Below are 72,089 nucleotides of genomic sequence, written 5' to 3'. Positions count from 1 at the left end.
CTGGGGAAAGAAGCAGGTGCATTTCTCCTGCTGCGTCTTCATTAGAAGCATCCACAATGTGTTGGGTACCCCATTCCAAAGCCACTGTCATGTTCAGAACTTCTGCTGAAGGTAAGGGAACAGAACTGGAGCCAAACGCCAAAGACTCGACTTTGTATTCCGGGGGCTCAAGTAGGGAGACCTGCATGAGGGTTTGTGCTCATTTCCCTCTGGACTTGGAGTTCAGTGGGAAGGAGTGCTATTTGTACATGAGCAATGAGAATGCACAGACTTGTCCTGTGGCAGCAGCCTGAGGTATACAGGAATTCAGGTGGCCTGACGTGGAGGGGGAGAATCAAGCTGTACAACCCCTAAGTGTGAGAAAAACCCTGTGCATTAGGACTTTGGGGCCAGCTCTTGAGTAATGTTGGTACCCAGGACATCTGGTTATAACTGCCAAAGTCTTTTCTACTTTTAGCATAGGAGATGGTGACTGTCTGTCCCAGAGCCCCAGATGCTGAGAAAAATTCATAGGATAAAACATTGGAAGTGGATCCAAGTTTGTAAAGGAGTATAATAGTTTGTCAAAGCATAGAAAAGATGCTCACTCTGTATCAAGAGTGATACTAGTGGAAAGATAATTCCCAGCATCTGGAGAAGGGGCAGGACATCCCCCAGTGAGCTCAGAAGGCTGCTCTCACCTGGGCAGTAAATGAGAACCCTGAGGAGAACAAACACACACCCAAGACCTGCCAGAAATGTTCCTAAATCCCATGCATCTCCCCTGGCCCTGGGAGCCTTGCTGTGCCAGTAGTTTCTTCACTGTTCCCTGGTATTGGGCAGGAATGACTGCATTCGTGCAGATATGCCTCCTAGACTTCTTCCTCAGATGCCTCAATATGTCCCCTGAACAAACAGGTGTGGACACAGGAGTGTCCATTGCCTCATGGGGACAAAGGGAAAGATGTTTGGCTTACAATTCACATATTTAAGTCACTCAAAGACAGTGACCTCTTTTTCCTCTGTGAACTTCATAGAAGTTCCTAGAAACAGCCCTAGCTGGGACTTCTGGAATTTTGCCATTTTCTCCAAGGTTTACTTGCAGTCAGTCCATTGTTTCTAACATTTAGGTTGTCTGACCATTTGGGGAACTTATCTGAATCCCTTATCTTGAAATGGGGCAAACAGTCACTGTGAACCTGGACAGGCTTCTCTTCTCTTGCCCAGTCTGGGGTTCTCTGGCCTAAAAATGGGGAACACACCAGTGAACATTAGATTTTCTTTGAAGGATATTCAAGGTACTGGATGCAAAGTGCCAACATCATGTCTGAGCCCAGTAATGAAGATATTTATAATTATCATTGTTTCTCATCTCCGTCCTCTGTAGCTGAGTAGTGAAAGAGATTGCCTAGGAGTTGTGGTGTCTGTAGAGCACATTCTATTCGTACGGAGAGTAGAAATGTAGACAGTAAAATCCAGTAAGGAGTCTCCCCCCTGTACTCACTGATTATGTTGTTTAAAGAGTCTTCTCATTAGCCACTCCCCTTTCAATGTCTAAACTTAACCCAAAGGTCTTGTAAGTCCTTAGGCAAAGCATATATTTTACAGTGCCTTTAGTTATTATCTTTGTCCCATTGAGAACACTCAGCCCCACCCTACCCTGCCCCCATCCTTCTCCTGGTCATGTAATTGTAATGTTGACCTGACCTTCCTTGGAGAAACCTTGACCCTCTGAGTCTGGAAGACCAACTGTCCTTCCACTGAACTCCTCCCTAATGGGCACATGATGATTTGTTCTGTCATGTTAGGTAATGTGGTAAAGCGTAAGTGACGGCCCAATATGCAGAGAGATTTTTTTCTTACATTTGTTATAGACTTATTTTTTTTTAGAGCAGTTGTAAGTTTATAGAAAAATTATGCAGAAAGTACAGAGTTTCCCTATACCACCCCCACACACATAACTGTTTTCCCTATTTTGACATTGTGCATTGGCATGTAGATTTTTTTATTTTGTTTTTTTGTGGGGTGACACTGTCTTCATGAAGCTATTTTCACTCAAGCATTTTAACCATTTTGATGGGGTCAAATAGCCCCCCAAATTTGTGCTTGCAAGTTTGGGGGTATCTTTTTTTTTTTTTCCACAGTGAATCAGTGAGTCCCTGACTTTCACCCTAGCATTAATTATTCTTTTTTTGTCTTTGTTTTTTTAATGTTACATTAAAAAAATATGAGGTCCCCATATACCCCCCACCCCCCTCACCCCACTCCTCCCACCATAACAACAACCTCCTCCATCATCATGAGACATTTATTGCACTTGGTGAATACATCTCTGAGCACTGCTGCACCTCATGGTCAGTGGTTCACACCATAGCCCACACTCCCAGTGGGCCATGGAAGGACATACAATGTCCAGTAACTGTCCCTGCAGCACCACCCAGGACAACTCCAACCCCCAAAAATGCCCCCACACCACATCTCTTCCTCCCTGTCCCTACCCCCAGCAGCCACCATGGCCACTTTCTCCACACCAATGCCACATTTTCTTCGATAACTAATCACAATAGTTCATGAATAGAATATGAGTAAGTCCACTCTAATCCATACTCTATTCCTCCATCCTGTGGACCCTGGAATGGTTGTGTCTACTCCACATCTATATCAAGAGGGGGCTTAGATTCCACATGGAGCTAGCATTAATTCTTAGACTTTGAAGAGTTATTCTGTCATTGAATCATTAATCTGGAGAAACCAAGAACTCAAGCAGTATTATCTGGTTGGAGATTCAGGAATGTAACTAAATTTTGCTTTTTCATTTGGAAACTGTTTGCCCAAAGGCAGAGGTGTGAACAGAAAGGACTAAAAGCTTTTGAGGAGCTAGAGGACCCGAGTCCTGGAGTCCTGGAGTGCTGTTGTCATCACAGTGGTCCTCGGCAAGGTCAGAGCTGCCAGTTCCCTGCCTGCAGTGCCTGGAGCTAGTGAGTCAGAATTTTAGACTTAGGATGCCCCATCTTTCTACCCATAACCTGAGTCTTCATGGGGTGTACAGGTCACAATTGCCCAGTTTTCCTTTTGCTTCTTTGCAGATGAACAGATTTAAGTCTGTGCTTTGGCCTCTAAATGCAGCTTTGTTTTACTCTAATCCCAAACATTTTGATTTGTGTTTGGTTTTACATCACTTTACAGATGTTTAAAATACTTCTTAACGAAGTAGTTTTTGAAATGTAGACCAAGTAATTGGTTGGAATTTTATTTAATGGCATTTTCAGTATTCAGTTTTGTGCCCAGAAATTACAGTTCATGTCATTTATTGCTTTGTGATTTTATTAGTCTGGCTTCCTTTTTATCTAAAAGCTTAAAAAATATCCCACAGGATATTGTCAAGAATGGTGCCTTTGTTCTGGATGTGAAATATTTCTTCCCCTAAACTGCCTTCCAAAATGGTATTCATAATATACGTTAAAAGAGATACTAAAATTTAAATGTAAAATGTACATCTTAAAGCTATTGTCACTTCATGACATCCAGATGCTATGTAATTGTTACACAGTTTCTGGTTTCTTAAAAAATTTTTTAATAAAAAATAATGGTACCTATACTCCAGGTTTCCCTGAATCCCAGCCTAGTTATTTGTTAGAACATAGAGAATGCAGGTCCTGTTGGGCCACATGACCCTCCTACCCCATTCCCATTGTTCTAGGTCCTTGAGTGATTACCAGAAACTTTTCCCTAAAAGGATGGGATCAGCTTTAGACTTATCTGGACTCACTTGCCACTGGAATGGGGCCTGTGAATGATTGTCTTCCCTCCATCTTGGTGCTTGATGAAACACACTCCTAGTTGGAGTACAGAGTGGAATTGGGGTAAACTGAGTACTCTGGCACTATTGCCAGAGCAGTAAGTTTGGCCCTGAGTTGGTTCTTCTGGGAATAGGGGAGAAGATAGGGCTGCTCATGCTTGACCTGTGAAGGATGCCTTGTTCCCTGCATGTTTCCTCAGGATTCCTTTCAAAGCACATTCATCAGGATGAACATCCACGCCCCACCCAGTCTCCTGGAACTTGCCAGTCAGAGCCTGCTGAGGGATAAGGCATTGGCCATTGCGGCCCTGGAGGACCTGCCTATGGAGCTCTTCCCACCACTGTTCACCATGGCCTTCGCTGGGAGACACCGTGAGGCAGTGAAGGCCATTGTGCAGGCCTGGCCTTTTACCTGCCTCCCACTGAGGGCCCTGTTGAAGGAGCAGCGGCTTCACCGGGAGACCTTGCATGCTGTTTTTGATGGGCTTGATATCCTGCTTGCCCTGAATGTTCGCCCCAGGTGAGGGTGATCCACATGATCTAATAGGACCCAGGGAGTCAGAGCAAGAGACAGATGGGGTCAAGAAGAATCAGGGAGGGCCAAAGGACAGGCCAGAGGCTCTGGAGGTGCTTTGAGGAGTTCTACTTGGAGGGGCCTGGGGCCATTGCTAGGCTCACTTAGGGAAAGGGCTTCTGGAAACTGAAGTGATTAAAATGGAGAGGTGACAGAAAGAATGTTTCCCCCTCCACCCAGAGGTACTTAAAGGTACTCAAAGTAGGACTTGGAAGGATCCTAGAGAGGTGGGAAGGGAACAGCTACTATCTGGTAAATGGGATCAAAAACACATATTAGAGCTCTGGATCTTCCCTAGATCCTGACCCTAATAGTCTTGAGTTGCTTTTGTAGTGTCTTAGCAGATCACTCTTTTTCCCACAGGAGATGGAAACTAGAAGTGCTGGATTTACGTAAGCATGCTCATCAGAACTTATGGAGTATTTGGTCTGGATCCAGGACCCCTGGGTTCTCATTGATGGAGCCAGGGACAGCCCATCCCATGAATAGGAGGCAAAAAGTGGAGGATTCCAGGGTAGAGGAAAAGCAGCCCTTGGCACCCCTGGAGGTGCTTCTGGACCTTTACCTCAAAGAGGACACCCCTGATGAATTCCTCTCTTACATCATTAAGAAGGTCAAGGAGAGAAAAGAGGTACTATACCTGTGCTGTAATAAACTCAAGATATTTGCCATGCCAATCCAAAATATTAGAAAGATCCTGAATGTGGTACAACTAAAGTCCATCCAGAATGTGGAAGTGAATTGCACCTGGAAATTGTCCACCCTGGGGAGGTTTGCTCCTTACCTGGGCCAGATGGTTAATCTGCACAGCCTCTTCCTCTCCCACATCCACAAGTCTTCTGAGATGTCTCTAGAGAAGCAGAAGCAGTATATCAACCAGTTCACCTCTCAGTTCTTCCATCTCCATCATCTCCGGGTGCTCCACTTGGACTCTGTCTCCTTTCTGAAAGGTCGCTTGGACCAGGTGCTCAGGTGAGGGGTGGCAAGCCTTGCCTGCATACCAGAGGCAGGCCTTTTTCATTTTGTTAAATGATAATGGACATTGACTATGTGCCAGCTGCCAGTAATGTGAAGTTCAGGAGACACATTGTCAACATATTGTCTTCAGTGTTCTCTATAAACTAGAGTATAAACTTCAAAGACAGAGAATGTTTTAGGAAACTCTTTGATGAGGGATTTGGGTCTAGCGAAGGTAGCCTTGAAGATTCTGCTTTAGGAAGTGATGTCTAAGTTAAGGTGAAAATAACTAAGAGAAGAGGACGTTGACGAAGGGAAGGGACAGGGAAAAGCCCATCAAATGAGAGGTTTCAAAATGTAAGCTCATCAGTTGTTTTGCATTCCCAATAAAAGTTATTATATGGGAGAGACATGAATCTGCAGGTGTGGGTGAAGGAACAGGAATGGAAAATTGTAAAACATGGTAGTTTCTCTGCCTGTGACGCAGGGATATAGGTGAACCCTGCCAACTGGCAAGCTCAGCTGATGTTGCCAGACCTTGCCCAAGTTTCCCCTTAATGCATGTTTCCCTGCAGCCTCATCTGGCACAGAGAGGTAGGCAGCTGGGGCCCAAGTAGTGGCCCCAAGGAAACTGAGTTGAAAGTACTTTTAGTCCTGTTTCCCAGTGACAGAATTCAGTGGTGCCTGCTGTTGATTGACTCATCATGTCAGACTGACCTCAGAGCATGTTCCATTGTTATCTTGATTCATCCTCATGTCAAAAAGAGGCATAAGAGGGATAGGTACGTTGCACTCTCCTTGAGAGCTGAGGAAAGGGATCATTAGAGATTTCATTCACCTGATCTAGTCACACAATACATAAGTGATAGTGAGATTGCCACCTAAAATTAGACTGCCTTGAATGCCCACACTCTCACCATATGGATCTTGAGTCTTAATCATCATCACAAAATGACCTTGGGCTTGGGTCAACTATTGTCTCCCCTTCTTGAAGTCTGGGTCTTTCCCCACCTTCCTTTTCCTACGTTGATCATTCCCCAAAACTAACTGCTCTTTGTCTCCCCAGGTGTCTGAATACCCCCTTGGAGATCCTCTCCATCACTAATTGCCTGCTTTTAGAATCAGACCTGATGCATCTGTCTCTGTGCCCAATGGTCAGCCAGCTGACGAGTCTGAGTCTGAGTGGAGTCAGCCTGACCAACCTAAGTCCTGGGCCGCTCAAGGTTCTCCTAGAGACAGTCTCGGCCACCCTCCAGCTTCTGGATTTAGATGAGTGTGGAATTATGGATTCCCAATTCACTGTTCTCTTTCCTGCCCTGGGCCGCTGCTCCCAACTAACTGTCCTCAGCTTCTCTGGAAACCCTATCTCTTTAGCTGTCCTGGAGAACCTGCTGACGCTTGCCGTCGGGCTGAGCAAGTTAAGCCATGTGCAATATCCTGCCCCTCTGGAGAGCTACGATGACACTGATGGGACTCCTCACCCAGGAAGACTTGCCCAGCTCCATGCCAGGTTGAGGCAGATGCTGCAGGAGGCAGGGCGGCCCAGCATGATCTGGTCAAGGGCCAATGCCTGTCCTCGTTGTGGCGACAGGATCTTTTATGACCCGGGACCTCTCTTATGTCCCTGTTGTATGCCTGTCTAGCAGGGTGCATGCACCAAAGGCTTCTGGGCACTTGGGAACTGGAACCTAGGACAGAAGTTCATCATAAAGAAACACAGAGGCTGCAGTTGCAGACAGTTGCTCAGTAAGGACAAGAAAAGGAACAGTGTTTGGGGTGGGGAGGGGGCTGTTGTGTTTGTTGAGGCTTTCCAGTGACATGGGTCCCATAGAGTCAGAGATAGGAATCTGACTTTCTAGTGAGGGATTGGGGCTTGAGAGGTTTACCTGGAGTTATCCTTGCATGGATGTTTATAAAGAAACAAATAAAGGAAATTTCATTGTAAACCATCTGGTATTCTCCAATAAATATTTACCAGTTTTCCCAATTTAAAGAATCTGCTGTTAACTTATTAAATAAAAAGATACAGCATGTCTGTGATGTTTAGAAACTCAAAGCACTCAGACAAGATTTCACTTCAGGAGCTCACAGTATCATTTATCATTCCCTCAAATTTGTTTCTTCTGTCTAAGGCAATTAACTCCTTGCTTATTTATGTGGTTGTTCAGTAGACCAATACACAAGGTATATACTTGGGGTTCTGAAACATACTTAGTGGCCAGTAGTGAGCACCAATGCAGTAGAGTGTTCTTTGTGGGGGCCCTTGCCACTAGTTCTACTGAGTCCCTGGACCCTAGCATTCCTTATGGTTCGACAGTGCATCCATAAGCCTCAGTCTTTGATCAAGGTCTGAAAATAACCAGAGATGGGTTTCATGTAAACTAAGCTAGGGTCCAGTGGATGCTCTATCTGTCATATCTCTGCCAGTTATCGCACTCTCATGGTTGGGGGGAGCAACTGCATAAATTTATTCTACTGCATAGTGTGGTCAACTTTATATCTTTCATTGAGGAAGTGAATGTGTATTGTTAACCATTTTACTCCTAGGTGAAGATGCATAAGCTCCACTTCTTCCTTTTAGGTCAACTTTCCTAATGTTTTAGTTGAAGATTATAGGATTTTTTCTATGCATCTTTTTTTTTTTTTTTTTTTAGAATTTATTTTATTTTTATTATTATTTTATCTCCCCTTCCCCAACCCCCCACCCGCCCCAGTTGTCTGTTCTCTGTGTCTATTTGCTGCATGTTCTTTGTCCGCTTTTGTTGTTGTCAGCAGCATGGGAGTCTGTGTTTCTTTTTGTTGTGTCATCCTGTTGTGTTAGCTCTCCATGTGTGTGGTGCCATTCCTGGGCAGGTGGCACTTTCTTTCACACTGGGCGGCTCTCCTTATGGGGTGCACTCCTTGCACATGGGGCTCCCCTACGCAGGGGGCACTCCTTCGTGGCACGGCACTCTTTGCACTCATCAGCACTGCGCATGGGCCAGCTCCACATGAGTCAAGGAGGCCCGGGGTTTGAACCACAGACCTCCCATGTGGTAGACGGATGCCTTATCCAGTGGGCCAAGTCCGCTTCCCTCCATGCACCTTTAAAGGGGCCCAGAATCAACTGTGGACAGGGATGAAACCTGACCTATGTATAATTGCTTGCTCTTGCCAGGCCTCCTGCTAATGAGAAACCCATGCTGCACATTTGATTTCTTGGTGGTGGTAGTAACTCATAGGAAGTAGAAAGATGGATCAAGGAAGGAAGGTGTGCCAGTTTATTTATACAAATGTTAATCTTTTTTAACAAATAATTAGTGCACTGTCAGATACCAAGTCAGTAAGTGTAGCACTGCTCAGATCCTCAGACCATTCACCTTGAGTAATTGGTTTCCATTTCACTTTTTAGCTGCATTTAACACTGGAAAGTAGTATTTCTTATTCATTACAGCATGAAGATTAGGTGTAACATATACTCAATCATTCCCCATTGCCTTCATTCTGTGAGAATAAAGAAAACAAATATTGGAAGGAGTCAAACTTGCTGATCAGGATGGATGCACAAAAATTCAGTGTTCTTGAGAGAAACTGGTTCATCTTGATAAAAAGAGATGTTGGTAACTCTAAGTGAAAAATTAGGCCAGTCTATAATGTATATTACTGGCCTTTACAAGTTGAATACAGGTGAAATTCTGGTAATTACGTTTTCTGGAATTATTCAGGTGCTTATTGCATGAACTCTGATGGGATTTGAATAGACTAATTTCTCCAAAGACGTACAAATGGGAATAAGCCAGTGAAAAGATGCTCAACATCATTAGTCATTAGGGAAATGCAAATTCAAATCAATAAGATACCACTTTACATTCAGATGGCTTTTATATTGGGTTCTCTAGGGAAACAATAGGGAATATCTATGAATATTATGGGATTTTCTTAAGAATTGCCTCATATGACTGTAGGGATTGGCAAGTCCAAATTCCAAGGGCAGGCTGCAGGCTGAGAACTTTGATAAGGTTTTCAGTGAATTCTCCAGGAGAAGCTGCCTAAATTAGAAATGGAAATTCTCCCTTCTGACTGCTGAAATTCTTTTAAAGCCTTCAACTGATAGGGTGAGACTTTCTCCTCCGTTGATTGTAGATGTAATCAGTCATAGATAAAATCAACTTGATGATTTAAGTCTGCAGAATACTCTCACAGTAATAATAAGGCCATTGCTTACTTGACCAAACTACAGGACACCATAAATTGGCCAAGCTGACATATGAATTTAACTATCTCACCCATCTCAGTCAGGATGGGTCTTAATTCTCTTTACTGGAGTCCTCTATAAATGAAATAACTAGAGGGAGAAAGCGACAGAAGCAAGAAGCTGAAAATAATGGAGAGACCAACAGACACCACCATATGCTTTGCTATATGGCAGAGGAGTCAAGGATTTCTGGCAAGTGGTCTTTGGGAAGAAAGCATTGCCTTGATGATGCCGTAATTTGGACATTTTTTTAGGTCTCAAACTGTGAACTAATAAATTAACCATTGTGTGAGCCAACCCATGTCATGGTATCTGGTTAAAGCAGGTTAGGAAACTATAACAATTAGTTTATCTGTGGCTACATTTTAAATTATTCCAAAATTTAGTGGTTCTAAACAGTAAGTACTTAAAAATTTTATGGTTTCTCTGGTGTTGCTGAGTGGTTCTACCTCTAGAGTCTCTCAGGAGGTTACCCTCCAAAATATTGGCTGGGGTTGCTTGACTGGGACTGGAGGATCCTCTAATATAATGGCTCTTCAGCTTGCTGTTTGAAGGAGGCCTTAGTTCTCTCCTGACTGCTGGCTGGAGTCCTGAATTCCTCCCCACACAGACCTCTCTATAGGACTGCTGGCGAATTCTAATGGCAGTAGCTGACTTTCATCAGAGCAGACAATTCCAGAGAGCCTAGTGTGGGAAATCTCACACAGTTGTTTCACGATAACCTGTTGGTCAGCTGCTTGATGTAGGAGGGGACTGTTTATGTAAGAGTGTGAATACCATGAGGCAGGATCATTGGGGGTCATCTTGAAGGCTGGCTTTCAGAACAGCACAAAACTTTTGCATGCATTATTTCATTTAATCGACAAGGTAGTTACCGTTTACCTCTCTGCCCCAGAATGTCACATTATGTCTGGCAAATAGAAGTCACCTGAAAATTTATTGAAAGAAAGAAGCCTAAGGGGTTAAGAGCTCAGAATCCATGTCATAACTTCCTAGACTAAAATCTTGGGTCCTATTTATTGAATGACCATGGGCAAGTTTCTTAACATCGCATACCTTTTTTTTTTTTTTTTTGATGTGCAGCATGCATATAATAATATATCCACAACTCTCTCAGTATTTGGATTAAGTGGCATAAAATATATTGAGCTCCAAGAACAGTGCCTGGCTTGTAGTGCCAAATAACTTTTTCTGATACTCTCTTTTGTAACTTCTGTGCCTGATGTGGTTTCAAGGGAGTCATTCTTGAAGGTAATATATGACACCCAATGTTATTATGAGCCACATTTGCCAAAACTTTGGAATTGTTCCAATAAAAACACAACCAGAAAAAACAGATTTATCAGAATAGCATCCTCTGATATTTATCCAGAAATTGTTTTGTCATTTGGTTTGGGGTGTCCAAGCCTTTATGTTGATGTAGCATCTCATGCCTTCCCTTTGACATGCTGGCCCACATCTCCTCCAAAGATAAGATGCATTCCTGTTTGCGCTGAACATTTAAAATTGAATGACACCCCCTCTCAGTTCGAAGCAGAGTGGGCATCACCATCCCCAAATCCTCAATCTTGTGGAATGAACAAACATAAGAGGGGAGTGCAACTATGGACTAAAGTAGACGTATTATTCTAATAATGGGAGAACTTATAACATTGACATAAAGATAGTGGTCACCAGAGGTTCTGAGGGGAGGGCAAGGAAAGAAAAGGATTAATATGGGGCATTTTTGGGACTTTGAAATTGTACTGCCAGATGTTGCAGTGACAGATACAAGCCTATATACATTTTGTCAAAACCTATAAAATTTGTGTGGTGCAAAGTGTGAACCATAATATAAAATGTAAAAAAAATAGTATAAACTATAGACTGTGATTAATAGCAGTGCTTCAGTATGTGTTCATCAACTGTAAAAAATGTACCACATTGATGAAAGATATTGTTCATGGGGGAAAGTGTGGAAGGGGGAGGGGGTGGGGTATATGGTATGTTTAATGAATAAAAAAATACATTTCTCAAATGTACTAGATACATATAAAAATTTTGAATCATACAATATGATACACAATAAGGTTCGTAGTAACACAATCATAGAATATTTGTCCTTTTGTGTCTAGCTTGCTTCATTCAACATAATGTCCTCCAGGTTCATCCATGTTGTCATATGCTTTACAACTTCACTTCTTACAGCTGCATAATATTCCATCTTGTGAATACACCACAGTTTGTTTATCCATTCATCAGTTGATGGACACCTGGGTTATTTCCAGCTTTTGGCAATTGTGAATAATACCACTATGAACATCAGTGTGCAGATGTCTGTTCCATGTCACTGCTCACAGTTCTTCTGGGTATATATCCAGGGTTGGTATTGCAGGGTCACATGGCAAGTCTATATTCATCTTCTTTAGGAACTGCCAAACAGTCCTCCACAGTGGCTGTACCATACTGCATTCCCACCAATAGTGAATAAGTTTTCCTATCTCTCTTCATCCTCTCTAACACTTGTAGTTCCGTCTTTTTAATAGTAGCTATTAGGTGTGAAATGATATCTCATTATAGTGTCATTTGTTTGTTTTGTTATTTAGGCTAGTAAAAAATTTATTAGAAAATGGTGTGAAAAGAGCAGAGCTTGCTGAGAAATGGGAGAGAAAGATGGAAATATCAAGATTTGATGCAGGCTCCTCTAGGCAGAGAGTACAATCTCTGCCTTATGTGATTACCTTTTAAACTATTAATTATTCCTCCCCCTTGCTAATGCTAAGGGGAGGGGCCCCAGCTGTTATTGGTTACCCCACCAATGGTGGGGACCAATGGTAAGGCCCGTTTGGAATATCCAGGGCCAAGGGGAGGTCCCAGAAAAAGAAACCAGGACGTCAAGGTTAAACACAAGGTCTAAGTGGGGTCTTGCAGCCATGTTTTCCATTGGCCATGTTGTCTGTCAGCTGTGTTGTGGATTGTCTTATCCTCCATTTGGATAACCTGCCTCAACTCTCCCCTCAGTTCATGCCCTTATTCTCAAGGGGTACTGAGGGCCAATGGTCATTCTTCTGTAGTTACTTCCTGCTGGTTAGGTCAGTAGTCTTTGCCTGACAGGGTGTAAATCTCTCTGGCTATTCTTTTGAGGTCAATTAAGATGGGTCCAACACTGTGGTTGGAACTGGCTGATATTCCCCTGTGACTAATATCTTGTTCTGGAAGGTGATTCAGGCTCCAGCGAGGGTTGGGGAGCCCCACTGGCCTTTCTGTCTCCTCACAATGGCTTCCCAAATGAAGAAAGGGCAGTGTTGGATTCCTCTGGGTTCTTGACTATGTTGCATAAAAGAATTTAAGAACATGCCAGTTTAGTTAGGCTAATAAAAAGAATTTATTGGGAAATGGGGGAGAGGAACAGAGCTTGCTGAGAAATGGAAAAGATGGAAATTTGCACCTGATAAGAACTAGTTTTATCTACCTCCCAGTGCATGGCAAAAGGTCAAGTCTTCAGGCTTCTCTAGGTAGAGAGAGCCCATTGTAGTTTTGATTTGCATTTCCCTAATTATTAGTGATGTTCATGTATGTGGTTTTGTTTTTTGTTTTTTGTTTTTTGCCATTTCTATTTCTCCTTTGGACAAATGTCTGTTCCAGTATTTTGCCCATTTTTAAGTTGGTTCATTTGTCTTTTTATTGTTGAGTTGTAACATCTTTTTTTTAAAGATTAAAAAAAAAAATTCTCTCCCCTTCCCCGCCCCTCCCAGTTGTCGGCTCTCTGTGTCCATTCACTTTGCGTTCTTCTGTGTCTGCTTGTATTCTTGTCAGCAGCACCCGGAATCTGTGTCTCTTTTTTGTTGCGTCATCTTGCTGCATCAGCTCAGCTCTCCGCTTGTGTGTCGTCATTCCTGGGCAGGCTGCACCTATTTTGCACTGGGCCTCTCCGTATAGGGTGCACTCCTCGTGCGTGAGGCTCCCCTTGAGTGGCACCGCATTCCTTGTGCTCATCAGCACTGCGTATGGGCCAGCTCATCACATGGGTCAGGAGGCCCTGGGTTTGAACCTTGGACCTCCCATGTGGTAGGCAGATGCCCTATCCGCTGGGCTAAATCCACTTCCCTGTAACATCTCTTTATATATCCTGGATATTAAGCCCTTATCAGCCATGTGAAGAAATCCCCTATATTTCTGATGTAGCATTTATGTAATCTAAATATTTTTTTAAAATATAGAAAAAAATCAAATGGCAGTCTTCAAATTCTCTGATAAATTTCTCTCCAGGCAAGTTAAAATCATTCAGTGAAATTATGTTACTGAAACACTCTTGATGTTCAGTATGTGCATAATAAACTTCTTTTGTATAAAATGGTAAGGGAAGAGTAGTGCATGTTTACAGATGCAGAGAATATATATTGAAGGATCTGAGAAATTCTTAGCATTTGTTTGATGGGGAGATAGAGACAGGTGATTATTGTCTCTAGCAGGAATGAGATTTACTTTCCATTCAGTATATGATGTTTTGCATAATTTCATTTTATTTCTTCTTCCTATTTAAAAAAATTATTTATTTCTCCCCTCTCCTTGTCATTTATGCTCTCCATCTGCTCTGTGTCTGCTCATTATGTACTCTCTGTGTCTGCTCATCTTCTTTCTTTTTTTTTTTTTAAGAGGTATCAGGAACAAAAACTGGGACTTTCCATGTGGTAGGCAGGCACTCAATTGCTAGAGCCATAGCTGCTTCTCTCCCTATTACTTTTCATTAAAAGTAGTTTTTTGAAGCACAATGTATCATCCCTAAATCCATTTTGTAAATGTGCTTTCACACCATTAATGTCCTTCAGATGTTTAATTTTTAAATTAATAAAATCTTGTACATAATACAAGTATTCATCTAAAGGGAGTCCAAAATCCATTTCCAAAGACCTGAGAGAGAGTCATATCTGATTGTAGATTTTCTGTGTTAGATGTAATTTGTTATCTGTCTCCTTGCTGTGATTTTTTTCCTGATTTCACCTGGTAAGGACTAGTTATGTCTACCTCCCAGTAAATGGCAAAAAGTCAAGTCTGCTTCTCACATCACTTTTTGTCTGTGTGTAATACATACCCTGGCTGCTTCAGTCTCCTGGGCCTGATCGCCTCTTGGTGACAATTCAGTTATGAGTACTTGTCTTAGTTTTATTATAATCTTTCTGCAAGGAGAAAGGCAAGCAAGCTGAAATCAAGAAATGCCAAATCGAAGATTTACTCTTAATAGGAACACGTTGTAGGAAAATAGGTTAGTAATCATTACACAAAATCAAAAACAAAGGTAAATTAAGGGAAAGGTCAAAAACTCCACAGTCATCTGAGGGTGACGAATTTTCAAAAATAAATTTTGATCCCATTAAAATTCATCAGATAATTGACAAAGCATTCCTGTGGTCAGGAATGCTAACGTCTTCCTAGAAGGAGATTACCATGGAAGTTACATTAGTCAAAGAGGTGCTGATGCAAAAGTCTGTTGGCTCTTAGAAAGGGTATTTATTTGGGGTAGAAGTTTACATTACAGTCACAAGGCCAACCAAAGTCTGTTGTCAAGTGTTGGAGCAAGATGGCGGCCAGTCTCTGAATGTTCAGCCTTCCTCTTCCTCCTAAGTATCCGTGGTCCCAGCTTCTTCCAATCTCAGCTGTATGTTGGAGGGCTTATCTCTATCACCAGAGTGCATTTCTTCCCAGGCTCAGCTGCAGCTGTAGGCTATCAAACTCATCTCTCTTCTTGGGGGCCACCTGGATCCTGTCTAATGAGCTATGTTTCAACCCTGCACGCCATAATAACCATGGTCAAATAAAAGCCTTAATCTTGATTTAATAAAGTAAAAGTGGTACAATCTAATACACCCAGAGGAAGAGACCAGTTTCTAAACACAATCCAATATCTATTTTTGGAATAGTAAATAATATCAAACTGCTACAGAAGTCTTAAAGACCAGGTGTGAAACAACTGTTTTTTTTTAGTTAGCGTTCTCCAGAGAAACAAAACTGACAAAACTGACAGAAAATATACACATATCTATCTATCATCTATCTATCTATGTGTCTGAAAATATTTATAGGGATTGGCTCATGCAACCATGGGGGATTGGCCAGTCCAAATTCTATAGGGCACACCACATGTTGGGAATGCCAATGAAGGTGACATTGACTTCCCCAGGAAAAGCAGGCACTGTCTGAAGTAGAGAAAGTCTTTTTGACTGCTGAAATCTTCAGTTCTGGAATTCAGGCTTCCAATTGATTGGATGAGGGGCCTCCTCTCAACACTGAAGGCAGGCTCCTTGTTGACTATAGATGCAGTCAGCCATAGATAGAATCAACTGACTAAAGCTTTAAATTCAGCTGCTAAATACCCTCACAGTAACAATCTGGCCAGCATTTGCTTTAACAAACTGGACACCATAACCAAGCCAAGTTGACACTTGAAATTAACCATCACAGCTCTAGACCAGGGTTTCTCAATCCTGGTAGTATTGATACTTTAGGCCAGATAATTCCTCATTCTAGGTAGCTGTCCTTTGCATTGTAGGATGCATCTTTGACCTGCACCCAATAAATGTCAGTAGCATTCCCCAGTTGTGACAATTAAAAGTGTCTCCAGGGAAGCGGACTTGGCCCATTGGATGGGGCATCCACCTACCACATGGGAGGCCCGTGGTTCAAACCCCGGGCCTCCTTGACCCGTGTGGGGCTGGGCAATGCACAGTGCTGATGCATGCAGGAAATGCTGTGCCACGCAGGGATGTCCCCCACGTGGATGAGCCCCACGCACAGGGACTGCACCCCATAGGGAGAGCCACCCAGCATGAAAGAAGGTGCAGTCTGTTCAAGAGTGGCGCCACACACACGGAGAGCTGACACAACAAGATGTCGCAACAAAAAGAGATACAGATTCCCAGTGTCGCTGATAAGGATAGAAGCGGTCACAGAAGAACACACAGCGAATGGACACAGAGAGCAGACAACTGGGGGGAGGGGGGAGAAGGGGAGAGAAAAAAAAAGTGTCTCCAGTCATTGCCAAATGTGCCCCGGTTGGCAAAGTTGTCCCAGAAGAAAACTAATGCCCTAGAATGAGACAGGGTTCAGTATTTATTCTATTTCTATTTTTTATTTTTCTAGGTGACAATAACGAGAATGTATAATAAATAAGTCAATGGGAACAGAAAGAATTTTTCTTTTGTTAAAAGCAGATTCATTCACTTCTTTGAACACCTTCTAAGTTATATGCCAAAAATCAAAAGGATTATTACCCAGTGTTTAGATGCATTCATGTTCTCACCAGTATTTCCAATTGTCCCATTCTGTGATGTCCTGGGAGAATTTTACCACCTGGGCCTTTTAGCCTAGAAAGATTCAGAATAGAGTGAAGGAAAGCCTTTCCCTGTCAAGTGGGAGGTGATAAGAGAAATGTCCACCCCTACCACTGGCCCTTTGTCAGGTGGAGTGTACATGAACAATGAGACTCTGGAAAAAGATTTCCCTAAATTCTAATTTAACTGACCTTGAGTGGGGCTGCACATTGGTGTTTTTTAAAGCAACCCGGGCATTTTGGGCTCCTGGCTACCATATGGGAGGTCCTGGGTTTGATTCCCAGGGCCTCCAGGTGAAGGCAAGCTGGCCCATGTGGAGTGCTGGCCCACATGGTTGAGATGGCCTGAGCAGAGTGCTGGCCCATGCAGCTGGCCTGAGAGGAGAGCTGGTGCAGCAAGACAACACAACAAAAAGAGACATAGAGGGAGACAATAAGAGACGTGGTAGACCAGGGAGCTGAGGTGGCACAAAAGATTGAAGACCTCTCTCCCACTCTGGAAGGTCCCAGGATTGGTTCCTGGTGCCGCCTAAAGTAAATGCAAGCAGACACAGATGGACACACAACGAATGGACACAGAAAGCAGACAGCGAGAGTAAAACAAGGTGGGGGGGAGTGGCACAGGGAAAAATTAATTAATAAATGAATAAATCTTAAAAAAAAATAAAAAGAACCACAGTTTTAAATATCCTTTATTAGATGGCTTGTAAAAAATGGCTTCCTAGGGACCAGATGTAGCTCAAGAGATTGAGGGTCTGTTTTCCATGTACAACGTCCTGGGTTCGATCTATGGCACCTACTAAAAACAAACAAAAAAACCAACTCTCATTAGGGGATGGATTTAGCTCAGCGGTTGAGTGCCTATTTCCCTGTACAATGTCCTGAGTTCAATCTCCAGTACCTCTTTTTTTTTTAAAAATGGCTTACTAAAATATTTAGGATAGGGGCAGAAGATGGGATGTCTCTATGAGACTGAGCTACTGCAATTGCTGGAGGTATGTCATTGGAGCATCTTACATCATGCCACTGACCCATAAATTCTGAAACATCTCCCTTGAACCAGAGATTGCTAATCTGCAATCCACAGTCCAAATTAATAGAGATTTGGCCTCATCATATTTTAAAATTACTAACAGGTTTAAATGGTTAACATTTTAAAGTTGGGAGACAACATAAAAATTCAGATTTTCAACTTTGTTACAAAATCAATCAACAATACTCTCGTTTCCACTTGGTAGGAAAAAAGTTAAATCAAGTGGCATCATTTGGATAGTCCCTCAGCAATTCTTTATTTATTTATTTATTTATTTATTTATTTTTTTATTGACTTTGTAATAATATTACATTAAAAATATATATGTGAGGTCCCATTCAACCCCACCCCCCCACCCCCCCTCTCCCCCCCCAACAACACTCGTTCCCATCATCATGACACATCCATCCTCAGCAATTCTTTCTACTATAATTGAGTCTCTTCTTCCAACTGTGTTTCCTTCCTGGCTCCTACAGGCATTTGAGTTTAAGGATTCTTATCTAAACACATCACTGACTTACAAGAATGTTAGAGTTGTTAGGGAAACTCCAACTGGGAAGCCCTCTATAGGACTCATTCACAACAGTCCTACTTTACAAACAAGTCTAGAAATTAGGTTAAAGCTTGTATGATTTTCAAATGATGAATTGCTTCAATCATTCAAACAGATTTATAATTTGTTTTGTTATTAAAGATTTATTTATTTATTTTATTTATTTCTCCCCCGCCCCCCAGTTGTCTGCTCTCTATGTCCACTCGCTGTATGTTCTTCTGTGACTGCTTCTATCTTTATCAGCAGCACCGGGAATCTGTGTTTCTTTTTGTTGCATCATCTTGTTGTGTCAGCTCTCCGTGTGTGCGGCACCATTCTTGGGCAGGCTGTACTTTCTTTCGCACTGGGCGGCTCTCCTTACGGGGCACACTCCTTGTGTGTGGGGCTCCCCTACGTGGGGGACACCCCTGCATGGCAGGGCACTCCTTGTGCACATCAGCACTGCGCACAGGCCAGCTCCACACAGGTCAAGGAGGCCCGGGGTTTGAACCGTGGACCTCCCATGTAGTAGGAGGATGCCCTATCCATTGGGCCAAGTCCTCTTTCCCTATAATTTGTTTTTGACTGAATCATTTATTCGTTCCAGGGACAGAGTAGAAAGTGGATTGAGGGTGATGAAAGGGCAGAGGTCAAGGATAAGGTGAATGAAGGTTACACACACCATGCTCTGCAAAGGAAACAAAAAAGTGAAATTTAAATTTGAGAGATTCAGAGAGGTGCCCAATCTGAGTTGGAATTGTTGTTTTGAGATCGCTATGCAAAGGAAGGAATAAGAGAGAGAAGGAAGGAACAGAAAGTGGATATCGGAAAGAATTTACCAAGAGAGAAGAAAGGCCCAGAGGCACAGACATTCCTTGGCCTACAAAGTAATTAAAAAATATCCGGGGAGCAGATGTGGCTCAAGCAGTTGAGAGCCTGCTTGTCACATGGGAGGTCCCAGGTTCCATTCCTCAGTGCCTCCTAAAACAACAACAACAAAAACACAAAACAAACAAGCAAAACAAATGAAAAAAACAACTCTGGGGAGCCAATGTGGCTCAGTAGTTCAGCACCAGCTTCCAAAATATGAGGTTTCATGTTTAATCACTAACCCCTTCAAAATATGTACATATATCCAGCACACAGCAAGATAAAATTCACAATATCTGGCACCTAATAAAAAATTACCAGGGAAGCAAGGAAAAAGAGAAATATAGTCCGTAATGAGAAAAAGCAATCAATAGAAACAGGCTCAGAAATGTGGCAGATGATAGAATTAGTGGACAAGGCCATAAAAGCAGCCACTTTAACTGTAGTATATCTCTATTCCATGTGTTAAAAGAAGGTAGAGGAAAGATAAGCGTATTAAGTAGCAATATGGAAGATGTAAAATAAAGTCTCAAACTTCTAGAGATGAAAACTACAATATCTGAGCTGAAGAGTACACTGGATGAGATTAGCAGAGGATTAGAGACTGTAGAGAAAAAGATAGTGAATCAGAAGACATAGCAAGAGAAACTCTCCAAAAGAGAGAGAAAAAAAGTCTGAAAAAGAAAATGAACAGATCAGTGTGTAGTGGGGCAACTTCCAGCAGGTCAAATTACTTGTAATTGGAGGCACTGAAGGAGAGAAAGAAAGAGGGCAACAGGAAAAACATTTGAGCAAATAATGGCAGAAGATTTTCCAAATTTGATGAAATTTAAAACATAAACCATTTCCTTTCTTTGAAATCTCCTATTTCATTCAGCATAAACTCCATAATCCTTACATTGGCCACATCTCTGATTTCTTCTCTTTTTATACTCTGTCTCTTTACCTAAAGATACACTTGCAACCTTGATTTTCCTGTTAGGAACCAAGAAATACCTATGCCTCTGAGACTTGGACCTTTCATTTGTTGGGAATATTCTTTCCCTGATATTCCCTTCCCATTCTTTCCACCTTCCTTTTTTTTTTTTAATTAATGTATCTGTCTGAAAAACAGCAATTTCAATTCTGAGTCCATTTGATTGGGCATCTCTCTACATCACTAATCTTTTTGAAAAAGAAATCATTTTATTGATACATATTAATAAAGCATACAATTCACACAAAGTGTAAAATCAGTGGTATTTGGTATAATCACATAGTTGTGTGTTCATCACTTCAATCATTATTAGGGCATTTTCATTATTTCAATAATAATAAACAAAAAAAGCAAGACCAGCAAAGTTGAAAATTTTTCACCTTTCTTTTTTTAAAGATTTATCCCCCACCCCCGGTTGTCTGTTCTCTGTGTCTATTTGCTGCGTCTTGTTTCTTTGTCCACTTCTGTCATTGTCAGCGGCAAGGGAAGGGTGGGCGGCGCCATTTCTGGGCAGGCTGCACTTTCTTTCGCGCTGGGTGGCTCTCCTTACGGGTGCACTCCTTGCGCGTGGGACTCCCCTACGCGGGGGACACCCCTGCGTGGCAGGGCACTCCTTATGCGCATCAGCACTGCACGTGGGCCAGCTCCACACAGGTCAAGGAGGCCCGGGGTTTGAACCGCGGACCTCCCATGTGGTAGACAGACGCCCTAACCACTGGGCCAAGTCCGTTTCCCATTTTTCACCTTTCAATCTCTCTATTTCACCTACTGTACATAGCTGCACTTCTGGCTATTATTGCACAATTATTTATTTATTATTAAGCCATTTTATTGAGATATATTCATATATCATATAATCTATCCAAAGTATACAATCAATGGCTTTTAGTATAATCACTATGTTCTGCATCTATCATCACAGAATATTTTAGAACCATTTCAATACTCCAAAAGAGTAAAACTCTATACCCCTTAGTATGCCTTCCCTAGCCCTACATAATCACTAATCTAGTTCCATCTTTATAAATTGATTTATATTTACATTTTGTGTAAATAGAATCATACATTATGATACATAATTTATTTAGTTCATAGTACTGCAATCGTACAGTATTTGTCCTTTTGTGTCTGGCTTGTTTCACTCAACATAATGTCCTCCAGTTTCATCCAAGTTGCCATATGATTTACAATTTCATTTCTTTTTGTAGCTGATAATATTCCATCATGTGAACCATCACTGTTTGTTTACCCATTCATCAGTTGGTGGACATCTGGATTATTTCCAACTTTTAGCAATCATGAATAAGACTGCTATAACATCAGTGTACAGGTGTCTGTTTGTATCACTGCTTTCAATTTTTCTCAGTAAATACCCAGTTGTGGTATAACAGGTTCATGTGGAAAATCTATATTCAACTTCTTTAGGAGCTGCCAAACAGTCCTTCACAGTGGCCATACCGTTCTATATTACCACCAACAATGAATAGTGTACCTATCTTCTCCAACACTTGTAGTTCTCAGTCTTTTTAATATTGGCCATTCTGATAGGTGTGAAATGATATTGTGGTTTTGATTTACATTTCCCTAATCATTAGTGATGTTGAATATTTTTTCATGTGCTTTTTTTTTCTTTGCTACTTGTATTTCTTCTTTGGACAAATGTCTATTCAAATCTTTTGCCCAGTTTTTAATTGAGTTGTTTGTCTTTTTATTGTTGAGTTGTAATATCTCTATATATCATGGATATTAAACCCTTATTGGATATGTGATTTCCAAATATTTTCTCCCATTGAGAAACCCTTTGGACAAAGTCCTGTGAGGTGCAAAAGTGCTTTAATTCTGAAGAGGTCCCATTTATCTATTTTTTCTTTTGTTGTGTGTGCTTTGGGTGTAAAGGTCCAAGAAATTACCATCTACCATAAAGTCTTGAAGATGGTTCTCTACATTTTCTTCTATAGTTTTATGATCCTGGCTTTTATATTTAGGTCTTTGATCCATTTTGAGTTGATTCTTGTATAGGGAGTGAGATAGGTGTCCTCTTTCATTGTTTTGGTTATAGATATCCAGTTGTCCCAGCACCATTTGTTGAAGAGACTATTCTGTCCTGATAACGTGAACTTGGTAGATTTGTCAAAAATCAATTGTCATAAGGGGAGAGTTTATTTCTGGACTTTCAGTTCTGTTACAGTGATTGATGTGTCTATCTTTATGCTGGTACCATGCTATTTTGACCGCAGTAGCTTTGTAATATGTTTCAAGGTCAGGCAGTGAAATTCTTCCCATGTGCCATTCTTTTTAAGAATGCTTTGAATATTTGGGTTGACTTTTCCTTCCAAATGAATTTGGTAATTGCCTTTTTTTTATTTCTGTAAAGTAGGCTGTTGGAGTTTTGATTGGTATTGCATTGAATCTATAAATCAGTTTGGATAAGATTGACATCTTCACAATCCATAAACTAGTCTTCCAGTTCATAAACATGGAGTATCTTTCCATTTGTTTAGGTCTTCACTGATTTCTTTTAGCATTGTTTTGTAGTTTTCTGCATGTAGGTCCTGTACTTCTTTGGTTAAATTGTTTCCTATAAGGGAGTGGTTCTGGCTCAAGTGGTTGAGTGCCTGCTTCCAACTTGGGAGGTCCCAGGTTTGGTTCCCAGTGCCTCCTGAAAAAAACAAAAAACAAACAAGCCAAACAAACAAACAAAAATCAACTCAGGGAAGCTGATGTGGCTTGGTGGTTGAGCACCGGCTTCCCATATATGAGGTCCCAGGTTCAATCCATGGCCCCTGGTACCCAAAAAAGATATTGATTCCTAGGCGTTTGAGTCTTTTTTTGCTATTGTAAATGGAATCCTCCCCCCCCATTTCCTCCTCAGATTATTCAATATTAATGTACAAAAAATTACTGATTTTTATGTGTTGATCTTGTATCCTGCCACTTTGCTGAACTCATTTATTAGTTCAAGTAGTTTCATAGTAGACATTTCAGAATTTTCTAAATATAGGATCATGTCATCTGCAAATAGTGAAAGGTTTAGTTCCTCTTTTCCTATTGGATGCCTTTCTTTTTCTTCCCTAATTACATTAGCTAGAACTTCTAGTACAATGTTGAATAACAATGGTCACTCCAGAGGCAGGGGGGGGGGGGGGGAACAATGGTGACAGTGAGCATCTTTGTCTCATTCCCGATCTTAGAGAGAAAGCTATAAAACTTTTCCCATTGAGTACAATGTTTCTGTGGGCTTTTCATATGTGCCTTTTATTATGTTGAGGAATTTTCTGTCTATTCTTACCTTTCAAGGCTTTTCTTTTAAGAAAAAATGCTGGATTTTGTTGAATGGCTTTTCTGCATCAATTGAGATGATCATGTGTTTTTTTCTTTTAATTTGTTAATATGGTGTATTATGTTGATTGATTTTCTTATGTTGAACCAACCTTGCATACCATCAATAGATCCCACTTGCTTATTGTGGCAGTTTGAAATTATTTATGAATTTCAAAATGAGAAAGATGTTTGTAAACTAATATATTTCTCTGTGTGTGATACCCTTTGATTGTATTAAATTCAAAGATTTTAAGTTTACTTGATAAAATCAATTTAGGGCTTTTGATTCAACCATATCACTAGGCTGTGGCATAGTTTGATTCCCCACCCCCTTAGTGGGCTGATAAAAATGGGCACTCACTAAAGCCCACACAAGAGGAGAGAGAGAACTCTGTCATGTTTGATCCTGGGCCCCCAAGGGAGAGATGAGCTATTCACCTGATAGTTTGCAGTTAAAAAGAACAGAGCATCTGAGTGGCTGAGAATGCCCAGAAAGAAATGAGCCCTTTGCCAGAAACTGGTATGAGAAGCCCTGAGTTGCCAGACAGCGATTGCCTGCCATCCTGCTTCAATACGTGGCAGCTGACTTTGGTGAGAAAGTACCATTTATGGTACATTGAGTTGGACTTTCCCAGGCCTTGGGACTGTAAGCTTTTACTCCAAATAAATATCCTTTATAAAAGCCAACACATTTCTGGTAATTTGTACTAGCACCCCTTTGGCAGACTGATATAGTAGTGATGCATAAGTCTTTTGATATGCTGTTGGATTCAATTTGCAAGTATTTTGTTGAGAATTTTTTGTCTATGTTCTTTAGAGAGATTGGTCTGTAATTTTCATTTCTTGTAGTGTTTTTATCTGGATTTGGTATTAGGGTGATGTTGGTTTCTTAAAATATGTTGGGTAATTTTCCCTCCTCTTCAATTTTTTGGAAGAGTTTAAACAGGCTTGGTATTAATTCTTTGCTATATACTTGATAGAATTTACCTGTGAAGGCTTCTGGTCCTGGACTTTTCTTTGTTAGGAGATTTTTTATGACATTCAATCTCTTTAAATGTGATTGGCTTGTTAAGTTCTTGTTTTTCTTGTATCATCAATGTGGTTTGTTTGTGCACTTCTAGGAATTTGTCCATTTCATCTTGGTTGTCTAGTTTGTTTTCATACAGTTTCTCATAATATACTCTTATGGTCCTTTTTATTTCTGTGGGGTCAGTCGTAACTTACCCCTTTTCATTTCTGATTGTATTTATTTGCATTCTCTCTTTCTCTTTCTCTCTTTGTCTCTCTCTCTCTCTCTTTTTTTTTTTTTGTTACTCTAGGAATTTGTCAATTTTATTGATCTTCTCAAAGAACCAGCTTTCAGTTTTGTTGATTTTCTCTAGTGTTTTTTGTTTTGTTTTGTTATCAGTTTCAGTTATTTTTGTTCTAATCTTTATTATTTCTTTCCTTCTGCTTGCTTTGGGACTGGTTTGCTTTTCTTTTTCTAATTTCTCCAGTGTTCAGTTAGATCTTTGATTTTAGCTATTTCTTATGTTTTTTTAAATTTATGTTTTATTTATTTATTCCCCTTCTCCCCAAGATGGCTGGCTCCCTTGTCTATTTCTTCATTGTTTTTGCTCATTGTTTGTGCACATTGTCTGCTTGTTTTAGTTTGATATCTGCTCATTGTCTGCTTGTTTTTTGTTTGCCTTCTTTAGGAGGCATGGGGAATCAAATCTGGGACTGCCCGTGTGGGAGGTGGGCACCCAACTACTTAAGCCACATCTACCACCTTATTTTTACATTGGCTGGACAAGTCCCCATCCCTAGCCCCCATAACTGCCACAACTTGCAGAAGCTGCAAGTTTTTTATTAACCTGCCCCATTGTGGAAAGGAGACCAGCCATTTACTCAGAAGGAACCATGTCCCATGACATAGAACAGACCCCATCCAGAGACTATGTGTCCAGATAGAGTTCATTTCCCATAAGAATAGACAAAGAAGCCAAATGACCCCACCAGCCCTTCCCATACCCCTAGAATTCACTGCCTCTAGCCCACTGCTCCCTATTGATCCCTATAGGCCCTCAGGTCTTACCAAAGCTCAAAAGCACCCCCACTAACTAAGTATGTTCCTCCCTATAGATGTACTGTATAAATTCATAACTGCCTCTGCCAGGAGTGGGCTGAAGTTTATTCTTCAGACTCCTTCCGTTGGGAGAGCTTGCCAATAAATCTTTGCCTGCAGTCACTGGTCTCCATGTCCCAATTGTCTCACCCCGATATCTAACATACATAAAGGCATTTAGGGCTATAAATTTCCCTCTCAATACTGCCTTCACTGTATCCCACAAGTTTTAATAAGTTGTGTTCTCATTTTCATTTCTCTCAATATATTTACTGGTTCCACTTCCAATTTCTTCTTTGACCCACTTATTGTTTATTTTTTAAAAACTGAATATTTAGTGTTTATAGGCAAGTAGGACTGCAACAAAAATTAGAATTTTATAATATACATTTGACATTTGTGTAAAAGGTGTTTTATTTTTCAAAGACAGTTCTTCAATTTTCCCTGTCTCTTGTATCTTCCTCATAGCAAGAAACAGTAATTACTGCTTTCATAGATAAGCTGTTCCATTGTGCTGGAAATTGAGTTTATCTTTGTTTATCAAGTCATTACAATCTCCCAAAACTCTACCCTTCATTTCATTGCACAGTCTCATTGCATTGTTTCATAGTAAAATTGTATTCCATTTTAATTAGAAGAGCTCAAAGAAGTTAGAGCACACAGCTGGCAGTTTTTCTCTTTCAATATCCTAATTGTATTATACCATTGTCTTCTTGCCTCCATGTTTTCTGACATGAAATCACACACTAAGTCTTACTGGGCATCCCTTGTAAGTGATGCTTTGTTTCTCCCTTGTTGGTCTCAGAATTTTCTCTTTATCTTTTTTTTTCCCCCTCCTCTGAAATGGCTCCCTTGTCTGTTTGCTCATTGTCTGCTCATTTTCTGTTTGTTTCTTCTTTAGGAAGCACCAGGAACCAAACCTGGGTCTTCCTCTGTGGGAGGCAGGGGCCCAACTGCTTGAGCCACATCTGCATCTAGCTTGTTTTGTTTTGTTTTCTTGCTGTCTGATTATTGTTTGCTCATTGTCTTGCTCATAGTGTTTGTTCATTGTTTCTGCTCATTGCTTGTTGTTTTTGCTTATTGTCTGCTTGTTGTTTTCCCTTGATATCTGCTCATTGTTTATTTGTCTTCTTTAGGACACACTGGGAACTAAACCCGGGACTTCCCATGTGGGAGGCAGGCACCCAACAGCTTGAGCCACATCTGTTCCTTCTCGTTTTGGGTTTATTTTTTTTTTCTGTTCCTTCTCGTTTTGGGTTTGTTTTTTTTTTCTCTTGCTGTCTGCTCATTGTTTGCTCATTGTCTTGCTCATAGTGTTTGTTCATTGTTTCTGCTCATTGCTTGTTGTTTTTGCTCATTGTTTGTTTGTTGTTTTTCCTCAATATCTGCTCATTGTTTGTTTGACTTCTTTAGGAGGCACCTGGAACCAAACCTTCGACCTCCCACGTGGGAGGCTTGAATCACACCTCCTCCTTCTTTATCTTTGATGTTTGATGTTTTGAGTAGTATGTGTCTTAGAGTATGTCTATTCCCATTTATTCTGATTGGGGTATGCTCTGCTTCTTAGACGTATAAGTTCATTTCTTTCCTAAGAATTGGGAAGTTTTCAGTTATTATTTTCTCAAATACTCCTCCTGCCCCTTTTCCTTTCTCTTCTCCTTCTGGAACTCCCATTAAATGTATGTTGTTGTGTTTCATATAATCATTCAACTCCCTGAGCCTTTGCTCAATTTTTTCCTTTCTCTCCTCTCTTCAATTTCTGTTGTACTGTCTTTGTTAGTACTTATTCTTTTTTCTATCATTTCAAGCCTATGGTTGTATATGCCTCTACCGTGTTTTTTTAAATATATGTATTTTTAAAGATACTTAGATTACATAAATGTTACATTGCATGGCATTTTTTGCACTTTTTCCTTTTTTCTCTTTTTGTACATTTAATAATTGAAAATTCTAATGTGTTTTTTTAAAAGACTTATTTATTTATTTATTTATTTCTCTCCCCTTCCTCCCCTCCCCCACCCTGGTTGTCTGTTCTCTTGTTCTCTATGTCTATTTGCTGCGTCTTCTATGTCTGCTTCTGTTATTGTCAGCAGCAGGGGGAATCTGTATTTCTCCTTGTTGCGTCATCTTGCTGTGTCAGCTCTCTGTGTGTGCAGCACCATTCCTGGGCAGGCTGCACCTTCTTTTGTGCTGGGCGGCTCTCCTTATGGGGCGCACTCCTTCCACGTGGGGCTCCCCTATGCAGGAGACACCCCTGTGTGGCACGGCACTCCTTGCGCTCATGGGCCAGCTCCACTTGGGTCAAGGATGCCCGGGGTTTGAACTGCAGCCCTCCCATGTGGTAGATGGATGCCCTAACCGCTGGGCCAAGTCCGCCGCCTCTAATATTTTTTTGATCCCACCTATCATGTCTTTCATTTCCATGAGCTCTTTTACTTTTCTATTCTGGTTTTCAAATTCTTTGAGCTCGTTCAATGTCTTCTTTTGTTTGTTTGTTTTTGATGTCTTCTTGATGCAATTTATCTCTTTAGCTATAATGTCTTTCAACTCATTAATTTGATTTTGAAAACTTGTGTTTATCTCATTAATTAGTTGTCTCAAATTCTGTGTCTCTTCTTCAGCTTTGAAATATTCCTTTTCCTGATATATTCCTTTAATGTATTTCATTTTCTGAGTATGGCTTTTAATTTTTTTGCTGATGTCTTGGCATCTGATTAAGATGGTGAGTTTACTCAGATGCTCAATGTCTTTCTCTTTCATAGGAATTTAGTGGCAGGAGGCTGTGTGTTACTGCTGTTCTTTGATTCTTGGTTCATCCTGGGTCTTTAGGATTGTCCCTGTTAGTTGCTCAAAACTGGGCTCTGTATCCAGTAATGGGTTGCAGACCTGCTTTCTAGGGCCTTGGGAGGGAGCTATAAAGACTGGAAAAACTGTCTCTTATTTACTTTTAATTTCCTCTCATGCACTTCCTTGGTCTGCCAGTAGATGGCATTCTTTGGACGCCCTCTCAGTTTGAAATCTGGTTAGAGTGCATTTGCTGCAACAGGGACCAGATCAGTGTCATAGAGGATGCTGCCTGGAGGCTAAGAGCCCCATATTTCAAATGTTCTCAGGGACAATTCTCCAACCTTCACTTTCAGGCCCCTCCATTTTCCCTGATACTCCCCTCTGCATCCTCAGCAATCAGTTTCAGTTAGTAGGGAGATTGAAAGGGTCTTTAGTCCTGGATCTCTTTAGTCCAGAGCTGGTCCCAAGGCAAACAATGGTGGCACAGTCCCACCTGGCTTGGAAGGGGCTTGTGGACACAGCACACCAAATTTGTGGGTCAAAACGTGGCCTACAACTGAAAGCAGAAGAATTGCATCCAGCATCCATGTGGAATCTAAGCCCCTCTTGATATAGATGTGGAGTGGACACAACCATTTTAAGGTCCACAGGATGGAGGAATAGAGTATGGATTAGAGTGGACTTACTGATATTCTATTCATGAACTATTGTGATTAGTAATTGAAGAAAATGTGGCATTGGTGTGGAGAAAGTGGCCATGGTGGCTGCTGGGGGTAGGGAGCAGGAGGAAGAGATGTGATGTGGGGGCGTTTTCGGGACTTGGAGTTGTTCTGGGTGGTGCTGCAGGGACAGTTACCAAACATTGTGTGTCCTCCCATGGCCCACTGGGTGGACTGTGGGAGAGTGTTGGTTATGATGTGGACCATTGACCATGGGGTGCAGCGGTGCTCAGAGATGTATTCACCAAATGCAATGAATGTCTCATGATGATGGAGGAGGCTGTTGTTGTGGGGGGAGGAGTGGAGGGAGGGGGGAGGGGGGTATATGGGAACCTCATATTTTTTTAATGTAACATTAAAAAATAAAGACAAAAACAAGAACAAAAAAAGCCTGGTCAGGGGAAGCGGATTTGGCCCAACAGATAGGGCATCTGCCTACCACATGGGAGGTCCAAGGTTCAAACCTAGGGCCTCCTGACCCATGTGATGAGCTGGTCCACGTGTAGTGCTGATGTGCGCAAGGAGTGCCATGCCATGCAGGGGTGTCCCCCGTGTAGGGGAGCCCCATGCGGAAGAAGTGCACCCCATAAGGAGAGCCACCCAGTGCGAAAAAAGTGCAGCCTGCCCAGGAATGGCACAACACACATGGAGAGATGATGCAGCAAGATGACGCAACAAAACAAGGCACAGATGATTCTGGGTGCCACTGACACAAGCAGACACAGAAGAACACACAGTGAATGGACACAGAGAGCAGACCACTGGGGTGGGGGAAGGGAAGAGAAATTTTTTAAAAAGCTGGGTCAGCTTGAGCTTGTGTCCCTCTCTTGCTCCTTTCCTGGGGTGGTGGATCCCTGGAGCCCCCTTTATCTCAGGTCCCTGAGGCCTGAGAATTCAAAAGTGGCTCGATTGTGGGTGAGGGTGCCAGTAGTAGCAGCTGCTGCTTTTCACTCACAGTTTTGCCTTTGCAATTCTTTTCCTTTTACTGTCTCTCTTCTGGGCAGTATCCAACCTTCCCCTGATGTCATAAACCCTAGAAGATTTTTTTTTTCCAGGCTGTTTCTGTCTGTCCTCTAGCTATTTTCTGGGAGAGAAGAGAGTACATCACTAAATTTTAACTTTCATCTTTCTGTCTATTGCATCTGTGTAGTATGATAGCTGTAAGCTACATCCACCTTATCCTTGACCTCCACACTTGCATGATCTTTTCTGTCCCTTGAATGAATAAATGATTCAATCAATAACAAACAATAAATCTGATTGAATTAACAATTGCAACAGACATTTAAAAAGTATGTAATAATATAATTAGGATAACCTTTCATCTAATCACTAGCCTTATTTGCTTGTAAAGTGGGGCTTTGGGAAAGAGTCCTATAGGGAATTTCCCAGTGACAGTTTTCCTCTGGAAGAGGCACCCCAAAGAAACTTGTACCTACTTCCACTGGTGCCTGGCTGGAATGGAGTAATTCTGAGGCTGTCTCACTGCATTCCATATGTTCCATTATAACTTATTTGTTCTGCAAGTTACTCTAGTGCCAGAAAAGGATCCATTTTTCAAGGGAACATATATATAAATATTATGCTTCCAGTTGCAAATTTATATTCAGAACATCTGATTTTAACAGTATTAAATTTGTTAGAATGGCATGGTGCATGGATGGGGTGTAGTTTTTGGACTTTTAAAACTGACCAACACATTCCTAGAATCAGAAATTAGAATATACTTTTTCAGGGTCAGGGATAGGGTGGGAAAGGAGAGTTAATGCTTACTTGGTACAGAATTTCTGTTTGGGGTGAGAGGAAAATTTTGGTCATAGATGATGTTGATAGTTGCACAGCACTAAGCATATAATTAACACCAGTGAGTTATATACTTAAGAGTGGTCAAATGGGAAATTTTATGTTGCATATATGTTATGATAATAAAATTTTTTAAAAAGTCCATCGACTTGTGCAACACAAAGAGTAGACTCTGATGCAAAGTATGGATTTAGTTAATAACATTATTTTAATAATATGCTTAATCAGTTGTAACAAATGTAGCTCACTAATGCAAAATACTAATAATTCACAGGGGAAAACTGTGTGGGGATATATGGGAACTCTGTACTTTCTACATTATTTTTCTATAAACTACAACTGCTCTAAAACATGAATTTAAACTAAAGAACAACAGGTAATGAGATGAGGGAATCACTCTGAGATGTATCCAGCTGTTTCTTGACACTCAGGATCACCTTGACCGCTTTCAACAAGCATCATTTCCACAATTTTCCAAAGCTGACTTTTCCTGAATTCTTCTCACCAGGATGCTGCTTTGGGAAGAGGAATGAATATCACCTTTAGAGAATGACTAAACCTATTTGCTGTTTGAAGCACAATGCAGTAAGGGGTTTGGGTTTCAAGTCCTGACTGTACAGTTCCCCTCCCAACAGTTGGACCCAGTGGTTACAGAGGACTGAGGACATCAGGTGAATGGCATTCCTCCTCTTGGCTCCAAGTTCAGGGGCATCACATACCACACCACACACCTTAGTGAATTGCAAATAATGAAGGGATGTGGCGGATATCCAGGCTTGAACGTTCTGACCCACTCTTTGGGCTTTACATCCTTTTACGGAATTTATTTCTAAATTTATCCAGATATATTTTGCTTGTTTTACAAATATTTTTGAATGACTGCTGTATTCTAGATACTTGTGATATGTTAGTGAATGAAACAGACAAAAAAATTCCTCTCTTTTTGGTGCTTAAGTTTTAACAAGGGAGGCAGACAATAAAAATAAGTAATTTGAAGAATAAAGGAAAAGAAACAAAAAAATGGTTAGTAATTTATTAGTGATGAATTTAAATCATTAATTATTAATCTTAACTGCATAGTCTATTAGAAGAGGAAGAGGGCTGTAGAAAGCCACAGGAGAAATTTAGCAGGGCAAGGGGACTAAAAGTGGGGGAAAGTGGCACTTTTTAGTAGGGTCGTCAGGGTAGACTTCTTGGAAGCACCTTTGCCATAAAGTTTTGAAGGAAGAGGGAAAAAAAGCCAAGAGGATGCCAGGATGAAGAAAATTCCAGAAACAAGGATCAAGGTAAAAGGCTCTAAAGCAAGAAGGGCAAAATGGATGAGTAGCAAAAGGTAAAGTAGGAGGATAGAGTTGGGAAGTAGGAAGATTCAGGGAGGAATAGGAACAGTTGGTTGAGGACTTTTATTGTCTAAAGCTCATCACAGGGTTTAATCCTGTTTCTTTATGGGAAATACTTTAGGCTACTAGAAACTCCCCCAGGCAACCCTATCCCAGTCACCAGTAGAGCTTAGAACCCTCTGCCATATATTATTTTATTTTTATTTTATTTTTATTGAAGTATAGCATTCATACACGAACATACAAAAACAATAAGTGAAGGGAAGTGGACTAGGCCCAATGGATAGGGCATCCACCTACCACATGGGAGTTCTGCAGTTCAAACCCCGGGCCTCCTTGACCTGTGTGGAGCTGGACCATGCGCAGTGCTGATGTGCGCAAGGAGTGCCATGCCACGCAGGGGTATCCCCCGCGTAGGGGAGCCCCATGTGCAAGGAGTATGCCCCATAAGGAGAGCTGCCCAGAGTGAAAGAAAGTGCATTCTGCCCAGGAGTGGCACTGCACGCAGAGAGCTGATGCAAGATGATGCAATAAAAAGAAACACAGATTCCCAGTGCCGCTGATAAGGATAGAAGTGGTCACAGAACACATACGGAATGGACACAGAGAGCAGACAACTGGATGGGGGTGGGGAGGAAAGGGGAGAGAAATAAATAAAACAAAAACAAAAACAAAAAACAGTAAGTGTATAGTAAAGATTGTGAACTTACAAAATAAACATACATAATATCACACAGGGGTCTCATATATCACCCCTCCACCAACCCTTTGCATTGGTGTGAAACATTTGTTACAAATTATGCAAGAGCATTGTCAAAATATTACTACCAACTATATTCCTTATCTTACATTTGGTGTATTTTTCCCCAACCCATACTATTTTTTTAAAATGTATTTTTGTTACAGATATTGTGAACTTGCAAAACAATCATATAGATGTGTAGATTTCCCATATAACTCCACATCCTGGTGGAACATTTGTTACAGATTATAAGATAATATCATCAGACTATTACCACCAATCATGGACCATAGCCATATATTTTTATACCATTTTGGGGTTCACCTGTCACATTCACACAGAAGAGTATTTTTTTAAATCATAAACAGTTATGGCACTTGAGAACAGTTTAATTTGCAAGTGGATTTTTGTTTTAATTCTGTAATTCAGTTGCACTGAAAGGGATGGAGACACTTATATCTTGCCTATCAAGGGAACCTTGAAGCCCTCCCTTCCCTGAAGGAACTGAAAGCAAAGCACAGTAAAAGAGGTGGGAGGGAAAGCCCAACATACTATCTAGAAGGTGGGGAAGCGGAAGGACTCGAAGAGGGAGGTGTGTGGGGTGTGGGTAAGGAGACTGTGAGAGGCACAGTGCAGCCAGTGTATGATCTTGCACCAGGGCCAATGGTCAAAGGAAGGAGTAGACTGCTGCATAAAAAACAGCCGGGTGAGTTTTAGCAATTTATGAGGAATGGGACACGCCCTCCGGCTGCCCCAAGGCTGGACACAGGCAAGTTTTAGTTCTTTGGAAATCAGGAACTGGTGAGCTAAGCAATTTGTTATCTTCCCTGTTGCTTCTCTTAAAGCAGGGGTTGGGTTCGGGAGGGGCCAAATAATGAATAGTTTAGGCCATGCAGGCCATCAAGCATTCACGTACTTTAACTCTGCGGGAGTGAAGCAGTGTGAAAGCAGCCACAAACAGTACAGCAAACTAATGATCATAGCTGTATTCTAATAAAACTTTATTTATAGACACTGTCAACCTAGAATTAACAAACTGCATCTGGGAAGACATCTTCCCTTTTAGATCCCTTACTGAGGCTCCAGAACTGTTTGATCTGACGTGTGGACACCACTGCCCACCACCAATAGCTCAGGACCTGGTAAACTGGAGATCAAGTGGTGAGGCTCAGGGCAGTAGAGAGAGAACGGAGAAACCATCACTGGCCTCAACTCTGCAATGAGATCTGGGCCTGGCCCTGCGGTCCCACTCACATTCTGTCCTTTGACTTTATGAAAGGTTTTGGCAATCACTCTGTACAATAGCCCCAAATCTAATCATAATAAATGGTTGCAGGAATGTGATTGGAGCCCTGAATAGGTGTTGTTGATGGGATTATATGGGCTTTAAAAGGGCAGGGACCTTCGGTCCTGGTATCAGACTTTGTTTTGGAGAGCAAGGACGTGGTTATAAGGATGCAAAATCATCTCATCTGGACTCTGGAGAAATTGTTCCACACCCTGGAGTCAAAGGCACTTAGTTACAACCTCCCTGTGGCTCAAATTGGAAGATCAATCCACACCAAATACACTGCACACTTCAGCAACTGGTGAGTTAAGAAACTCAGTATCCTCCATGCTTCTCTTAAACCAGGCTTTGGATTTGGGAAAGGCTATGTAGTAAATATTTTAGGCTATGCAGGCCATATGGTCCTTGCATCTATTTTTAACACTGTGGGAGTGTAGCACTGTGAAAGTAGCAACAGACAACAGTAAATCAATGATCGTGGCTGTGTGCTAATCAAATTTTATTTATAGACACTGTCAACCTAGAAATAATAAACAACAAAGGCATCTATTTGGGGTATAAGAATTGCTGTTTGAGGAGCACAGATTCAGGTAGCAACAAAAATCGTGTTCCATCTTGCTATTTCCAGGCAAGGGTTTTTAAAGAAAAAGATTAGACAAATTGTGGTTGGTAGACATTTGGAGTCCTCAGTTGTCCTTCAGATTTAATAATTAAATGAGTTCTTTATCTTTGGTTTTTTTATGGTGCCTGGATGTCATTGGAGTTTTTAGGAACTTTGTTGCTTGAGGCTTTGCATACTTTGACAGTTTGTGATATCCGGTTGATTTTTGCCTGAGGATAATCTCCAGAATGCCCTCTGACTCCATTTAAAATCTTTTAGCCATAGTAACTCTATTTTATTTATTTTTACAACCCTGAAATTTGACTTTAATATAATTATCATGTATCATGAAATAGTCTTCTTTTGGTCCAAAATTTAAAATTAAGAAAATGTTCTTTAAAATGTAAAAAAAAAAACCAAAAAACCTTCACAATGTAAAAAAACATTTAAAATGTTGGTAACGTAAAAACCATTCTTAAGCTTCCTGGTTTACAAAAACAGGGTGAATCTATTTGCCAATTTCTGCCTTAAATCAATTTTTACCAAAATGCAGCTACCATCCCACCAGTGAGGGTATTATTTTACAGAACTTCTATTTCAATGACAGACATAAACCTACATACATCCTGGCTTAATGTCTCCCTTACCTGGTAGTGTTAAATCATTTAGAATTTGGATTTCACCAAATGTCGTAGAAGCTGGAATTAGTGGAGTCTGTTGTACACAAAATGCTCATATTACTGCAGCTACTTATGTGGGACAGAGTGTACACTATAAATGAGAACGTAGTCCACAGTTACTAACAATGCTTCAAAATGTGTCTGTCAATTGTAACAAATATAATAATGAAAGATGTTGTTTATGTGGGAAAGTGTTTGGGGGGAAGGGATGAGGTATATGGGAATCCCCTATATTTTTTATGTAACATTTATGCAATCCAAATCTATAAAAATTAAAATAAATTAATTGAAAAAAAATAGCCACTATTTTATTTATGTAACAAAAGTTGAGCACTTACAGCATTGTGAGCATTTTTCTAGAAGCTGGGAATACAGCAGTAAACAAACCCATGTCCTGCCCTCACAGAGCATACAGTTCAGTGAGTGGAAATAAAAAAGGAAGAAATATTTTCTATAATGTGTGTTAAAACAAAAACTTGAGCAAGATATGGCTAGATCCCAGAGAGTTTTATTAAATCAATTCTTGAATTGAGGAGGTTCCAATTGCCTGGAACTAGAGATGTATTCTACTTACCAAAGAGTACAACAGCCTTTTATAGAGAGAAAAAGGCAGTACTTTAGGAGGAAATCTTCATTGGTTAATGCAGACTACATTTCTTGATGTCATTAGTGCATGCTTTACTTAGCAGTGAGGAAGTTAGCTGGTTTAAGAATAGGGAGTTGGAGATAGCTGATTGGCTGGTTTAAATTCTGTGTTCTGGGTAAGCCTGGTGTGTACAGAGTACAGAAATTTACTTAGATTTTGGCTTTGCTGACATGGTGCTTAGCTTGGGTGCCTCTGGCTGGGCCTACCACATTTTACTTATCATGTGTGATGATAAATACGAAGTTGGAAAATAGCTTAGCTGGGAGAATAGGGGGAGAATCTCAAGTTTTGGTAGTGTGGTCCAGGAAGCTTTGCTGAGAAAGAGATATGGGCCTGAAGGAGGCCAAAGGCCAGAATGGGGATGCCTGGGGAAAGGCATCCAAGGCAGGGGGTATTAAAGCCATTAAAAAGTAAAAGGTATGAGTACCCCAGAGTCACCAAAGAGCTCATGGTGGCTGTGGGGGAAAGAGTGAAGGGCTTTAACAGATGAAGACCCAGGTGGGTGTGGGCACATGGCCTAAGGCGCTTCTGGACATTTTAAGTTCATAGTTGTTTCCCTATGAAGGTGATGGGAAGCTACTAGAGATATATAAGTAAAAGGGTGAATGCCAGCTTGGCTGAATATTTTTTCGGGAGCAATGGGGCTGCCCTGGGAGTTCTGACAAAAGAGGCTGGAAACTTTGGCAATGAGCCAGGGAGAGAACAGGTACCTTCCACCAGATTGGAGGCAGTGGAGTGGTGAGATTCTGGATATCTTTGGAAGAGCAGACAGGTTTGCTACTTGATTGGCTTGGCAACTGAGAAATAACAAACTAACCTGCAAAGCAGCAAAAGAATTTATTTGGAGTCTTAGAAATGCAATTTGGAGAGCACTGAATCAGGTGGCAGCCTAAATTATGTCACATATTGCCGTTTCAAGGCCAGGGTTTTTAAAGGAAAAGATTAGACAAGTTGTTTGAGGACATTTGGTGAACTCTAAATGTCCTTTAGGATAGTTAAGTGAATTCTTTAACTTGCGATTTGTTTTATGGTGTCTAAATGTCCTTCGGATTTTTTGTAAACAAATCAATTTTATGATATATTTAAAAAGTATACAGTTCATTCAAAGTATAAAATCAGTGGTATTTAGTATAATCACAGTTATACATTTATCACTTCAATCATTATTAGAACATTTTCATTATTTCAATAATAATAATAATAAACAGAAAAACAAAATTCTCTACCTTTCAATCTCTCTATTTCCCCTGCTGAGCATAGTTGCTATTTTTGGCTACTCTTGCACAATTACTTATTTATTTATTAAGCCATTTTACTGATATATTCACAAGCCACACAATCTATCCAAAGTGTATAATCAATGGCTTTTAGTATAATAACAATGTTGTGCATTCATCAAAAAAATTTAAAACCCTTTCATTACTCCAAAAAGAAAAAACTCCATACCCCTTAACATGCCTTCCCCAACCCTACATAACCACTAATCTAATTTCATCTTTATACATTGATTTATATTCACATTTTATATAAATGGAAATTGTACTATATGTTACACAATACATTTAGTTCGTAGCAGTGCAGTCATGTGATATTTGTCCTTTTGTGTCTGGCTTGCTTCACTCAACATAACCCTCCAGGTTCATCCATGTTGTCATATGCTTCATGACTTTATTTCTTATTACAGCTGCATAATATTCCATCATTTGAATATACCAGTTTATCCATTCATCAGTTGATGGGCACCTGGGTTGTTTTCAAATTTTGGCAATCATGAATAATACTGATATTATAATAACATCAGTGTGCAGATGTCTGTTCATGTCACTGCTTTCAGTTCTTCTGGGTATATATATAGCCAGTAGTGGTATTGCAGGGTCATGTGGCAAGTTTATATTCAACTTTAGGAATTGCCAAACAGTCGACTTTTCACAGTAGTTGTACTTTTCTGCATTCCCACCAAAAGCAAATAAGTGTTCCTATCTCTCCACATCCTCTCCAACACTTGCAGTTCTGTCTGTTTACTAGTGGCCATTCTAATCAGTGTGAAATGATATCTCATTGTCCTTTTGATATGCATTTCCCTAATTATTAATGATGTTGAACATTTTTTCATGTGTTTTTTTGCCATTTGTATTTCTTCTTTGGACAAATGTCTATTCAAGTCTTTTACTCAGGTTTTAATCAGGTAGTTTGCCTTTTTATTGTTGAGTTGTAATATCTCTTTATATAGTATGGATATTAAACTCTTATTGGAGTTGTGATTTCCAAATGTTTTCATTTTTTCTCCCACTGAGTCAGCTGCCTTTTCACCCTTTTTTTTTCAAGATTTGTTTAATTTATTAATTTCTCCCCAACTGCTTGTTTGCACTTGCTGTGTCTGTTCATCTTCCTCATTTCTTTAGGAGGCACCGGGACATGAACACAGAATATCTTTCCATTTGTTTAGGTCTTTATTGATTTCTTTTAGCATTGTTTTGTAGCTTTCTTCATATAGGACCTGTATTTCTTTTGTTAAATTGATTCCTAGGTATTTGAGTGTATTTGTTGCTATTGAAAATGGAATTTTTCCCTAATTTTCTTCTCGGATTGTTCAATACTAGTATACAAAAAATTACTGATTTTTGCATGTTGATCTTGGATCTTGCTACTTTGCTGAACTCATTTATTAGCTCAAGTAGCTTTGTGGTCGTCATTTCTGAATTTTCTAAATATAGGATCATGTCATTCACAAATAGTGAGAGTTTTACTTCCTCTTTTCCTATCTGGCTGCCTTTAATTTTATTTTCCTGTGTAATTGCTCTAGCTAGAACTTCTAGTACAATATTGCATAACCACTGTGAGAGTGGGCATCCTTTTTTTGGGTCTTAGAGGGAAAGCATGTAACTGTTCCCCATTGAGTATGATGTTGGTTGTGGGTTTTTCTTACATGCCTTTTATCATATTGAGGAATTTTCCTTCTATTCCTATCTTTTGAATTGTTTCTGTTAAGAAAGGATGTTGGATTTTATTGAATGCCTTTCCTGCATCGATGGAGATGATCCTGCATTTTTTTTCCCTTCAATTTCTTCATGTGGTGTGTAACGTTGATTTTCTTATGTTGAACCAGCCTTGCATAACAGGAATAAATCTTCTCTCAGTTATGACTGATCCCACAGAAATAAAAAGGATCATAAGAAGATATTATGTCCTTGGGATTTTGAGGAACATTGTTGCTTGAGGATTTGCACACTTTGGCTGTTTGGTATATCTGACTGAGACCTGCCTAAAAGTAACCTCCAGAATGACTTTGTGACTCCATATTAAATCTCTTAGTCATAGTAACTCTCTTTTGTTTTATTTCCTTTAATGGGTTTAAGGGAAAGACTGCCAATGTTTGTGAACTGAGCAACTGAATGGGTTTATGAAAAAAAAAACAACACTCCATAGAAGCAGGGTAATTTTGGGGGACTGTCCAGATCTAAGTTTTGTTAAGGTTTCTCAGAATTCTCAGCTATCCAAGAGGGTACCCAAGGTTCTGCGACTAGGAGGAGGGCAGAGGGGTACCTATGACTCAATATTTAAGAAGCACTCAATTTTGTGCTGTATGTACCCCATTGTATGGCTGGTGTATGGCTGGAGAGGAAAATTTGGAATGAGCAGCCAAAAGATAATAAAGATATGGGGCTGCAAGAGAATATCAGGGAGTCTGAAAGATAATGCATGTGTAGGAACTTGACTTAGTAATTTATAAGTGGACCTTCCTGTGTGGCTTCCCCTTAGCAATTTTATATAGTGTTTTATAGAAGACACCACAATCTGTAACTCAGAGTTCTGATGCTGGAGCCAAGTATTTCTAGGTTTTGAATAATGGCTCAACCTTTAACTAGCTGTCCCTTCAATGGTTTCACTCTTTTTTTTCCTTATGTGTAAAATGGGGATGCTATTTATCATCTCAGTGTTTTGGGGGAGGATTAAAGAAGGGAAAGTTTTTTGTCTTTTTGAATAAACTCTAACTATGTCATGTGGCTGACTTTAGGTGGCAATTTATAAAAAGAAAGTCCTGGAAGTTGAATGGGCCTCTGGCTTCAAGCAAAAATAATAGTAAAATGGCAGACCTCTTGTGGGAGAAAGAACAGCCAGCACCACAGATGAAGAATGGAAAAGAACCCAAATGCCACAATGAAGATGCTGAGCTAATATTTGTTGGGGTGGAAAAGGCAAATGAAGATGCAGACATTCTCTTTGTCAAAGTGATTTCAAATGCCAAAGCTGTCATTTCGAAGATTTTGAACAGAGTTACCCCAGGCTCAGGTACAAAAAGCAGCAAAGTCCTCATGAGGCAAAATACTGCTCATGCATGGCAGCCTGCAACTCATTTGGCCCCAACATCAAAAGCAGTGTCCAACTGGCCAGTTACTCCACAATCAACCAACAATACTATTGTTATGGAGCATCTGTCTACCACTGGTTGTTACAGGAGCCCATACCAAGTCACACCTGAAAATTCCTCCGATTTGCTCTTGCCATGGCCTCAGCGTCCAGTTGGAGCTGTTCTTTCTGTAGAAGGCAAGGATGAAAGTCCTTGTGATTCAAAGCGATTTTCCTGTTCTGATGTGAACAGTAGCAACCCCAAAAGGCATAAACTCAGTGATGGAATCACAGGGGAATGTCTTTCAGATACCCCTTCAGATATCTTTCCTGCAGTGAATGCTGATACACCCCCAAAAGTTGGTCCTACCTCATTAAATCATGTTCAAATTGGAGCATTGTCTCCATTGTCATGTGCAAATGACAAGGCACATTTTGACGTTATGAATACAGATGTAGCAAATAGCTTTGAAAGACTGGCAAAAACAGACTTTTCACACATAACAAGTCAGACCAAGATCATTGACACCAAGAAAGGCAATGTGATCATGTTACTTTGTGACTTTTACTATGGGCAACATAAAGGAGACTGGCAAACAGCTCAAAAGACTCACACAAACTTTAAATGTGTCAGCTGCTTGAAGGTTCTAAAAAATGTTAAGTTTATGAAGCATGTGAAGCAACATTTGGAGCATGAGAAGGAGAGGGGTGACAGCTGGGAAATCCACACCACCTGCCAGCACTGCCACCGGCAGTTTCCCACTCCCTACCAGCTGCAGTGTCACATTGAAAGTGTACACATCTTCCAGGAATCCTCCTCTGTTTGTAAAATCTGTGAATTGTCATTTGAAACAGATCAGGTTCTCTTACAACACATGAAGGACAATCATAAACCCGGTGAAATGCCCTACTTGTGTCGGCTTTGCAATTACAGATCATCAATCTTTGCTGATGTGGAAATGCACTTTAGTGCATGCCATGAAAACACTGAAAATTTGCTGTGTCTGTTTTGTCTGAAGATTTTCTAAAAAGCAATAGCATATGTTAATCACTGTTGGTGGCACTGGAACAAGAGAGTCTTTCAGTGTTCCAAGTGCCGCCTACAGTTTTTAACTTTGAAGGAGAGAATGGTGCACAGAACCCAGAATCATCAATCATTTAAAAAGCCAGAGCAACTGGAAGAGTTGCCACCTGAAACAAAGGTTATTATTCAAACTTCATTTCAGCCAGAATCAAGAACTGTAGCATCCATTACTGTGAGCATCACTGGCAATAAGTAATGCTTTGCTGTCACCTGCTAGAACCAAAAAGAGAATGGCTATGAACACTAGACTTTCCAGATTCCCTTGCAGTTAGTATTCTGGCTGACAATTTTATGTGTATGTATGTATATATACACATTTTAAACAAATTGACAATTATATTCTATGCTCACTCAAGGAATCATGGAAGACAAGTTAAGACTAGGCCATCTTTATATCTTCATTATACAAATAGATGCTCACAAGCAATATCACCAAATTTGGGTTTTCTGATGACAATTCTTTAGTTTTCTCTTTTCAAGAAGTAGCCCAAAGTTTCTTTCATACTCCCTTCCAGTCACCTTCCCCTTAAATCAGACATATTCTAACCTCTACCCTCACCCCCATAGATTAGTTTTGTTTGTTTTTTAATTTTAAATAAATGGATTCACACAATATATTCTTGGCTTTGCCTTCTTACGTCTGTATGATGCATCCTTGATGTGTGTAGCAGTAATGTATTACTTTTCATTGCTTGGTAGATTTCCACGAAATGAATATGGCCCAGTTTTATGTATTCAATTTGCTTTCATGGACTTTTAGGCTGATTCTTTGGCTGTTTTTAATAAATCTGTTATGATCATTCTTGTGCATCTCTCGGTGAGTATTCGGACCTATTTTTCTTAGATATATATAGTTATCAGAAGAAGTGGTAGACCTGCAGATAAAGAGGAGATATATCAAATACATTTTCATGAGTAATTGAATCAATTTATATTCCTAATAGCTTTATTGAGAGTTCTACTGATTCAGATCCTTTCCAACACTTGGTAGTATTAGACCTTTTAATGAAAGTTATTCTCTTGAAGTTATAGATCTGGTGGTGGTTTCATGGGTATATGGAAAGAAATTTTTGCTTACCAAGGATATAAAGGTATTCCACCAATATTTTCTGCTAGAAGTTTTACTGTTTAACTTTTTGTCATTAGGTCTATGGTTCATCTGCAATTGATATTTTAAGGTGTGCAAAATCAAGGCATCAAGGTTATTATTTCCATATAGGCCTATCCAAATCAGCCAGCATCATTTACTAAAAAGACCACTCTTTCCCCCACTGTATTGTTGTAGAAACTTTGTGTTAACCAGTTGATGACTATATATATATTTCTGGATTTTAGTCCATTATGTTTGTCCTGTTCTCTATCCTCATGTTAATTCCAAATTATCTTAATTATTGTAGCTTCATATAAGTCTCTATACCAGGGAGTTTAAGTGCTTCAGTTTTGGTCTTCAAAATTGCCTTGGTGGGAAGCGGACTTGGCCCAGTGCATAGGGTGTCTGCCTACCACATGGGAGGTCCGCGTTTCAAACCCTGGGCCTCCTTTACCCGTGTGGAGCTGGCCCATGCGCAGTGCTGATGCACGCAAGGAGTGCTGTGCCACGCAGGGGTGTCCCCCGCATAGGGAAAGCCCACGAGCAAGGAGTGTGCCCCGTAAGGAGAGCCACCCAGCGGGAAAGAAAGTGCAGTCTGCCCAAGAACGGCGCCACCCACACGGAAACCTGACAGAACAAAAAGAGACAGAGATTCCGGGGCGCTGACAACAACAAAAGCGGACAAAGAAGAAGACGGCAGCAAATAGACACAGAGAACAGACAACTGGGGCGGGGGGTAGAGTGGGGAGAGAAATAAATAAATAAATAAATAAATCTTTTAAAAAAAAATTGCCTTGGCTATTCCACATCATTTGTGACTTGTGGTTATAGTGAATATCTTTGTCCTGCTCTTAAACTTATGTTCAGTAGTTCACCTTAATTATGATATTAGCTATGGCTTTTTGCAGCTGCCCATGACTGCAGTGTAACTGAACTAGAAATCAATTAACAGATAATTTTTTTAAAAACACAATAGTTTAGAAATTAAGCAATACTTTATTTTTCAGGAGGTACCGCAAATGAACACTGGATCTTGTACATGGGAAGCAGGTGCTCGCTCTACTGAGCTAAATCCACTGCTCAAGCAATACATTTTTTCTAGCCAGTCAATTTTATTGATAGATATTAACAAATCCATTCAAAGTATACAATCAGTAATATCTGGTGTAATCACATATTTGTGCATTCATCACTTCAATCATTTTGGAGCACTTTCATTATATCAATAATAAAAAAACAAAAAACAAAACAAATTCATTCCCTCTCAGTCTCTATGCTTTCCCTGCTGTACATAGCCAAGCATGCTTTTTTTTTTTATCCTCCTCCCCTGCCTTGCGGCTTTTTGTGTGCTGTGGCTCTCTGCAGTGTGGGGGTGAACCTGCCTTCACAAGGAGGCCCCCGGAAGTGAACCTAGGGTGTCCCACATGGCAGATGGGAGCCCAGCTGATTGAGCCACAGCTGCTTCCCCAAGCAGTGCCTTTTTAATCAGAGCTTGGACTAGGTTGAGGCAAGCAAAGGGTCTAAGGTGTAAAGTGCCATTTATCCCTGCACTTTAACAAACCTGAAAGTAAGTGGTTCCTTAATTTTGCACACAAAGCTCCTTATTTTCCTCACTCTAGTCCTGGTCCTGGTTCTAAATAATTCATAATTCCACTAAGAAATCACTGGATAAAAGAAAATATTTTAGAATAGCATGATACTGTAAATATTTATGGGACTGAGTTAAAGCATTTCTTGGAAATTCATATCTTTAAGTGTGTATATTTGGAAAGAATGAAGGTTGAAAAATCAATGCTCCAAATTGGTGCTGTCCACAGAACTTTCTGAGATTATGGAAATGTTCTATACACTGTCCAATACCATAGCCTCTAGCCATCTGTGCCTTGATGTCTTGAGATGTGGCTAGTGTGATTGAGGTACTGAATTTTTTATTTTATTTAACTTTAATTAAAAATTAAATATAAGGGGAGAAGAAACTGATCTTTTTTATAAAATAATCCAAAATAATTTATGTAGATACTCTCCCCTCAGTGAGGAGGAATTTAACTCCTTTCCTCCACCCCCTCTATTACTTGAGTATAGTTTAGACTTAGTATCTTGCTGATAAGGAATAATGTATGAAAAGGGAAAATAACTTCACAGTGAGAAACCTGGCAAAGACTCCTTGGCCAGTTGATCACTATCATCCCTACTGATAAGTCATGTTGATAGCATGTATCCCTGATATGAAGTGATAAGAAGGGCTGGTCATTTCTGTGGTATTCCTGAAGACCCACAGCCCTCATATGATGATGAGAAAAATAGCACACAAACCCAACTTAGGGACATTATAAAATACTTGAATGTTATTTATTTACTCCTTAAAATTACCAATATCATGAAAAGCAAGGAAAGAAACTGTTACAGACCAGAGTAGGATGTGATGACTAAATGTGTTGGGGTATCCTGGGTGGATTTCTGGAACAGAGAAAGAACATTAATGGAAAAAATTTCAAATCTGAATAAAGTCTGAAATTTAGTTAATAGTAATGTACCAACACTGGGGTTATTGTTAGGTCTGAAGATTTTATTTCACATATACATTTTATACATTGCAAATATCTTTAAATCTATGATCTCTTAATTTTGAATGTGTGTCATTCTTTGACCAAAAGTCTTCAAATGCAAAGTATCAATCATAATTTAGGTTGTGTGATCTGACCATTATACAACAAAATTAGAAATTGATAAAGGAACAGCTTTAAAACCCACAGATTTGGATGAACAAGTAACATTACTACGTAGCCCTTGTGATAAAATCACTAGGGAAATGTGGAAATACATGGACTTGAATGATAACGAATATATTGCATTAAAAAATTGTGAGGAAAGCTAAATCAGTACTTAGAGAGACATTTACAGCAATAAATACAGCAGAAAAAAGGTTATAAACCATCAGCTAGTTGTAAAGAGTAGCAACAGCAAACGTACAGGGGGCATGGAAGAAGAAAATAATAAAGAATTTTAAAAAAAGAATGAAATAGAGAAAATAGCTGTACAGATTAACAAAACCAAAACCTGGCTCTTTCACGAGATTAAGATAGACACCCTTCTGGCAGAACTGGTCAATATTTCGAAGAAATAATTCAAGGAAACCAATAATTTGCAAACTTTTCGTACAGAGCCAGATAGTAAATATTTTAGGCTTTGAGACCCGTAAGTGCAGACTCTGTCGCCATTAATCAACTCTGCTCTTGTAGCAGGAAAGGAGCCATAGACAACAGCCAAATGACTATGTATACCCATGTTCTAACAAAAGGTCATTTATGGACGCAAATTTGAATTTCATATCATTTTCACTTCATCAAAATACTTTTTTTTTTCGTTCCCCAACCACTTGAAGATGTAAAACTCATTCTTACTGCAAGATGTGCAAAAACAGTTGGCTGGCTGGACTGGCTTGACCCTCAGACGCAACTTCAAGGGAATGAGCGCCAAGGTGCAGGCGTTTTGTCAAGTTCCATAACCATGGGGCACGCACTAGTGCTTTAATGGAAAAGGAGACACACCTAAGGACTGTGAGACCTGAACTCAATAGGACCAACCTATTCTCTGAGGCACTGAATCTGTGTAGTCCACATCCTGCCAGAGACTAGCGATCTCCGCAGCTATACCTGTTCCCGGCAGCCAGACTCCTCCACAAAGGCTGCCTCCGGGGGCGCTACTGCGCACGCATGCGCCCAATCCGGGGCTGGTAGCCAATCAGAGGTCGCAGCGGGCGCGCGTGCGGTGGCGTTGGTGGCGTTGGTAGCGCCTGGGGCTGAGGAGGCGTCGTCGCCGCGGGCTTCGCCCCAGGAGCTTAGATACCGCCGCGGACCTAGACCGGTAAAAGAACGCCGGCGCGATGCGTGCGGGCACCTAGAATCACCCCAGCGTTCCCTGGGGGTAGGAGGGAGGGATTCCCGGGCCGAAGCCCCGCGGGTCCCCTTGTGCTCCCGGCCGTGCGCTGCCCGAGGGATCTGTACCCAGCCCTGGCTCTCCGAAGCGATCGTCTGGCGGCCCGTGGTGCGTCCCTTTCACCTCTTCTTTCCGCCCCTTATCCCCTCAATGGATCGTCCCCTCCTCCACCCTGAGGGCCTGGCCTCCCCGCCTTTGGCTGCGTCCCTGCGCGCCATTCTCCACCTGGTATTCTGGGAAAGGGGGCCTAATCAGGCCTTTAGTGCCCCTCCCCTCCTTGTTCCTGACTCGGGTCGTGGTCTCTTGAGGAGCTTAATGCATTTAAAAATCTTAAGCGTGTTTTGTAGCCCCGCCCCGCCTCCACTGTCGCTCTGCGGGCACAGACCCTTTAATACCTTTTAAAGCACTTAAAAATTCAGTTCCAGGTCTCTTTCCCCACCGCACACCTTTCTTTTTTTTTTTTTTTTTTCTTTCTTTCTTTCTTTCTTGTTTTCTGCGTGTGTCAGCCCCAACTCAAGTGCAGACCCCTTTGATTTTAATGAAGTCCTTGAGAGCTGGGACCGAGGGCGATTTCCACACTTTTGATTTGGGCAGTTCAAAGGCCTGTTTTCTTTACTGAGTTATGGTAGATCGTAGGTACGGGTTTTGGAGAAATGGAGTTCACTTCTCGTTTCCAGTTCAGTGTGAAGTTCTTCAAAAACATCCAAATGGCAGGGTCAGATATGTAGTGGGATGCAAAATATCCCTGGATAACATGAATATTACTAATCTTTCTCTGGTTGCCTCAAGGATGTGACCTTTTGCCTGGAAGATCTCAAGTGCTTGGAAGTATCAGTGCACACCTGAGGTAAGATGAGAGACACCTTTATAATAAGGGCCAAGCATATCTTTTTTCTTCAGTTTTTTTTTCTCATTTTCTGTCTTGTGCTAGAACATTACTATCTAGACAATGTGTCGTGAAGTATTCTCGAAGTATACGAAAAATTCAGGCCACTTATAGATTCGGATTATTTCTGGAGCCTTCTAAATCCTAAAAAAAAAAAAAAGATATTCTATCACCTAATTTTTTGAAAGTTAAAAGAGGGTATCTAAGAGTACCAGAGATATTAAAACTATGCAAAGCTGACTTCCTTTACCATGTCAGGTGGCTAAAATGGGCTGATAACATGTAGTTTATACCCTAAAATTTCAGCTAATGTATTAAAGTAGTTTATTCAAAGGAAAAGTGTATTTTTTTTCCAAAGGTTACATGGAGTTAGTTTATTTCTTCTACGTTCTTTTTTTCCTTAAGGGCTTTATTTTGTTAAGTAATTGCATGTGAATGGACAGGGGAGGCTATCTGAATTCATTTCATTCCAGTAGGTGAAATTATAGGTAAGTTCTTGTCTACATATTTAAGCATACAACTTAATGAGATCCCATTGTATTAGTTATCTTTTGCTGTGTAACAAATTATCCTGAAATTTAGAAACTTAAAATAGCATTTATTATCTCACTGTAGTTTTTGAAGGTCAGGAATCTGGAAGTGGATTAGCTGGGCAATTCTGGCTCAGGGGCTTTCCTGAGATTGTAGACAAGAATTTGACTGGGTCTGTACTCTCTGAGGACTTGACTAGATTGGATGATATGCTTTAAGCCCACTCATTGGCCTATTGGCAAGAAGCCCCTTTTCCTCACTGTTCTCCCTGGGGCTGTTCCTGTCATGGTTTCTCCAAAGCAAATGACCCTAGGGAGAGCTTGCACCCAAGATGGCCAAAGCCACAGAATCTTTTCATAAGCTAATTTTGGAAATGACATACCATCACTTCTGCCATATGTGATTGGGCACACAGAAACAATCCTGATAAAGCGTGGGAGAGGACTACATAAGGTGTGAATACCAGGAAGTGGGATTCATTGGGGCTGTCTTGGGAACTGGCTACCACACCCATTTATTTACCATTCCAGCTCTTCTCCATAAAATTTCAGGCGCTGTCCCATTACTGTTTGGTTCTTAGCTAAGGTGAAACTCTCTGCCTCTGCACTAAATCCAAGGCACTCTTGTTTATTCAAGGATATTGTTCTGTAAGTGTCCCTTTGTCCTGGATTCTGTCTCGATCATCTCATCAGCAAACAATGATTGTAACAGCACTTCTCATTAAATGTCCATCTTGATGTTAAATCCCTGTCCTTATTTTATTGTATTTTTACTTGTGCTTACAGAAATATTTATCGTGGAATGTCTGTATTTGTGGTCTCCAATTCTTTTCCTATTCTTCTTTAAACCTATTCTTGTCAAGTCACCAATGAATTCCACGTTGCTTAATCCAATGGTCCATTTTTAGTTTTCAGTATATTTCATCTTTTGGCAGCATTTGTCAGTTTATTTCCCCCTACTTCAAAATAATTTTTCATTTGCATTCCAGGATGCTTCTCTCTTTTGACCATCATCCTACCTGAGTGGCTCTGAGTTCCTTCTTGATTTCCTTTTCTGTTTACTTCCAGTATCCCTAACATCTAACTGGCAGTGTGTCCCAGGGCTCTTTTTTCTCCATCTACCTTTTTCCCTAGGTGATCTCATCCAGTCTTATGTTTTAAATAATGTTAGACTCCAAAATTTATATATCTACCCCAGGCATCTCCTTGATATCTGGTCTCATAGATCTACTTTCTAAGCATCATCTTTTGTATGTCATATTCCTCTCTTTCACATCCGAAGTCTAATCCATCAATAAATTTTGTGGGCTGTACCCTCAAGATTTTGATCCAGAATCTTACCTGTTCTTAGTATCACCATTTCTCTACTGTTTGAGAATGCCATCATCTTTTTTTTCTGTGTTATTCCAATATCTTCATAATTTATCTTCCTGATTCCATTACCCTTTACTTTCTATTCTTCACACAGCAGCCAGAGTAATCCTTTTGGAACAAAAGTTAGATATTACTCTCCCTCAAAACCTTACAGTGACCTCCCATCACACTCAGAGTTCAGAGCCATAGAACTTAGAATGGCCAACATAGCCCTATTAGGTCTTATCTCTCTTCCATCACCACCAATTGATTCTTTGAGCTCATGTCCAGCTTCTCTCCCTTTCCATTATTGGCCATTACTTAAATGTGTTGTCAGGTTTCGTCTCAGAGCCTTTGTATTTGCTGTTTCCTTTGCTAGAGTACTTTTCCCCCAGATAAACGTTACATGCAAGTATCAGTCTGTGTCTGTATTCCCTGTCCCTGCTTTTTTTTCCTCCATAGCATTTATAATCATCTGATACACTGTTATCTCTGTGTCTGTCTATTATCCACTTATCTATCTTTCTATCTAAATTTATTTTCTGGTTGCTCCTACTGACTGTCAGCAACTTGAAGATAGGAACATTGTTTGAGTGACTGCTGTATCCCAGGAACCTAAGGTTCACCAAGCTTGTTGAATGAATGAGCTTCTGTTCAAATTCCTCTCAAATACCACCTCAATGCTCCTCCTCCTCCCTTTTTCTGTTTTTGTCTTGTGGTCACAAGACTATCAAAACTGTGCAAACTTTTCTTTATTATTTCTGTGCCATTTCTCTGTTTCTGTCCCTTGTGGACAGGGATAGGCTCTAATTCTACTGAGTCAGTATATTTAAAGCTACTCAAAATAGTGAATAAAAATATTATCAAACATGATTATGTGACAATATACAGAACATCTTAGGAGGCTTCCATAGATTAACAATTTATCTTTTCTTAAAAAAAAGGGGAGCCGTTGTAGCTCAGTGGTTGAGCACCAGCTTCCCACATATGAGGTCCTGGGTTCAATCCCTGGGCCTGGTACTTCCAAAAAAGTAATAATAAATTTAAAAAAAAATTCAAATTCCTTTTTCTGTTGTTTTGTTTTCAGGACCTATGAGTTCTAATGCAGCAATATTATCTAATGGACAATTTGACATGGTGAGAAATAATAGTGACTTTTAGCTTTTGAATTCTTAAAATTTAGTAAACATGGGCACAAGGTTTTTTAACCTTATCCTTGTAAGCTACCTATACTTGTAAGATTTCTGGTCCAAGGCCCTTTCCTCATTTTTTACCTTAATGTATAAATTAGTCATTCAGTCATTTGAATAATGCTGAATAATAAAATCTTATGTTTAACTTAAGTATTTTATATTTTGTAAGTTTTGGGGGGAAAAAATCCATGCTCTGAAGAAATTTTAACGGGATTTTTCTCTTAGGAACTTTCCAGCAGGGAAATCCTAGTTACCTAGAAATTCATGACAGGGCCCACCTGACTTGCATGGAAGAAGCTCTCTTTCACAACCTCTTGATCGCTTATAATGAGGGTGACCATAAAATTTATCACAGGGACACTTTTGAAACTGAAAAGGGACACTATTAATAAATACATAAGGACAGCAGGTTAAGCTGGGATTGTTGTAGTCAAACCAGGATATTTGGTCAGCCTACTTAAAATTGATTTTGCTGCTAAGTCCTTGGTACCAGAAAAGTGCCTACTCAGTAGGAAAATATTCCCATCCTGGGAAACTGTACCTCCCACTGCAAATTTATAAATTAACCACCTGATATTAGCTTAACTCTCTTTGTTAGTTAGATTAGTTTGCATTATTCCCGTAATCCTAATCATCGAACCCTTGTTTCATGTATGGGGTCCAGTTGGGGGCTTTGAGAGTTTAGCATCAGTTGTTGGGATGTGCTGGTCACACAGCCTATTGTCTTTTTTTTTTTTTTAATTGAAGTTCACCTGCTATAAAACTCACCTTCATAAAGTGTACATGTGAGTAGTTTTTCATATATTCAAAAGTCTAACCATTATCACTCTTAATTCTAGAATATATTCATCAAACAAAAAAAGAAACCCTGTGCCCATTAGCAATTACTCTCCATTAGTTTCTTGTAGCTGCAGTAATAAATGACCACAGAGTAGGTGGCTTAAATTTATTGTCTTACATTCTATTCTCTCCAGAGGCTCTAGAGGAGAATTTGTTCCTTAACTCTTCCAGCTTCTGGTAGCTGTCAGCATTTCTTGGCTGGTGGCTGCATCACTCTAATCTCTGCTTCTCTATTTACATCACCCTCCTCGTGTGTGTGAAATCTTTCTCTCTCTTATAAGGACTTGTATGATGATGGTATTTGGGGCCCACCTGGAAAATTCAGGATAATACTCCAGCTCAAGATCCTTTACTTAATCACATCCACAAGACCATTTTTCCAAATAGATGAAATTTTCAAGTTTCAGAGATTTTTGGGGGCCATTATTCAACCTACTCTAATGCCCCATTCTTTCTTTTCCCTAGCCCATGACAACCACTGATGTCACTGTTCTGTTGACTTTCATTCTCTACGTTACTTTGCCTATTCTGGACATTTCATATAATTGGAATCATACAATATGTAGTGTTCTGTGACAGGCTTCTTTCACATAACGTAATGTTTTCAAGATCCATGTTGTAGCATATATCTCATTCTTTTTTCAGGCTGAATAATATTCCATCGTATGGATAATATTGCATTAGTATCTTTTCATGGCCATTTGTAGATCTTTGGAGAACTATTTATTCAAATCCTTTACCTATATTTTTATTGGTTTTTTTTTTTTATTGTTTGGTTGTAAGAGGTTGTTATGTATTCTGGATATAAGTTCCTTATCACATACATAGCTTTTGCAAATATTTTACTCCATTCTGTGGGTTTTCTACATTTTTTTGATGAGGTCTTTTGAAGTACAAAATTTTAAAATTTTGGTGAAGTTTAGTTTATCTATTTTTTCTTTAGTTGCTTGTGCATTTGCTGTAATAGATATCTAAGAAACCATTACCTAACCCGAGGTTATGAAGATTTATTCCTATGTTTCCATCTAAGAGGGTTATACTTTTAGTCTTACATTTATATTCATGATCAATTTTTAGAAATTTAAGTTAGCCTTTTTATTTTGAGATAATTGTGAATTCACATGCAATTTTTTTCTACTGATGTTGCAAGAGTAGTTAGAAATTTTTATTTTTACCTGAAATCTTTTAAAATAATGGCAATTCAGTAATTTAAAACCCATGTAGATTGAAGCTGGACAGGCCAAACATAGCACCTTTTTGGACTGCTTTGACTCTCAGGCTGCTAGCATCACACTTTGCCACAGGATGCAGTTTCTGAAGTGGCTGCAGTTTCCAAAGTGGGTTCCTCCTACATGAAAGTACCAAGGGGGTCTGTGGCTAAAATGTTGGGGATTGAGGTGAAACGAAGTAATCATGAAATTTTGATAACATGCAGTTTTAAGAATTAATACAGATAGAGTTTTCTTATATATTTTCTTTGGTTTCCCCAGTGATAACGTCTTATAAAAACAAAGTGCAATATCACGTTCAGGATTTTGACATCAATACAATCCACAAAAACTTATTCTGATTTCCCCAGTGTTAACATATACTTCTGTGTTTATATTTACCACTACAAAATTTCATCACATAATGTAGGTTTGTATATGAACTACCATAGTCAAGATACAGAACAGGTACATTACCACAGTAGCCACTACTTCTGTTCTCTACCTCTATCATTTTGTCTTATCAAGACTATTATATTAAAAAATAATAACAAAAAATTTTAAAAAATAAAAGAACTTATGTAAGTGGAGTTGTACGATATGTGACCTCTCTCTCTCTCCTTTTTTTTAACTCACATCTTATTATGACAACTCTCATAAGAATGCAAACTCATAAGACCAGGGGTCATGTTTGCACAGCTAAGCTTTATATACCTGCACCTAACACAGAGCAGAAGTCAGAGCTGGTGCTCAGTATAAGGCTTTTCTTCTTATTGAAGTAAAGTGTACATAACAAAAATTTATCATTTTTACCATTTTAAAGTGTACTATTCAGGGTCTTGAAGTACACTCACAATTTTGTGCAACTATCACCACTCTCTAGTTTCAGAAGGCAGGAAACCCTGGACACATTAAGCAGTCATTCCCTAGTCTTACCCCTACCCCCAGCCCTGGCAACCACAAATATAACTTCTGTCTCATGGATTTCCCTATTGTGGATATTTCTTATAAATGGAATCATGTAATATGTGGCCTTTTCTGTGTGTTTTCTTTCATGTAACATGTTTTTGAGATGCATCCATGTTGTAGCATGTATCAGTACTTCATTCTTTTTATGGCTGAATAATATACCATTTTATGGCTCTACCATATTTGTTTTTCCGTTCATCAGTTAATGGACATTTGGGTTGTATCTACCTTTTGCCTATTATGAATTATGCTGCATGAACATTTGTGTACAACTTTTTGCTCGAATACCTATTTTCATTTCTTTTGAGTATATACTTAGGAGTGGAGTTACTGTGTGTCATAAGAAAATTTTGTGTTTAACTTTTTTTTTTTTAAGTATTAGCAATTTTTTTTTCTTTTTCTTATTTTTAAATAGTATTTTTTGGAAGATACATAGATTACAAAAAATGTTACATTAAAAAATATGGGGTTCCCATATTCCCCACATCCACCCCACCCCACTTCTCCCACATCAATAGCCTCTTTTACCATTGTGGCACATTCATTGCATTTGGTGAATACATCTTGGAGCACTCCTGCACCACATGGATTATAATTCACACTGTAGTTTACACTCTCCCCCAGTCCATTCAGTGGGTTATGATAAGATATATAATGTCCACCATTCAGTGGGTTTTGGTAGGATATATAATGTCCAGCATCTGTCCTTGCAGTATTATTTAGGACAACTCCAAGTCCAAAAATGCCCCTATATCACATCTCTACTTCCCTCTCCCTGCCCTCAGCAATTCCGTGGCCACTGTCTCTACATCAATGATACAATTTCTTCCATTGCTAGAGTCACAATAGTTCCATAGTAGAATACCAATAAGTCCACTCTAGTCCATATTTTATTCTTTCAGCCTGTGGACTCAGGGATGGTGATGTCCACTACACCTTTAAATTGAAAGGCTGATGGATATGATTTTCCTGCTTGCAATTGTAGGTTCTCTTGGTTCTCTGGTGTGGTGGTTGACCATATTCACCTCCCTGTTAGCTGACCTGGGTAAGACCAATGAACCAGAGATTAGTAATTGTAACTCTGAGTATTAACAATTTTTATTTCCAAGGTTGAAACACTACTCCTACCTTCTCAGCAATAATCCCTTCAATCTAGTTGTGAGGAGATCTTCTGAAATTTTGCTTTGTTCCTCAGGATTGGTCAACTGGGATATATTTCCATTTAGAGACAGTGTACATGGTGTTTACATGTTCAGTCTCTGTAGTCTGACCAACCTAAGTTAAAATCTCTGCTCCAATTTTTAATTGGAGGAAAGTTTCCTTTAAGTATGGTAAACATGCCTTATGTAAAGATTTCGTTGATGTTCAGTGGTATCATATACATATATATAGAGAGAGAAGTTGTGAACTTGAAAAACAATCTTGCATAATGTGAATTCCCATACAACACCCCTCCACCAACACTTCTGAGGAATACCTAGTACAGATTATGAAAGATCATCCTCAGAATATTACCACAAACTACTGTCCAAGTTTACTGTGTTTAACTTTTTGAGGAGCATTTTGATGCATTTTGAGTTAATATTTGTATATGGTATGAGGTAGGAGTTAAACTCCTTTTTTTTGGATGTGGATATTAATTTGTCAAGCATCATTTGGTGTAAAGACTGTTTCTGCTGTTGAATTGTCCTGGCAACTTTACTGAAAATCACTTGACCATAAATGTAAGGGTTAATTTCTGGGCTCTCAATTTTATTCCATACATTTGTATTTCTGTCCCTGTGTCAATACCACATTCTTTATTACTGTAGCTTTGTGGCAAGTTTTGGAATTGGGAGGTGTGAATCCTCCAGCTTTATTCTTGTTTTTGGGATTGATTTGTCTCTTCTGACACTGTGGCATGGATGAATCTTGCCTTTTCATATGAATTTTAGAATGGGCTTGTCAAGTTCTGTTAAAAATCCAACTAAGCCTTTGATAAGGATTACATTGATGTTGTAGATCAATTTGGGGAATATTGGCATCTTAGCAATATTAAATCTGACTCCTTTCCATATGACTCCCCAAATGATTAATTGTTGGGAAGATTTTTTTTTTTTGTTTTGTTTTGCTTTTTTAATAGAGTATAGTAGAAAGCTCTGATTCTGGAGTCACACAACTTGATTTTGTAGTGATAGGTTTTAAGCTGTCACTTATCCTGTTTGAGTCTCAATGTCTTTATCTGTAAAATAAGGGTGTATATAACTACCTTAGAAATTTGGGGAAGAATTAAATAAGATAATACATTTGTCTACATTTACTGATACAGTGTGTTTGTACTTAGGTGGCATTTTATATAAAGGAAGCACTGGGACTTACTGTGGTCACACCCTTCAAGCATAAAAAAAGTAAAAATGGAACATCCATGTATGTTACGTGAGGAAGAACAAGAACCAGACCCACAGAAGAGTGTAACAGAAACCAAACAAGTGGATGGTGAAGATGCTGAACTGATCTTTGTTGGGGTGGAACATGTAAATGAAGATGCTGAACTGATTTTTGTTGGGGTAACTTCAAATTCAAAACCAGTTGTTTCAAACATTTTGAACAGAGTCACTCCAGGTTCACATTCAAGGAGAAAAAAGTATGCTCACCTCAGACAAGATACTGCTCACACATTGCAACCTACATCAAATGGAGTGGCCATCTTACCAGTTTCTCAATCAAGATCATCAGATAGTCCTATTATTATTGAGCCTTTGTCTAAACCTGATTATAAAAATAATTCACCACAAGTTGTGCCTAATAACTCATCAGAGAACTCATGTTCTCCTTTGATTACATTCACCAGTTCATTGCAACATCCAGGAAGAGCAGCACTTTCTGTAGGAGGTATGAATGAAAGTTCTTATGCATCAGAGCGACTTACCACTTCTCAAGTAAATACTGTAACTCTCAAAAGGCCTAAACTCAGTGATGGACATTCTTCAGCTTTGTCCCCCTCAGGTATATCTCGTCCAAATCAGCAAAATATACCCTCAAAAGATGGTCATACCTTGTTAAGCCATGTTCAGAATGGAGCACTTTTTCCAAAAGCTTTTCCAAAGGACAGTTTCAAGCCTATAAATTCAGAGAGGGATAGTGGAGGACTGGGAAAAACAGATATTTTAAGTATATCAAATCAAAAGACTCCTGATTCCAAGAAAGGAAATATGATAGTCTTACTTCATGACTTTTACTATGGACAATATACAGGAGATGGGCAGCCGGAACAGAAGACTAACACAAACTTTAAATGCCTCAGTTGCTTGAAAGTTCTAAAAAATGTTAAGTTTATGAACCATATGAAGCACCATTTAGAGCTTGAGAAGCAAAAGGGTGATAGCTGGGAAAACCAAACCAAATGCCAGCACTGCCATCGGTATTTTCTCACTCCCTTCCAGCTACAGTGTCACATTGAAAGTGTGCACATCCCCCAGGAACCCTCCACTGTTTGTAAAATCTGTGAATTGTCATTTGAAACAGATCAGCTTCTCTTACAACACATGAAGGACAATCATAAACCTGGTGAAATGCCCTATGTATGCCAGGTTTGCAATTATAGATCGTCAGCCTTTTCTGATGTGGAAACACATTTTAGAACATGTCATGAGAACACTAAAATTTTGCTCTGTCCATTTTGTCTGAAAATTTTTAAAACTGCATCACCATACATGTGTCATTATAGGGGGCACTGGGAAAAGAATGTTCACCAGTGTTCCAAATGCCGGCTACAGTTTTTAACTTTCAAGGAGAAAATGGAGCACAAGACCCAGTATCATCAAACATTTAAGAAGCCTAAGCAACTGGAAGGATTGCCTCCTGAAACAAAAGTTGATATTCACGTGTCCCTGGGACCTCTTCAACCAGGATCATTGGAAGTAGCGTCCATTACTGTGAGCACGTCTTGACTCCGAACCATCACCCTTTACATCTAAAAGTAGAATTTCAAAAACCTCTCATTAATTCTAGTTTTGGTAAATTTTCTAAAGCACGTATTTCAATCCAAGTCAACCTCCCCTCAAAAAAAATAATTATTCAAACCGTGCATTTGTCAGTAGTAACAAAAATAGTGAAACCAATGGATCATTCATGAATTTCTTTTAATTCATGATGTACAATATTATTTGATCTGAATTTTGATATGTTCTTTTGAAATACATAGTTTTCATGTAACTGGCTTAACACATATGAGATGTTTGTGTGTGTGTGAATGTGCATAAGGAAAACATAAGTTTTTTAAAAATGTATTTATTTTTCTCTGCTTCCCCCTCATTGTCTGCTCTTTGTGTTCCTTCGCTGTGTGTTCTGTGTCCGCTTGCACTCTCAGTGGCACCGGGAAACTGCGTCTCTTCTTTTCGTTGCGTCATCTTGCTGTGACAGCTCTCTGTGTGTGAGGCGCCACTCCTGGGCGGGCCGCAGGTTTTCCACCCGGGGTGGCTCTCTTGCAGGGCACACTCCTTGTGCATGGGGCACCCCTACATGGGGGCACCCCTCCTTGGCACAGCACTCCTTGCGTGTGGCAGCTCTGCACAGGGGCCAGCTCACCACATGGGTCAGAAGGCCCTGGGTCTCGAACCCTGGACCCTCCCGTATGGTAGATGGACACTCTACCAGTTGAGCTACGTCCACTTCCCAAAACATAAGTTTTAAAATTATTTTTATACTCTAAGTTTGAAAGTTTTTCCTTCTATCTATAGAATCTGTAAGGTTTCTGAAGTACCTAATTTTATTTTCAACTTTTTCCCTTCATGGAGGAGTTTGGAATGGCTTTGTTATGGATGAAACCTGTCCCTGTTTGCTGCTGAACTCCCAGAAGTGCCTCTGCTGTGCTGTGTGTAAAATAATCTGTGTGTGGGGAAGCTGGGGGAGAAGCTGTGGCATGAATGGGACCAGCCAGGCTCCCTCGAGGTTAGTCGAGGGAGGAGCAACGGCTCCTTTTCCCAGATGAGGGTGAGGCTCAGGTCTTAGAGCCAAGGCAGAAGGAACACTGAGAGTTTTTTCATGCAAGAACATCCAAGGAAGGAAAACCTTCAAAGTAAAATGACTTTGTTTGGTGAGGAGCCTCTGCAGACATAAAACAACTTTATCAGGGTATCACTGGCTTTAGGTGAAGGAGAGCAGTAATTAATAGAATGGGACCTGGTACCAGTGAACTTCCTGGTGAGTGATCCATAGGGGAATTTGCTTCATCCCCTCCCATCTCCCTTCTGGCTGGCCTTTAGGAGAATTGAACTAGCCCTGTCCCACGCACCTGTACAGCATGGAAAGCCTCCTAAGGGATAGGAACCCTGACTTCCGTAGTTTGAACTCTATTGGATCCATAGTTTTAACTGAAGATGGCCAACAGTTCATGGCCTGAATTAAATTTAGTTCTCCCACTGTTAAGTTAAAATGAGGGCTTGTCCAAGAGCAATAGGTACAGTTGGACAAAAATAGATAGCCCAGGGTTTCTGACTAAAATTAAACCCAACAGGGCTTTTCTTTTTCCTTTTCTGTGCCTGTATATCTTACCCTAATTGGTCATGTGACACATGCAGTTTCATATCTTACCTTGGACATACATGAATGTCTTAAAATGAAGTTATTCTCTCGTATGTGATTTTTCAAATTTATCGAACTGATTCTAACTTTGGGTCTTACTTGACACTCTGGTGTTCAAGAAAAGTCCCATTTATTTCAATAAGTAGTAAGTCTTAGAGTTACTGTCCAGGGCTGCCAGGAATTTAGTCTCACTATACTATAGGGGAACCCTTTCCCCCTGCCCTCCCCAAGGGCTCTTTAACAGTACTGGGGAGTACCCTCTGAGTCTAAGTTCCTGAACATCAGCAGCTCTCACTTCTTCTGTGGGTTCCCAGGAATGAGTCTCCCTAGGAATGTTCTCGTGTGCCATCCCTCTTATTGTCTCTGATCCAAGTGCTCAGCAGGCTCTGTGCACCACTTTTAAGAAAGATGGGATTCTGATTCTAGACCTAGGCCTGGAAATCATCCTTAAAGGCACTTAGCTCTCCTCACTTCTCTCTCCAATGTAGTTAAATTTCTTAGGCTTTCATATAAAGCTGGGAAGATGTAATTATCAAGGGCTTGGCTTCCCTCTTAGAATTGAAGGAGGAGGGATTGTAGGTAATAAAGTAGTTTTGAGTATATTGTCCATATTTTAGTATAATTTTATTTACTGAGTGTAGTTCTTTGGTATTTATGTGCTCGATGCTTGATTGATTTGCACTTAAGTTTTACTAGGCCTTTTTAGTAAGTTTGCTTGGGCCAAGGCACTTTCCTAAAATTTCAGGCCCAACACTTTCTTTCGGAGGAGAAAGATTTTTTTTTCCAATTATTTTAAAAATATATTGCCTCTTCTCCACACGTTCTTGTCTCAGGTGGAAAATCCTACTGTGTATAAATAGTATCTGCATACTTTTGCATACTTATATCCCTTGTATCTATGTTTTTGTGGTTGCTCAGTATTATCAACACTGTTACTGTTGTTTGCTGCTTCACTAAAGCACACTCCTAAGGAGTATGGATTTGTCATTTATTGCCAGCTATAAAGGTTCCAGTGATCTGGCCCCTGCCTACCTCTTCTTTCTTTTTCCATTCTTTCCCATGCTTCTCTACCATACTCCCCACTGATGTACTGTTTTCTGACAGCTTTTTCTTAAGCGAATCACACTTCTTCCCAATCTAGAGATTGCACACATACTGTTTGCTCTCTTAGAATACTCTTCCCCTAGGCCTGCATGGCTTGCTACCTCACTTAATTGTTCCATACTTCCTTTGATACACTGAGCTTCATCAGTGTCCTTAGAGTGACAATGAAAATGAAATCTCCCTTCTCTTTTCCCCTTATTTGGTCCTCTTCCTAAAAGGCACTTTTACTTCCTTCCCAACTACCTTCTTTCCTCCCCATTTCCTAGGCTTTTACAGAAAGCTAGGGCAAGATAATCACCCTCTTAGAATTGAGCTAGCTTGAGTCGATCTCTGTGCCTGCAATCAAAAGGAAATTAATATAGTGAGTTCTTTCAGGAACTTTCTCTGTTTTTCTATTGATATATCTCTATTTTTCAAGGCAATGTTATTTTGTTTTGTTTACAAATATATTGAATATCTGTCAAGATTACTATTTTATTACCCTTTGTGAATTTCCTTGTCTATTTTGCTTGCTTGTTATTCCAGATAAACTTTATTATTTTGTTAATGTTGCCAAAAAAATCTAAGAAATAGCAATTATAAATAATAAAATGTTTTGTGAAAAAAACTTTTTTCATTGTATTGTCTTTCTCTAATAACACAGTGTATTTTTAGTTTTATTCCATTTTTGTTTAGTACCACTGTGGAAACTCTTTGCCTTCCTGCCAGCTGTGTTTATTTTTTGTCTTGTTACATTGACCGAAATTTAACAGTGATACCTATGATGGAAGTAATGGACTTTCTTGTTCCTGGTTTTAATGTGAAATTGTTTTACCATAAAAGGGAGTGAGTATATTGCTTCAAGTTACATTGCATAACTTTCTATTTTTTAGAACATTAAACATAATTATTGTTTAGTTTTATTGGATTATTTGTAATATCATTTGAGACAATCAATTACTTCTTAATTAACCCAAGGTTTTGCTGGTCTATGTTCATAACTTTTTTATTAGAAGTCTTCTTTCCTTGAGGCAAAAGAAGTCCCACTTGGGGTAGAATATTATCCTCATTTCTTACATTGAACTGTCTTCCCCCTTACCCTCATTGAATTTGTCACAGTTTTATGTAGGTTTCTGAATTTTTTCCAGAAGCAGCACTTTGTCTAAATTATTCTCCCTGATAGTTTTGTTTTCGTTCTCTATTTTTGTCTTATTGTGTCTCTTATACTTTCCTTAGGAATTTTTAGTAATTTATTTTAAAAGCTCTGTTTTTCTTTAATAAAGGGAGGATTTAAGGCCTTGACTTCCTCTGCATATAGTGTTGCCTGAGTCCCAACATTTTGACGCATATTATTTTCATCCTAAAAAAATTTTATCCTCAATCCTTCTTTGGCAAGTTAAAAATCCCAAAAATATAGAATTTTGCAGGCTGAACGTTTTAGTCTTAATTTATAGTTTTATTGAGGTTTAAGTTTTCCTTGAAGCTTTGAGGGTATGTATATACACAGTTATATGTCTGTTTATATATGTATGTGATATATGGGGGGTATATAAACATTTTTTTCCAAATTACTACATGCATCACTGAAAAAAGATGTTTTCTTTCTGTGGTAAAACTGAAATAAAGGAAAAGAGAAAAGAAAAAAACATTTTAAAAATATTGTTAAAATATTAATAACATTAAAGAAGGTAGAGTTATGAAAATACTCATTTGAGAAAACTAAACCAATAATCACTCAAAGAAATTGTTAAATATCCTGCAATACACAAAACCTTAGTTATAAAATGTGATGCTTGTAATAGCTGTCGCAGTTCAGGGTTTTAATTTTGACTATAATGCAAAAATAAAAAAAAGTTTCATGGGCTACATAATTATATATTATATATACATTATGTATGTATTACATATAAAATATATATAATATATGTATAGGTAATGGGAAAAAATGATAAATGTTAAATGGCTAGTAGTATTTGAGTTTACTTGTTTACAGTTACATGGTGATTATTTTTTCTTCCAAATGTTAAGTAATTCAGCTCTTTTGCCTTAAAAGTATTCATTTAAATTTTTTAAAAGTGAAGTGCATGTCCCTTTTAGTCTCTTTCCTTCCTGATTATGGGTTTGGAATGAAAACAGTTGCCATTGTATGACAAGACTGCTACCGAGAGTCTTTTTTAGCTTTAGGGCAAGCATTGACACACCATAGTCCACAGGCTAAGAATGGTTCTTAAAAATTTTAAGCATTGTAAAAATAAATGAACCAGAGACCCACTTGTGCCTTACAAACCTTAAATATATACTTTCTGAATCTTTACATAAAAAGTTTGCTGACCCCTCCTCTAGGTTATGAGTTATCACTTAGTGTAAATGGAATCCAGTGGTAAGGAAGGAATCCAAAGCCATTGGAAAGAAACATGTCAAAAAAATGACAAAATTCTTAAGAGGTGTGTCTTTTTGTGTATGTATGTGTCTGTGTACCTGTGCACAAATGGAGCCTTTTTTTAGTTTGCTAAAGGGCTGCCAATACAAAGTGCCATATTTTTTATAAAGCCTATTTGGAGTAAAAGCTTACAGTGCCAAGGCTGTGGAAAGTCTAACTCAAAGTATCATAAAAGGTACTTTTTCACCAAAGTCAGCTACCATGTGTTGAAGCAAGCTGGGGGCGATCTCTGCCTGGTTTCTCAGAGATTCCTTTATCAGTCTTTTGCATTAGGCCCTTTTCTTTCCTGGCCTTCTCAGCTGCTCAGCTGCTCTGTTCTTCTCTTCAGCTGCAAACTATCAGGCGAATGGCTCTTTTCTCCCCTGGGGCCCCAGGATTAAACATGACAGAACACTCTGTGTCTGCTTTTTTTTTTTTTTTTTTTTTAACTTTTGACCTCTTTATTCATGAATGACAAGGAATAGGGCTTGCTGTCCTCACACAAACCTTGGGAGGGTGCCAAAGATCTGTGGCATTTTATTTATTTATTTATTTATTTATTTATTTATTTATTTATTTATTCATTTATTTACTTATCCCCACCCCCCGTGCCCCAGTTGTCTGTTCTCTGTATCTATTTTGCTGTGTGTTTTTCTTTGTCCGCTTCTGTTGTTGTCAGTGGCACGGGAACCTGTATTTCTTTTTGTTGCATCATCTTGTTGTGTCAGCTCTCCGTGTGTGCAGCGCCATTCCTGGGCAGGCTGAACTTTCATGCTGGGCGGCTCTCCTTACAGGGTGCACTCCTTGCGCGTGAGGCTCCCCTACGTGGGGACACCCCTGTGTGGCATGGCACTCCTTGTGCACATCAGCACTGTGCATGGGCCAGCTCCACACGGGTCAAGGAGGCCTGGGGTTTGAACCGAGGACCTCCCATATGGTAGACGATCGCCCTAACTACTGGGCCAAGTCTGCCTCCATTGTGTATCTGCTTGATTGACACCAAGGGGGTGGGGACTTAACCTGAGTTATACCCTACTGATTGGTGGAAGCAAAGCCCTAATCTCTTTTTTTTAATAATTTTTTTTAAAGAAACTTTAGATTACATAAAAGTTACATAAAAAATATAAGAGATTCCCATGTGCCTCACTCTCTCCCCCCTCCCACACTTTCCCACATTAAAAACAATCCTTTGTTAGTAGTGGTACATTTGTTATATTTTAGGCCTTCATTACAGCACCACTTCTGGGAACCAAAACCTGTATTATCTATTGCTGTATAAAATGTTACCTCAAATCTGTCAGCTTAAAACAGTAAACATTTATAATCTCACAGTACCTGAGATTCAGAAATTTGAGATTGATTTAGCTGATAGAAGGTGGGGGTGGACCACACAATGAGACAGAAATACCAGGAGGTAGGGAATCATTGGTGGCCATCCTGGAGGCTGCCACAGGGAGACTGGAACATTAGAAATTTTTATGATATTCTACAAGGAATGCTGATAAAATTTAGCTAATGGGCATAGTGTCAACTTCCCACTGCCTCATGTGCCACTGTGGCTCAAACTGGCATATATGAGGTGGGATTATTTTAGAAGTAATTACATTAATTTTAAAACATTGAATTTTTAAAATACATAACATTTGACAGTCATTTCCTTCAAACATCAAAAAGTTATAACAATCATTTTCAGGTTCTTTTTTAGTTTCCAGGTAGTTTTTTCCTTTTTTTTTTTTTTTTTTTTAAGATAACTGGTTTAATGTTATACTCAATTTTCTGCACTTTTTTTTTTTTTTTTTTTTAAAACACTGTGCAATTATTTCTGGCCCATAAACTGGCAAAAACATTACCTGAAGTTATGACAGGGACTAATTAAAGCAAATATATCTAAAGTGTTTTTAGAGATCACTAAGAAGAATTTCTAATGTCCTGTTATGAAATTCAGTAGCAAAAATAAACTTCCTAATTCACAAAGAAGAAATATAGCTGGTTATCAAATAAATGCAATATACTCAACCTCCATAGCAAACAGAAATGGAAATTAAAACAGTGGTTTCTTATTCGAGAATGTCCCATAAATTATAATGTAGATGGCTAAAGAGAATGTTTTGAATGGACTATCAACTAGTAAAAACCTTTCAGAAAATTCTCAAAATACAAATAAAAAGGTAATAATATGGTCAGTTTTTCACAGAATGTTTTTACATATCCAATAAAAATTCACAGAATGTGATTTCAAGATTCAAGAAGTTTAGCATACAGTTCATCAAAGTTTGTATTAATAGAAAGTAGGAAAAATAAAGTTCATAAATGGAATGTGGTTCTTTTATTCAGTGGTTACACAATATATTTAAAAGACAGACTGCAATAATATGACATAAAATTGGCATGATGAAAATTTGTGTATATGTTATGATCTGAACTATGGAAAATATGTGAAGAAGAGAAGACTAAAATAGGAACTTCTGACCAGTTTTGATCTTTCCAGGGTAGGAAAAAACACTCCTTTAAAAAAAGAGCTGTGGGAAGTGGACTTGGCCCAGTGGTTAGGGTGGCCGTCTATGGTTCAAACCTTGGGCCTCTTTGACCCATGTGGAGCTGGCCCATGCGCAGTGCTGATGCGTGCAAGGAGTGCCCTGCCACACAGGGGTGTCCCCCGTGTAGGGGAGTCCCACTCGAAAAGAGTGTACCCCATAAGGAGAGCTGCCCAGCGTGAAAAGAAAGTGCAGCCTGCCTAAGAATGGTGCCGCCCACACAGAGAGCTGACACAACAAGATGATGCAACAAAAAGAAACAGATTCCCATGCCGCTGACAACAACAGAAGCGGGCAAAGAAGACGACGCAGCAAATAGACGCAGAGAACAGACAACTGGGGTGGGGGCAGAAAGGGAGAGAAATAAATAAATAAATCTTTAAAAAAAAAAAAGAGCTGTGTAATTAAAAAAAGAATATTTCATGTGGTGAACTTGAATTGTTTGAAAACTTTTCTAATATATAATAAGAAGCTTCTTTCCTTTGCTCTTAACCATCAGAAGTATTTTGACCACAAACTCTTCATCTACTATTTGGGTTCTGTTTTTTCCTGGACCATTTTTTCCCAAAACATTCAGTGAATCATTTTAGCTATCCTTCTGTCATGTTTTTTTTCTCTACGAGTGTCTAACATTTAGGCTGCCTTGAGAGTGAAATGTCTATGTCTTTGATCTCCAAATCAGGTGGTAGTACACAGGCCTGGGCACAGCTAGGGCAGGTTATATCTGGGATTCTCATCTGGGTCTGTCACTGGGGCAACCACTAAGATACGCCAACGAACATTAGTACTCAGCCTTGTCCTCAGGCTGTGCCCCTGGAGGGTGAGGGTAGCTTTGCCACCAAGAAGGGAACCGGAGAACCTGTCTAGGGTTCATAAGTTTGTGTCTTTTGTTTGTGTCATAAATTAATGTCCTTGGAACTTGGCCAAGTTTCTGCAGGAACCAGTATGGATAGTGACATTTGGTGACCACTTCAGTTTTGGAGGCAGAGGTGAGAGTGACCAGAGGGATTTCAACTGAAGTATGAAGCAGTAAAGGGTTTACTCTGTGACTTAAAATTTGGGATTTATCCCTTTATTATTTGTTTAATTAACTTATTTTTATTATTATTTGCATTTAATTCCTAGCAATAGCGCTGTGCTAGGAAAATGAGATCTACACAAAATATTGCATGCTTCTTTTGAGCCACAAATTACAGTTTAGGAGCTTTTTCAAGGGAAATGAATGTGGTATAGGAAAAGAATTAGATAAAGAAGTTCAACAAACATGCAGTTTATAGTAGAGAGAACACATACAACCCTACAATACTATGAATAAGTACTAATCTTAATAGGTGAAGAATAATTTGAAAGAATGCAGACATGTATTGCTGCATGGGAAAAATGTACTATGAAATATGTTGTAGAATCTGAACCTCGCCATTTCTTCCTCTTTCCCCCATTCCCCTCCCCTCTTTGCAAAATGAACATTATACACAGAATTGTGAAGGGGCATATGTTGTCAAAATATTTCCAACGGCTGTCTTCAAATGGTGTGATTAAGGGTTGTTTTGTTTAAAACTTTTTTTACATTGACGATTACTTTTTTTAAAAGAAGTTACTGGGTATTGAACCCCAGGACCTCATATGTGCAAAGCAGGTTCTCAACCACTGAGCTATACCCACTCTGTCCATTTATTACTTTTGTTATTTTATGCCCACTCTTCATTTTCAACATTATTTAACTTAAAAGGGAAGCCTGGGACTGCCTATGAGAGCAGCCAAGAAAGGGAAGCAATTCATTCCTGACCTTAGATAAGTTACCTAGGCCCACATCTTTCTTCTGTGGTCCCCCACCTTTGATCTACCTCTCAACACCAAGGGCATCTGTAGCACTTTGTCAGTGGCAGCCTCACTTTTAGGGGTAGCATTCTTCCCTCTTCACGTGTCAACTCCTCCTTTTCCAAGACCCCACGTGCATGTCCTACTTAGGTGAATTCTTTCTTAATTTCCCCAGAAAAGTGTTGTTGCTTTCACAGATCTTTGTTTATTCTTTGAATTAATAATTTAGCATATCAGTTTATACTTTATGTATAGTATCCTTGAATGTGATCGCCTCTAGAGAAGGGACCCCTCTTATTTGTCTTTGTTATTTAAGCTCTCCTAGACCAACCCAATATAATTTTTATCCACAATGGTCCTCAATAAAATGTTTACTGGTTGTATGAATTGATTTATGAAGGGATGGATGGATGGATACATGAAAGTTTGAGCCTCAGACATAAATGAGGATTTTAGATTAAATGCTTATTAATTTTCCCCTAGTATTTTGTGGGAAAATAAATTTAAAAATATGGGATCCACAGGTGATGATGAAATAAAAGTTGAAAGCAAAATAAAATTAAAGAACAAAAACAAATCTGAGGGTACATTAAAAATTTAGCAAAATGGCGGAATTAGAGAAAACATATATGCAATGTTTGGGGATTATTAATATTCATTTCTTTTGCTTTCAAAGTTTTCTATGACAATTCAATTGCCACCTGTAATATATTTTTTTTTTTGCCTGTTTTTTCAGGAGGTACCAGGGATTGAACCCTTGTATGTGAGAGTCTTTCACCTTTTTTGACTGATGGGACTTTGGAGAATTTATACATTTTTATTTTTTTCTTTAAAGTTGTAATTTTATCCAATGTTTTAATTATAGCAATTATTTCTAATTCAAGTGTACAAATTCATTTTAGAGAATGGAAGGACATGTGGAATGGTAAAAATTATGTATGTATGATAGGTAGGTAGATAGATAGATAGATAGATAAACAGATAAATATAGACATCGAATCACCCACAGACCAAACTTACATTGTTCCCATTACCTCCAATAAGTCACTGTCAAGTTTCTTGGCCTGTTACGATGCTGCAGGGCCAGCATAGAAGGAAGGATCTCTCAGGCACTTAGTTCAAACTGTCCTAGGCCTGGACTCTCTCACTGTTTTTTTTTTTACTGCTCTTGAACCAAAGAAACTCACCAAATATGAATCTTCCTTTTTAATTGTTTATAAAATTCAATTAAAAGCATGTTGGACCTGCTATTCAAGCATACAAGCCTGCATGTGCTCACGGATAGACCAATATCCAGAATTTTCTCTATATCACATGTATTGGTTATGTATGGCATAACAACCACAAATATCAGCATTGATTACTCACATGAGTGGTTCATTTTGGAGCCCAGAGTGAAGGACCAGATATTAAACAGGAGATAGTTTTCTTGGTGATAAGGGAAGTAAATGGTGCAAGAACATTTTAAGCTTTGGTTTGTATAAGGTCAAAGCAAGTATAAGCCCAAAGTCAAGAGGTGCATAGTGGGGGACATACACTTTCCCAGGGAACCACGAAGTTACATGACTAAAGCATGGAAACAGGTAGGAACAACATTTGGAACCAATAATTCATTCTACTAATCTGGCCATTGTGGAATGGTTGGGACATATAACTGTGTCTGGAAGGGCAAATAGACAATTCAAATATATTCTGATAATTACTACAACAGGATACGTTAAGTATGGTATTTGAATAATAATCTTCTGGGAATCTAGGTCAGATATCCTGGTCTCAGGGCTTAGCTATACCTAGAACTTCCTGTGTTTCAAAATGCCAACATGCTCGAGAGGCTGTGAAACACCCTTTCCCTGTTCTAATATCTGGATTTACCTCTGATGATGATAACATAATCTTTATATACAAATATTTATATCCAGTATTTGTGAAAGAAACTCCTCATCTGACAAGCGTAGGAATATATATGTAAACCTGCCTATATACATATGCTTATTGTATTTTATATCTATCTATTAAAGTAATTTATATTGATACCTGGGATTTAATTCAAAACTCACAGATTCATTCTAGCCTTTTCAATAGTATATCTGCCTTCTCTTTTAGTGAAAAAACTAGCTCCCATTAACTGCAATGTATTTTCTTATTGGCTTAATTCTAGAATGTACGTTACATAGATTCAGAATTGCTAAGTTGTACTAGTTGAATAAAACAAATTTACAAACTAGTGCAGCCAGCAGTAGTGCTCATTCTTGTCCTTGGGCTGGGCCCCTGATAGAGTGAAGGGAGCTTTGCCCTCAGGGATGGAGCCTGAGAATTGCGCTCGCTCGGGTCCATAAGTATCTGTTGTGTGTGTCATAAATCAGTTGTCCAGATTTCTGCTGAAATCAAATTGGATAGAATGGCAGTTGGTGACTGTTCCAGTACTGGAGCTACAGGTAAGGATGACTGTTCCTTTGGTGGACATAATGAGGGCTCCTGATTTGCCACAGCCTGAGAAGGGTCTCCTAAAATTAAAAACAGATATATGCATGTTAGGTCTGAGGAAGGAAGACAGAGGGATCACTCTGAAGGCCATTCTCTGAGATCTCTGTTAAACCTGGGTAGTGAGTGAAGAGGAGGAGGAGGAGAGGAGTCCTAGCCATGGTGTGGACATCCCAAGGGTTCCTTAGTTCCCCAGCTATGCTGGAGTCTCCGCTGGCTGTTTTCTGATAAGCTGAGTCACTTAGTGAAGGGTATAATATTTGTATGCATTATGCAAATCTGCTCTCTTAGCACCTCTTTCCTACCTCCATTATCAGGAGTTGGGCTGAGTGGTTGTGGGCTCTAGATTGGCCTGAGGAAGCAATTGTTATCTTTTATATGGCCGAGTAAGTACAGAGCTCCTTAAACTGGGAGACTTGGGTTTATTTAAGGCAGTGCTTACCTCTGAGAGAATGCAAAGTATCCATGATGATTTTCTAAAGAGCATGCAAATGCTGATGGGAACATGTGGAGGCTGAAGGGCCATCTACTCTTTCACTCAGAAATATATATATTGTTTAAATTCCTTTGTCCTTTGCCACAACTTGTGGCTTGGCTTTCACTTTCTTACTGGTATCTTTTGATGAGCAGACATTTAAAAATTTATTGCCAAAGTCATGAAGATATTCTTCCCCCACCTCCACCCCCTGAGATGGCTCCCTTGTCTGTTTTGTTCGTTGTTTTTGCTTGTTGTTTTGCTCATTGTTTGTGCTTGTTGTCTGCTCATTATTTTTATTTTTTCCCTTAGGAGGCACCAGGAACTGAACCTGGGACTCCCCATGTGGGAGGTGGGCTCTCAACTGCTTGAGCTACATCTGCTCCCTGCTCATTTGTTTTTGCTCATTGTCTGCTTGTTGTTTTTGCTCAATGTCTGCTTGTTTTGCTTGTCTTCTTTAGGAGGCACCAGGAACCAAATCCAGGACCTCTCATGGGAGGCAAGCGCTCAACAGCTTGAGTCTTATCCATCCCCAGAGATTCTTTTTCTAGCTTTCTTGTTTTGACTCTCACATTTGAGTATATAATCCATCTTAAGCTGATTTTGTATACTGTGCAAGGTAGGGGGTCAAGTTTCCTTTTTCTCTCCCTGTACAATTATCTACTTGCTCTACTACCACTTACTGAAAAGACTTTTTCCCATTGAATTTCACTGTGGGAAATCAAGTGACAGTGTATGTTTTATTTCTGAAATTTTTATTATGTTCCACTGATCTATTTGTCTGTCCTTATATAGATACTGCATGGTTTTAATGACTGTAGCTTTACAGAAAATTTCAAGACTACCAGGGCTTTTCTAGGTCCTTCACATATACATATAAATTAAAATCACTTAATTTCTGCCTAAACACCCACTGGAGTTTTGATTGGGATTTGTGATGAGTCTATCTGTCAATTTGGATATAATTAACATCTTAATGGTGATTCTTCCTATCTGTAATCATGGTACATTTCTCCTATTTAGTCTTTTGATTCACCCCAGCATAATTTTGAGTTTTTTTTTATATAGCATTTTCAGTTTGTTAAATATATTTCTAGTTACTTTTAAAATTTTACTGTAAATAATATCTTTTTATGAAATTTTACTTTCCATTTGTTGCTAGTATAGATTTTAACTAATTTTGAATCATGGCTTTGCGTTTTCCATTATTGAAAATTCACTTATTAGTTCTTGTATTTTAAAAAATTACTTTGGATTTTCTATGGATACCATCATGTCTGTGAACATAAAGACAATTTAATTCTTCCTTTCCAATTTTTAATGTCTTTTTTGGGAACCAAATTTGAATTTCTGATTTATTCCAGGTTTCACCTTGATTAGGAATATTAGGTGAAATTTATCTCTTACTTAAAGCAGTGTTTCACAGGAGGTTTTCCTTGGTACATTTTAATGACTTTCCCAGAAGAAAGTTTCCAGTTACATATATTTTATCTTTTATATAGCAGTAAGTCATTAAGCTGGCAGTTTGTGTGAGAAGGATAGATTTGTTCTGATGTGAAGGTAGGTCTGTTTTAGACATGTAAATGACCATGGGGCTTTGACATGTACATGCTCTGGAAATAAGTCTCATGTTCTACATATAAAAAAAAAACTTCATGAATCTTGAAGGTCAGGATCTCAAAAGTGTAGTTATTGTTCCTTGATATATGGACTATTCCAGTGATTCCTCATGAGTTAAGTACATCTCAGTGGTACCTCCAAGTAGTAGTAAAGCATACATGAAATTATTAAAAAATTATCATACAAACAGATAGTGAGCAATGCCAAATTTTATTTATCTCATTAATAAAGGAGCAAGCAGAATAGTAAAGCTAATTCAATGAGGTTGTAAGGAAGTGAGATTTATATAGGCAGTGGAGAAAAATCTTGAATTAAGATTAAGTTAGATACAAGGCTGATTAATAGCCTATAGGTTAATAAAACTGTA

The 72,089-nt window shown here is 39.4% G+C and overlaps 3 protein-coding genes across 10 annotated transcripts in view; all 3 read left to right on the top strand.

Moving 5' to 3' along the window:
* LOC101426405 (melanoma antigen preferentially expressed in tumors) overlaps positions 1-7,255 on the top strand; it is a 9,172-nt gene extending 1,917 nt beyond the window's left edge. For 3 of the 8 annotated variants that reach the window (XM_058281730.2, XM_058281724.2, XM_058281725.2), the window contains exons 3-7: positions 1-111; positions 2,817-2,957; positions 3,979-4,298; positions 4,716-5,324; positions 6,376-7,255. The exon at positions 1-111 is cut by the window's left edge. In XM_058281730.2, the coding sequence (XP_058137713.1) occupies positions 4,006-4,298; positions 4,716-5,324; positions 6,376-6,952 (1,479 nt within the window). In that variant the 5' untranslated portion in view covers positions 1-111; positions 2,817-2,957; positions 3,979-4,005 and the 3' untranslated portion in view covers positions 6,953-7,255. Of the gene's footprint in view, positions 112-2,816; positions 2,958-3,679; positions 3,843-3,978; positions 4,299-4,715; positions 5,325-6,375 lie in introns of all 8 variants that reach the window. The other 5 variants (XM_058281729.2, XM_058281723.2, XM_058281728.2 and 2 more) reach the window with 4 other exon arrangements.
* Positions 7,256-40,379: 33,124 nt separating this feature from the next.
* On the top strand, positions 40,380-41,999 carry LOC101425969 (zinc finger protein 280A). The gene is given in 1 exon segment (XM_004485040.2): positions 40,380-41,999. A coding segment is annotated over 1 exon segment (1,542 nt). The 3' UTR covers positions 41,922-41,999.
* A 4,537-nt stretch (positions 42,000-46,536) lies between these two features.
* Positions 46,537-57,807, top strand: LOC101422861 (zinc finger protein 280B). Its single transcript, XM_071209902.1, is given in 4 exon segments — positions 46,537-46,679; positions 47,541-47,598; positions 56,054-57,656; positions 57,658-57,807. Coding segments are annotated over 2 exon segments (1,590 nt in total). The 5' UTR covers positions 46,537-46,679; positions 47,541-47,598; positions 56,054-56,123; the 3' UTR covers positions 57,715-57,807.
* Positions 57,808-72,089: the final 14,282 nt, after the last annotated feature.

The sequence above is a fragment of the Dasypus novemcinctus genome, chromosome 19 (assembly GCF_030445035.2).
Source record: "Dasypus novemcinctus isolate mDasNov1 chromosome 19, mDasNov1.1.hap2, whole genome shotgun sequence".
NCBI classification, from domain to species: domain Eukaryota; kingdom Metazoa; phylum Chordata; class Mammalia; order Cingulata; family Dasypodidae; genus Dasypus; species Dasypus novemcinctus.
Note: the sequence above shows the minus strand (reverse complement) of the source record. Positions and strands in the feature narration are given on the sequence as shown.